The 72,089-nt window shown below is 24.1% G+C and overlaps 4 protein-coding genes and 1 non-coding gene across 13 annotated transcripts in view; 4 read left to right on the top strand and 1 right to left on the bottom strand.

The window, feature by feature from the left end:
- The window catches only part of LOC112597945 (spondin-2), a 135,974-nt gene extending 110,131 nt beyond the window's left edge, over window positions 1–25,843 (bottom strand). The window contains exon 1 of the mRNA XM_025344203.1: window positions 25,498–25,843. Within this exon, the coding sequence (XP_025199988.1) occupies window positions 25,498–25,690 (193 nt within the window). The 5' untranslated portion in view covers window positions 25,691–25,843. The remainder of the gene's footprint in view (window positions 1–25,497) is intronic.
- Window positions 25,844–39,402: 13,559 nt separating this feature from the next.
- Trnal-uaa lies at window positions 39,403–39,486 on the top strand. Its single transcript has one exon. It is a non-coding gene; the product is annotated as a tRNA-Leu (tRNA).
- A 4,308-nt stretch (window positions 39,487–43,794) lies between these two features.
- LOC112597951 (zinc finger protein 2-like) lies at window positions 43,795–45,940 on the top strand. Of its 3 annotated transcripts, XM_025344213.1 has the most exons (4): window positions 43,797–44,279; window positions 44,752–44,919; window positions 44,976–45,184; window positions 45,269–45,940. In XM_025344213.1, exons 1-4 carry the CDS (start codon window positions 44,179–44,181, stop codon window positions 45,892–45,894), a joined length of 1,104 nt encoding a protein of 367 aa, XP_025199998.1. In that variant the 5' UTR covers window positions 43,797–44,178; the 3' UTR covers window positions 45,895–45,940. The 3 variants fall into 3 exon arrangements, with proteins under 3 accessions (XP_025199997.1, XP_025199998.1, XP_025199996.1); XM_025344212.1 differs by having other exon boundaries at window positions 43,795–44,279; window positions 44,988–45,940; XM_025344211.1 differs by having other exon boundaries at window positions 43,798–44,279; window positions 44,976–45,940.
- A 2,315-nt stretch (window positions 45,941–48,255) lies between these two features.
- On the top strand, window positions 48,256–52,685 carry LOC112598044 (flap endonuclease 1). 2 transcript variants are annotated; one of them, XM_025344368.1, is made up of 8 exons: window positions 48,260–48,638; window positions 48,961–49,063; window positions 49,133–49,299; window positions 49,365–49,474; window positions 50,636–50,839; window positions 50,908–51,126; window positions 51,847–52,023; window positions 52,537–52,685. In XM_025344368.1, exons 1-8 carry the CDS (start codon window positions 48,557–48,559, stop codon window positions 52,615–52,617), a joined length of 1,143 nt encoding a protein of 380 aa, XP_025200153.1. In that variant the 5' UTR covers window positions 48,260–48,556; the 3' UTR covers window positions 52,618–52,685. The 2 variants fall into 2 exon arrangements, with proteins under 2 accessions (XP_025200154.1, XP_025200153.1); XM_025344369.1 differs by lacking the exon at window positions 51,847–52,023 and having other exon boundaries at window positions 48,256–48,638.
- Window positions 52,686–54,819: 2,134 nt separating this feature from the next.
- Window positions 54,820–71,755, top strand: LOC112598043 (anoctamin-1). Of its 6 annotated transcripts, none has more exons than XM_025344366.1 (18): window positions 54,820–54,834; window positions 55,304–55,363; window positions 60,660–60,800; window positions 62,720–62,977; window positions 63,400–63,563; window positions 63,640–63,808; window positions 66,366–66,598; window positions 66,669–66,826; window positions 66,891–67,120; window positions 67,184–67,351; window positions 69,561–69,764; window positions 69,832–69,929; window positions 69,988–70,160; window positions 70,228–70,433; window positions 70,493–70,671; window positions 70,742–70,847; window positions 70,903–71,038; window positions 71,358–71,413. In XM_025344366.1, the coding sequence occupies exons 3-18, from the start codon at window positions 60,660–60,662 to the stop codon at window positions 71,411–71,413; spliced, it is 2,679 nt and encodes an 892-aa protein (XP_025200151.1). In that variant the 5' UTR covers window positions 54,820–54,834; window positions 55,304–55,363. The 6 variants fall into 6 exon arrangements, with proteins under 6 accessions (XP_025200151.1, XP_025200148.1, XP_025200150.1 ...); XM_025344363.1 differs by lacking the exon at window positions 54,820–54,834 and adding an exon at window positions 55,447–55,637 and having other exon boundaries at window positions 55,234–55,363; XM_025344364.1 differs by lacking the exons at window positions 54,820–54,834; window positions 55,304–55,363 and adding exons at window positions 55,389–55,445; window positions 55,517–55,637.
- The last annotated feature ends 334 nt before the right edge of the window (window positions 71,756–72,089 follow it).

Raw genomic sequence — 72,089 nt, 5'->3', positions numbered from 1 at the left:
ACTGCATTATTTACAAAGGGGGATGACGGTAAGAAAAAACATTGTATATAAGAGACTATATTATATATTATATATTGTACGTGGTGGATTTTGTGGTGAAAAAGAAAACGTGTCAAACGAAGCGTTTATAAAAGCATTACACACGCACACGCGCATGATGGTGTTGCACTGTTGCGATGATCGGACTAAAGATAAAATGTCACGGAATAGAATACAATTTTATACTAGTCAGGTAAAAAAGAAGAGTATAAATATATAATTTTACAAGAAATTTACAAAATTTTAAAATTTTGTAGGAAATAAGGAAATTATATATCAGTACTATATCTATTAATATTGAAGTAGAAAATTAACTTACATTTTCAATTTTATTTTTTACTCTATTGTAGGTACATTATTACGTTATACCTATAAAATATGTATAAATAAATAAAATATATTTCGTTGTACTTATTCTTCATTCATATAACGCTTATTATTTATTGTCAAATTCAATATGCCAATACCATATAGTTCTTCTTTTTTTTTATACAAGGATTTAATTATAGATTTTAACACTCTTTACATAGCGGTAGAATATAATATTTATAAATAATAATAAATTGATTTGCAAATATAGAATTTATGTTGTACATAAGCTACATAGCTAACATAACTTGCTGAATATAAATAAAATAAAGATTGAAGTTTGTAATATTTGTAATCCTTCTATAAGCTAATAGATTGCGGTAGAAAGTTTTATAGAGTTCATGATAACACAAAATAATATTATATTAATAAAAATAATTATTATGTAATTCAAAACTATTTAAAAATAAAAGTGTTGTGTATATTGTAATAGAAATAATACCATTAAAAAATCAAAAAGGAATTCAAAAATATTATAAACTTACATGTAATAAAAAATATTATGACTGCATTTAAATTATAGTATAGTAGCACCAATTATCAAATTAAATTAATACACTTATACACTAAATAATTTTTAAAGATTCGTCCAAAAATAAAGGGAAAAATATCTATAAAAGGCATAGTTTGATATTTAAATTTCCGCGCACCACGCTGGTCCCGATGTACACCAAGATCGAAGTACTATACAATATATCTACCTACATATTATACATATATTATTCGCTTATAATTATAATAAATAATAATATATTATGTACGAATTGAATAATGTTTTTATTATAAATATAACCATACTACTTAGATCATTAGAGTTTGACTTGCTATTAAATAAAAACAATAGTGTATAAAATTATAATAAAATCATCATAATACACGTAAAGATATAATATGTATTATTGTATTAATAAACAACTAAATACATTTCACATACTTGTAACCATATTTATTATTATGTATTAGTGTAAGTGTAATTAATTCGAATATTTTCTGTTTGCATGAATCTATTTATGTTGTAAAATTAATAACTAATAACTTTTAAGCCATTTAAAAGTTAAGCTACAAAACAATTTTCTATTTTTTCTCACTTAAACAAATTTTGTTAAAAATTAAAAATCAAAAATTTATAAAAATTAAATTTGAACATGTATTTACACTAATTTTTAATTTCTTTAAAGATAAAATGTAAGAAATATTACACAATATTTTCAAATTTTTCGATTAGATAAAAATAAAAGAACAAAAAAAATCACATAATTAGATACCCCAAAATAACTAAATTAATTATAAAATTGTTTGAAGTCTAAAAAAAAATGTTAAATATTAATGTTTGTTTAAACAAAATAAATGTTATAACTAGTGTTGTATACATATATATATTATTTTGTTAGCTTAAAAAATTAAAAATAAATAAATATTAATGTAAAATTAGTACTTTCATCGCTCCATTTTAAAATGTGCTAAATAATCTAAAATCTGGAGTCTGATTGATTTCAGCTTAGTCACCTAATCAATTTGAATCCTCAACTGTAGACTATTTTGAACAAATGTAAAATCTTCCTATTTAAAATTGTCATAGTGTTTACTTAAGGTCACACGAAAAATGGTACCTGCGTTAAGCACTTTTTACTTCACATTTTAAAATCGACCACCCTCAAGCGTTTGTCTTTATTCGGACCGCTGCATAGCCCACGAATTTATTAAAACGCAATCTCCATTCAAGTATTTGAGACCTCCGGGTCGAGAATCTCAGTACAGCCCCTTAAGGCTAACAAGAAAAATAAAATCTTTCGTCTTGGGCAATGCCAATAAAAACTTTAACCTGTATATACACATAAAGATTATTAAATGTATAGACATTGAGGGGAAAATAACATTAAAAATTAAAAAAGATAAAAAGAGCTATTTAAATGATTTTTTCAAGCTGTATAATTATTAGAAAAGTTGTTATCCTTTAAAAAAAATAATGATTTAAAACCTATCATTATTCAATTAAAATCCCATGTATAAAGATGTATTAAATTGTCTCTACTATACTTAAGTAAAATATTTTAAAAACATTGAAAATTATATTACCTATACATTAATTAAAACAACAATTTGTATTTAGTAAGGCTTAAATAATTATATTTCAATGCATACTAAATTCAAATTATTAATGATATTCAGCATAGTAATTTAATAAAAGTTTACCAAAGTCACTAATAATTCATTAATACACAAAATATATTAATTATTATTAAAATATAGATTTAAAAAACAGTAAATTTAAAAAATACAACCCAAACCTCAAAACATTTATTTTTAAATAAGCTTGATATTTTAATAATTTTAAGTTTCAAAAATTTTCAACATTTTCATTCTTGATAAATTTTAAATTTTAGTTTTCCATAACTTTTATTCTTATTGCCACCCTTTGGAAATATAAGATTATATATAACCAATATTTTAAGTACAGATCATTAGTCCCTTTTATTTTAGTTTCATTTTAGCTCTTAAAAAAAACTAAAATAACGGTTCAGTTTCTTCAAAATTAAAAAATGGGGAAGTGGGTAGACTCTTCTGTACATTAAGTGTTAAGTGGGCTATTGCTATAGGGATGTGTTAAATTTGAATTTAATGGTATACCATTGTACACGAAAAACGATTCTGAGTGGAGACTGTAAGCTTATATCACAAATAAACATTATTATATGTTTTTAATATTATTCCTGTTAAAGTAATTAATTTTACTAATAAAATTACCGTAATTTAATTTTTAATTATTATTAAAATATTCATAGCGTATTAAATTATTTATACTAACTTTTAAGTCAACACTATCTTATAGTTAAATAATGTGAATAGATCCATAGTATAAATAGGTAATATTTTAAAATTAATCTGCATTTTTTGAAAATATCATAGCGTATAGTAAAATTTATAGCATACATATAAACTTTGAGTTCTCACGAATAATGTTTATAAATTACAACTAAATACTTAACATTGTTATCCGTCATTGAAATATTTAATTTCGTATACTATGTAAAGGTCTACTCATTTATTTCAAATTATAATACATTTTTATATATTATACAAGGCAATTCATTTTTACAATATCAGTCAGAATTACACTCAGAGAAATATCTTGGATAGTATTAATAAATTAGGTTAGTTAATTATTAACACTAATTATTATTATTATAACTAACTGATGTTTTTATTTAATTAAATCTTTGATAATATCAATAAACTTTATTTGTTAATATGTACCTATACAATTTTTAACAAACCATTCAAAAGAAATTATCAATATTTCATAGTTTTAACAATTATTATCATAGTTATTTTAATGAATTTTCTAGTTAATTTGATTGACCATATATATTTTTTTGTAAACTATAACTGAATAAGGCCCCCTGTTAACACAATAAATTTTTGTATTGCTTTAACTATTAACCAATAATATTTTATATTACAAAATACAATTAAATGTTTAAGAATGTAAATCATATAAATCATTCTAACAAATTTTGTTTCTATAATTTTTTTTTAAAAATATATATAAAAAAAAAATACAAAATCAATTGAATTGTCAATTCAATAATTCTGTCAAACCATTTATATCATACACTTCCTAAATATCGAATACTTTATTTCTAACGGTTTCTTCTTTACATAAATCAAATGAGTCGTTAATGAAAAAGAAGCAGATTGTATCCACTAAAAACTATAATTGGTGCAATATTTGATAGCTAACTCGTAACCTCTGAAATTATATTATATAATATACTACTTATATTAATACTTAAAGATAGGGACACAAATTTCATTTACTTTTCATCTGTAATCAAACTAATTAATGGCAACAATCAATGAACTCAATTGAACACTGGAAATTATTTTTATTACAGATAAGTTTTTACCAATCAATGGATTAATTGAAAGTTGTTGAAAAATATCAAAAAATACTATATCCCCATTTCCAATTTTTCAATAAAAGCATATTCGAAACTACATTTTATTTTTTTTAAATTATACACATTTTTAATTAGTTATTAAATGTGTAAAACATAGACAATACTCTAATATTAGGTGTAATACATTACTTAAACGTATTTTTCAACAGAATATTAATTAAAATATTGAGATTGTACCATCATTATAGTTTACAAAAAATTAAAATAAATTTTAGAAATTTAATTTATCAATAATTTGTTAAAGTAAATTAACGTTTTATAATAGACGATAAATTTATTTTAGCTGTTGTTCATTTGACTTCAAATGACAAAAAAAAAGTAATATTTTAATCTTTTTTAATAACATATTCACTAAGTAATTAAAATTAAATACAACTATTTCTTAGCTGTTTTCAATTGATATTTGTTTTAAAATAAATTGATGAAAAAAGGTATAAATTTAAAAAAATAAATATTCTTTTTAAAGAAACAAGAGTTTGTTTGTTTTGTTTAAATATATGTAATAAAATATAAACATTTTACATCTTGCGTATATAATATCTTCAAATATAATATTTTCTCAGTGATTCATTGGACAAACAGGATATTGCCCGTCCATCTGTCTGTACGCAATTTCCGGACCATAGAGTAACTTATATAAGATATTTAGGTCAACGCTTCGAAGTAAATACATCAAAGTTAAGTTTATACTCAGCCAAAAACCGCAAAATAATATACGATTTAAGTAAAATGTATATTTTTAGGTCAATTCGATATATTTTAGTGTACAATTTACTTAAAGTGGAATAAGCAAGTAAGGCATATCTAATAAAACATTTAATAGATATTAAATACTGAATAGGTATTATTTAATGATGTATATACACTATACAGGTTATAGAAGTAAGTAAGCTTTTTGCTGTGTATATTTTAAATTATTCCCCATATGAATTTTTTTTTTGAGAGAGTAGCTTAAAATACCTTCTTCTTCTAGAGCAGTGTTCCAACCTTATTTTTCTATGCCCCTTGTAGATTTTCAAAATACGCCCCACCTATAAATTGAAGAAAATAATTTTTGTTTACTTACATTTTCAAAATAAACTATATAATATTCAAAGATACTTTTTGATGATAGTAAAATATAAATAACTGTAAATAATATAGTATTATAGTGGAATTTTAAATATAATAAAATTTTACTTGATGACTGCTTGCGCCTCCCCAGCGATGTGTATACGCCCCCTAAGTTGGGAACCACTGTTCTAGGGGTAGGTCCTTTCTATAAAACCTACAGAAATACACAATTTTCGCTAATTATTTGTCTTCCATAATATCGACAATCGATAGAAACAATTATTAATTTTATCGTCGTTATTGATAAAAGGTGATGAGTGATGACCTACGTCCTACGACCACCTGATTTAACTGTTGATTTATAAATTGGATAATAGTTTTAATGAAATAATCAATAAATGATGGTACTAACCGTCTCCTATAAAACTTATCTGTAAATCAATCAGTTAATCTATTGATCTATATCTAACATAAAAGTCTTAAAAAAAATATGAAGAAGTGAGTACTGCTCTGTTGTACATTAGATGTTGAATGAGTTTCTATTACGTTATACATTCATTATGAATGTGCTAAATATGAATTAAATAATAAAGTATATTATATACGAAATAGTTTATCAAACTATATTGCGATATGTTCTTTGATATTTCTATTAAAATAATTAATTTTACTATTACTATTACCAAAGGTTAATTTAATTTTTACCAAAAACAATACATTTTTGTACTAATGCAAATAAAATAATTTCCAAATGCAAAATACAATACATTTCATTAATTTTACTAGAAACATTATCTATAATATTCTTATTTGTACCATATATCAATTTTTACATTACTTAGATTGACAGTATGATCTAGAATAATCTATTACCGACATATTATTATTCAATTTACAGAGTTATTTATATTTATTTAATGATGTTTATTTTACGAAATAAACAATAAATTCATTACATATTTCATAATAATTACCTGAAGCCTGAAGAAAAATTATATAAAAATTGCCTAGCTAATCCAAAAACTTATTTTTTTTTTTTTTTTTTTTTTTTAATTTGACATATTTAAATATTTTTATGATAAATATAATGTTGGAAATTAAAACCTTTTATGAAGATTTGATGATAATCTTACATTAAGACATTATTTAGATACCCATGTTACATCGCTAATCATAATACGCATATTAACTTAAGATTTAAGAGTATTTAACATTTAAAATAATATTAGTTCGATTAATTTTGTTACTTACCTATTATTAGAACTATAAAATTACTTTCTAAATTCACAAATTGGGACTGCCAAATAACCATAGGCCTTATGCTTGTGTTCATTGCAGTTTGTGATAATCACTATTCTCTTATCAGTCATAATTTATCACCATTACAATAATATGTTGAATATTCATATATTATGTTTTAAAATAATATATTTAAGATTTAAGATTTAACGTTTATTAAACATTTTATTATATTTTAATCAAGTCAAATAAAGAAGAATTTATAATAGATTATTACTGTAGACATTTAAATGGTTAAAAAATATTATTAGTATGTATTAAAATTATTAAAATTATTATATTTATATTATTTATTTTTATATTTGTCATTATATCCTCGTTTACAAAACGAAAGGAGGCATTTATAAACCATATTGAACAATTATTAAAATAATAATAGTATAGTAATATACCTAATACCTATAGTCTAAAAAATATAAAATAAATACAGAATACAGATTATTATATAAAATTTCAAAACTAGGAACAGTCGGAAAATAAAATAACAGCTGATATCTAATAACCGTATATCCACATTATACATAGATCTTTTATTGTATGCACAATAATTTTTATATTGTGCACCGATCAACATAACAACATCAGCACCATCTATCACGATTCAGATTTTCTTTCACAGGGCCGGTCTATGAGTATAAGATCTATGCAAATAACTAATACAATGATACCTTATAAATTCATATAGACTATTACAACAGTGTTATCTGTCATTGATCTGTGTAGATATTATAGTATATTAAACAGTATTTTAAGTACAACATAGAGCAACTATCCTAACAAAAATTTTCTTTTTTCTAATTTCGAATGTTTTTTTTTTTTTTTTTTTTTTGAAAAAATGGTAATTTAACTTTAATTTATTTTTCTCAGTCAAATAAAATATGAAAAAAATATGTTGGTTGTCATTTTTAAAATCAAAAGTAGATATACCTTACGCGTAAAATAAAAGATAGAGAATTTTTTAATAATATTCTCAAATAGGTATGTGTTTTATGGTACTTACTAATATACAAAATTACAATTCAAGAATTTACAATATGGAGAAAATAATTTACCATTTCCAAACATATTGAACGCTCTGTATAATTTACAAAACTATAAACAATCTAAGACCACATACATTATTATTATCACGCAGAAAATCGATATTAGTTTATTGTTTTCAAAATTCAATAGCTAATGGAACAGTTTAGTCTTTCATAAACAAATAATATAAAGTTTTTACTATGAAATTCAAAGAAAAATTATAAATATAAACATTAAACAGTATAAAATGTAAATACAAAAATACTTTTATTTTATTTTTTGTTTGTTTTATAATCTAAATTTTATATTAACTTCAATTAACTACAAATGGCAATCATTATAATATATACATTTTTTTAACTTATGAATAAAATTGCTTTTGTCAAATTCAAATCTAAGCAATCATAAATTTTAATTAACATATATTTTTTTGTATATAATCACTTTATTTTTTATGCTTTATTTGATTCTGGTTTAATCCTAGTGCTGCATACAATTTTTATGGTATGTAAAAGCACTTTTATTAGATGATATCATTCATGTATAGTTTGATTTTAACTTATAAATACTAGTAACACACCTAAGTGAAGAGAGAATGGCCTTAGATCTATAGTCTTCTCATCTCAAAAAAAAAAAAAATAATAATAATAATATTTTTATAAAATTATAATGATTATATACATTATTATAGTATAAAAATATTGTTTTGTCAAAAATATGATATAACAATGATAAATGATTAAGGTATGGAAAAAAATGGATTTTAAAAACTAGTGATGATTGTTTTCTTATGTATAAGGATTTAGCAAAGAAATTATAAGCAATTTATTAGTTCTCCTTCCCTTATTCACTGTAAAATAATTCTAAGTACGCGTCCTTTAAATAACTATCGATCTATGCAAATTTTACATAGGTAATTTTTTTTTTTTTTTTTTTATGCCATTAGAAATTTGCGGTGAGTTCTGTATGTCCATTAAAAAATACAATATCTATTTATTATTATTTTTCCTTTTCTTTTCAAAATATTTGGGTATTATTATTATAATATATTACAATCGATAATTATGACGTTTCGATAATAAAGACACCATAGCTATAATAGCGTTGATACAATAGCTGGGCTACTTTATAGTCGTATTAGTACACAGTACACGGCAACTAGGGTCTGAGACACTGTCAATTTTAACGCGCATCTATAACAGTGACCATAAATCCCAGTTCAACCGTTTATTACGTTAATGGAAATTACAACCGTATACCGATAAATTATCACCCGACTTTGTCGTCTTAAAAGCTTTACGCATTATACCTATATATATATATATATATATATATATAATAAGGCAAAAAGAAAACTTTCACGATTTTCCTCTCATATACTTATTTTGTTTTTCTTCTTTTTTCTCTATTCTTTTTATTCCTTCTACTTATTCATATACGCTTATTTTAAACTCAAAAAGTAGTGAATAAATAAGTAAAACCTGTAAATAATCAGACGTCAATTCACATGGAAAAATATTGGATCGGCATTTTAATTTCAATAAATTGTACATATTTTATACGAATACCTTTTTTGCCATGTACAATAATACGCTGACAAAATGAATACGAGCTTAATCCAAAACATCTTATAATTCAATATAATTAATATAATGCAATAATTGTGGTACGTCAATATTGTATTACAGTCAGCAGCATGTAAAAAATTTATTTTCATCTAAAAATATCACGTATAATAAAAAATATAAGTATGTCAATTTGAAATTTTTATTATCCAGGTAATCATACAAAAGGACTCAATATATCATAAATATTTACGTGTTATTTTTACGTAAAAATGATATTTTATTCTAAAAATTTGTTTCATATAATAATTGATGTCACAATATTATATGATTGGCCATACAAATCAAAATAAAATGTTTTCAGTGCACAATAATCGTTAACTTTAAATTTAACAAATTATTTTGTACTCGTCTTTACTTACATTTCAACTGATTTAAATTAAATTTTCATAACATTAAAATATTTTTTTCAAATATAGTATAAATTATTGAAAAAATTCTACATTTTTTTCTAAATAACAAAAATAAAAATAACCCAAAATAATACATCATAAAAAACTTAGTTAAACTTTACAAAAATTAAACTAAAATTATGTAAAGCTATTCAAAATATTTTTTCTTAATACAATTACATGCAATCAACGTACATTTTAGCATAAATAAGCAATAATAAATTTATTTACGTTTATTAAACCACCGATAAATAATTTGTCATTTAAAATACCGTTAAATAATAATATAATAATAATAATAATATCGTTTAAACATATTAAATTAAGTTTTTTTCAATAATAATACTATTTTTTTTTATTATACTAAAAATGTGTCATTACTTACTAAGCTTAAATGTAAAAATAGCTAACTTTCAAATTTTTTTTTTTTATTTGCTCATTTCTTCACTCTAAAATGCAATTAATTATTCATTTTAACTCTATAACTGTTGAAAATAAAAAGAACACTTTTCAATGTTTTTTGAGTACGGCATATATCATTTTATCCAATATATACTGTCTTGAAAAAAATCTATTCTACCTGTAAATGACAAAAATCTATACTCAAATTGATAAAATTTAACGAATAATTTGTACTTTTCACATGTGGTTCGTGTTATACAATTTTACAACTTAATATTGACAATGACAAAACATTACCTTTAAAGAAAAGAAGATAACTAATAAATTACATATAAAACGTGTTAAAAAAAATATATATATATTAAGTCACTGTGAAATAAATTATAAATACTTTTACAAATTTTCATGAATTTATTTAATTAATTTTTTAATTAATTATAGGCACCTAAAAATAATTAATAAATTAAATAATAACCCTAAAAAATGTAATTGTTTCTCTAACCCTCATGCAACATAACACATTTTCATAATAGAGTAAATTAAGTATTGATATATTTTCAAACATCAATTAAGATAATATGATCATTTTTAAATAGTAATATTTTATACAATCATAACTTACTGGTAAATAAAAATCGAAATATCCTAAAAATCCCTATATTCAAATTACAAACACATATGACTTTCTTAACTTTAAGTTAGGTATAAGTTAGTTTACTTTAATAAAAAAAAAAAAAAATGCAACAACAATTTTAATTCTGCTGAACTCAAATTTACTATATTTCACATGGGTGAAACTATAGTGCACTAAAATTATCTTATTACAAATCATGAGGAAAAAAGTTTAATGATATTATAATAATATTACTTTTAATTTGAAATAAAATCACTACCTAACATGCTGTTTTTTAACTCATAAAATAAAACAGCTATTTGCTAGAAGCATACTGCATTGACATCCTTTTAATATTATTATATTAACATTGTAAACCTGTATTAACTTACTTGCATGAGTAACGTTAATTTAAAACCAAATCTATGTATGTAAACATAAGTTAACTTAAGATTTCATAACTTTAAAGTTTTAAACAAAAAGAACAATTAAGTTTTCAAGACTTTTAATAATCAATCAGTATGTGTAAAAAGTTATTGATATTCACGAATAGATTTTGAACTTTGGCTTACAATACATATAGTATTTAAGGTTTTAAGAAACAAGTTCGTTGATCAAAGTAATACAACAGATATAATTTTTAATAAAAGGGAAAGTTTTGTACTTGAATCAAATTCTGTAGATTGGTATTCGTAATTAGAATTTTATTTTTAATAAAAATGAAAGTCATCAGATTTATTTTATTAGTACTTATAAGTAGGATCCCGTGGTAAATTCGAAAACCTCAAACATGTTTAAAAAGATAAAGCACACACTTACCTTAAAATTATAAATAAATACTTCAAGTTATGAAAGTATTATTGGATCCGTATTGTAATTATCAGTTTTTAAATTCACCTTAACTAACTAAATAATTAGTACTTAGTAGGGCATATTATTATAATATTCATCTTATAAAAAATAATCATTTTATATTTAATGTATTTGTTTACTGTTAGGGTAAATTTATTATCTAAATAAACATCAAACGATAATGGATAGTTTAAATTTAAAGTAAAGATATTTGTATTTCTAACCTCTTAACCTTTCTTCGTTTCATCTAATTATACAATATTAATTGTACAGTTATAGGTATACATATAATAATTATTATTAGAGCTATAAAGTTATTTACTTAGTTGTATATAATAATGTAAAGTGCTTAATAAATAATTATATAATACTATATAAAAGATACTGAACAATTAAATTAAATATTTTAAAAACCATTTACAGCCCATAAGATTTATTTACAATAAAAATTTGACAAATTATTATAAGTCTATTATCACTAATTTATATTAAACGTCAATTTGTCATTTTCATATAGTTTTTCATAAACATAAAAAAACGAATCAAATAATATTTTATTTACATAACGATTATAATTCGTTATTGTGACTATAAAAAGTTTATCATAAAAGTATAAGACATAATTACAAAAACTCGCGAGGAAATTACCTATTAGTAGTTGCATATATAGTGTGTTAATTAATTGGAAAGTAAACTAATCTAACCCTATTTCAGAATATAATAAAAATATTTTAATTTAGTCAGCTTCCAATTAACTACTATAAATTTAATATAGCTATTCATAAATTACTTATACTTTAAGAAAATTCCACTTAAATAATGTGTACTATGTATTGATTACTGAATCTTAAATTAATTAAAATATAAGTATAGTGTATAGTATAGCTGTAATATGTCTATGTCTAAAAACATTGGTTTATGTTAAATTTTGAAATAATAATTATTAATTATTTAAAATATAAAACTATAATAATAAATAAATAATGCCTAATATACAGTGACTAGTCAAGCATATTCATCTCACGTATATCTTGAAACAAACTATTCAAATTCTGTTTTTTGGGATTTATAAAAATACTAAACCACTTTTTTAAATATTTTATTTTTTGCTGTTTAAAAAGTATCCTGTTGTGATACTAACTTCATTTTCTTTAAATAAGAATTTCCCTTTTTTACTATAAACATTTTTAGTTTTATGATTTTTAGACAACATATATGTATCTAAATTTAAACTCAAACGAGTAGTTTCTATATTACCAAGTTGTTTGTACAAAAATCGAAAAAGAAGAATTAATACCTAATTAATAATGATTAAACGTAAAATATAAAACACATGTAATATTTAGTCTACTTACTTTATACTCAACACTTTTTTACAAATTATAAGATTGTGATAAATTAAGGTTAATTAACATAATTTTCAAATCATCTTCTTAACCTATAATCAAAAACAATTAACCTTGTTACTTAAAATCTAATAAATCAGAAGCTATTGGTTTAAGTTTCAAATTATGCACATAACCACTATTAAAACAACCATCTTTTTCACAATTTTCAAAAAAAGGATGGTTCTTATTTTAAAAGAAACTTATATCCCTAATAAATACTCTTTAAACTGCATAAAAACTCCAAAGATTTAAAAATATGGTAGGTACACTTAAAAATTGCAAAAATCATTATTAAAGGAAACACCAAGGTTAAGTATGTTTGTTATTCATTATGCGTATAGTTATTTTATTGATTCGTAACTTAAAACTGTAACTATAAACTTTATTAATTAATATTTAAATGACTGTAATACATGCGCTTCACATATTATAATATATAAATGGATGGCTATTTTGATTTTTAGTATCCACGTGATTTATCTCTAAAGGTATTATATTCAGTGGTAAATTAATAAAAATCTTCTAATGGTCGATTCAGATAGACGATAGTCAGTAAGGGTCGTTTTGAAAAAACATTGTATGTACAATAAGTAACACTGCACCGCTAAGGCCATCAATAGACACACATAATGATTTGTAAAGTTAGTGGCACAATATCTAAGTATTTGATAGGAACACGAGACATGCATGTGTGACGTATCTGTTGGACCCAGTTGGCACACCAATAGTGTTGGTCGGTCACAGTGATACACGTATTTTTAGATAGCTACTGGCTGTTTACGAGATGTACGTGGAACCCAAAATTAGAGACACAATTTATCACGGTGTTGAATAGATAGTAAATTTTCATGCGTACCTACTAGTGTATATGTTATCACGTGACTACACAGTTAATGTTACTGAATCTACGGGATCGCACAAGTGTAAATTAATGCATCCGCATCATGTTATAATAATATTGTACTACATTTCGTAAAAATTCATTATTTTTTAAAAATATCTATAACTTGAAACTATTCTAAGAAACTTTACCATCACCTGTAAAAAGTGGACATGAGATTAAAAACGAAAATCGCATCTCACGAGTAATAATGAATAATTTAATTATTTGATCGTCGTAATCAAACGATTTAAAACTCGAAAAGTATTATTATGTCTTCAAGTACAGGGAAGAGTATTCCACATTGAGACAAAAATTGGTTGATTTAGATTTTAACTTGTAAATTTTAAAGATAGGAGTAGTAAAACATTTTAATCTGTATTAAACGAATCAAAGAATAACTGTGCTTATTATAGCGTATCAAATAATTATTAAAAACTATTTAAGCAACTCAAAAAAAAAAAAAAAAAAAAAAAATGATTTTTAATAAAATAGAAATTATCATATTATATATCATTCTAGTCTACAATGAAGCCTTGTTACTCTTTGTGAAAAATAAAAAAATAGTTCTTGTTATTATTAAAAAGAACGTTAAGTTACTTAAGTCTTACTTTGATCATGGCTATGAATTAAAATTCAAAATATGTGCAAATTGCATACTTTAAACTCCAAAATCATCTTAACCAATTACAAACTTGGTTCTTAAAATGAAGAATAAAAATAAATAAGTCTAATTAGTCCCACATAACCTTTACATTATACCCCGGTGATTATCCTCCGATTTATATCAATAACAGAGGTATATCAATTAAACAGTCCGTAAGCTTTAAATCATTATAGATTTCATAAGTTACATCCCCTATTAAAATCCAACTTATCACTGCAAAAAAAATTATTAGTATATAAACTACTGATCTTTCCTATTGCCACTTATAGAATCCAATTTTAGGAAGCATCTAAAAACTCAAATATAAAAATTATAGAATCCTTTCAATCAATATCCCTCAAAACAATAACCAATGCTCCATAGTAAATAGATAATTAAACCCTTCCTAATGACCTCAACATAATGACCATTCCTGATCTAGCACCTAAATTCTCCAAACTATTAAACTATTCCATAATAAACTACATCATCATTTAAATCCTCTCATATCACATTTATCCTTTCTAAACCTATACAATACAACCCGTAGACTGAAAAAAAAATGGTTCAGAGACCTTTTAACTTAATACTCAAATTTATAAAAAAAAAAAATGAATTCTCGAACTCAAATTTTAGATAATTTATTGATGTTATTATTACTTATGTATTCACTATTCATGTTTAAAATATGTCAACGGATATTTTCTTTAATTATATCTTCTATACGTAATTTTTTTTCTTATTGATTGTAAATAATAATAAAAATAAAAAAAATACAATTTAAAAAAAGTTAACAATTGTCTGTAGCTAATTTGTCAAGCATCATAACCTCTAGAGAAAATTGAAAAGTCAAAATCCCTACTATATTCTTTAAAAATTAAAAATATGATATGTTAGTACGTTTAATAATCGAAATATAATTTACTAATGGCCAAATAAAACAGTCTTTCACAAAAATATATATTACCTTATTAAATAATAAAATGTAATTAAAATATAATTTTTGTACGAAATATTCTATACAAAAAGATAACCGTCCCATTGTAGATCAAAAATTTTATTTCATTGAAACCCAATTAATTGTTTACATTCTCGTGGTAACTATTATACACGCTAAAGTTAAGATATTGATCTATTTAATACATATTTAAAATATAAACAATTTATCGAATTAAAATATATTTAATTAATGCTAACTTATAAATTATGTAACAATTTTAAAATCAGTGTCAAACAAATTTGGAAGAAAACTTAACTTTATCAAAAACCAATTTTAATAGTTATTTCAAACCATCATTATCGAAAAGATTAAAAATACGATTATTCGTTGTAGGTAATAATTTAAAACCTAACCTTCAAATATCAATCGTTAATCCTTATCTATAGCTTATTTATTTCACTTGTTTCATTTTACTTTTTAGAACATTCTCCAACTCTATAAAATACAAATTTTCCTAAGCTACGTACATTCTGAACAAGACTTGAAATATTAATATAAATACAATAATCCTAAAACTAAAAAAAATCATAAACCTTCCATACCCATTCTATATTATTAAAATTATATTTATTTTTGTAGACTATTTTGCATTAACTAACTTATAGTATTAAGAAATAGCAATGCAAATTTTGTTTTCTTTCTCAGACCCATACACAACATAGATAAAACGCATTAATGTAAAATCTTATATTATGATTTTTGATTAGTCTCAAACTAAAATTACCTGTTACAAAAATTGGAGAAAATAATATTTTTAAACCCTCAAAGTATAGCAATCAATTTATTTAAATATTGTTTTCGAAACAACTTAATACGTTTAAATTCACAAAATATTTTATTTTTATTTGTAAATTCGAGTTTAAAGCTAAATAATAATAAAATATAAATCTGATATATCAAATATTCAATAATAGTATTTTTGTATATCATTTTGTAATAGGTGATTTTTCTCAAAGATTACTCAAAAACCATAAAAAACAATTTTACATAAATGTTTTTCATCTATCTGATTATGTTGTGCATGGATTTAAAATAGAAATCAAATTTTGCGTTGATATCTTCTTAATATTCTTACTTTATGTCTTTATGATATTATAATCATATATCTACATTACTGATATTATTGTAATACGGTTTAATAATAAGTATTGGGTTAGATACTATAACTATTAGCTACATAACCTACATAACCAATGTCTACGCAAAGCACACTCAATATTGTCATATTTACGTAAAAATGATTTGTTGTTATCAACATTCAACATCTGTGTATGGTAGTTCAGCGAGCTGGAGGAGGCGCTTTGGGACTAAAGCCTCATTAATAATATGTTTACATTAGATTATATGCATATTATTATAGTTTAATGGTTTGTCATAAATATATAACAATAAACAAAAATCCTTAATGCGTGCCTGCTTGTACATAATATTAAAACGATATTTCGACTTTAAGTGAAATATAATTAAATAAATGAATAAAATATTGTAATATAGTTTGATATTGTCAACATAAAAAGAAAGTAAATTCAGTACCTAGAAGTATTTCGGTGTAATAAATTATTTAACGGTTGGTAAACCTTTTTCGTTTATTCTTGTCACAGTTATTAACAAATTATAAATTCCATCACAAGAGAACCGGTGACATGGCGTCTTGCCAAATCATGTTTATCTCTCGCTCGCTCGTTGACACCACAGGCATCGATTTGGCTTAACCGTTTGACAAATGAATCTGTGGCCCTTTTCTCACTCACCCCGCTGAGGTAGTTACCTACACAATATATAGACACATGATTTCTTATTTCTTGAAGGATATAGTAGAAAGGAATGACATAGGTTAATTGAGCCGAAAAGATAACAAAAGCTGTGAACAACTTTACACACCTCTACGTCGATGATACTATTGTACTAAGAGCGGTGCAATGTAGGGTAGCAGATTAGGGTGATGGGGGTGGTAATGGTGGTGGTAGTGATTTGTTATAGTGAGAAACGTGCGCCAGACACGCGTATAGGTATAACCATTTGCGCCTGCAGTATCCTCGATGTCCGGGGGTTAGGTGGAACGAAAATGTATACCGGAAGATGATATCCTCTCGATCGTAAATTTCCAGCACCGAAATTTCTCTGACTCTCTATATCTCGGCGCATTCGCCGCCGCAAACACTTCTTCTTAGCTCTAACTTATTGCTCTCCTTGTTGAGTTTGATTCACAACCATTTTAGAGTGGGTGAAAGTATATACAGATATACAACTATGTATACAACTATGTACCTACTGTAAACTGCACCACATCGAGCGCAGACAATGATAGTTTTAGTACATTTGAGTTATGGGTTCCGAAAATCACCAGATGTCTTTTTCAAACAAAATTTATGACGATAAAATATTACTATTAATTTCAGGTACTAAGTACCTTCGAATATAATAATATGAAATATTATAGACACTAGAATATATAATAAATTACAGGTTAAAACTATATTTTTACACTTTACATAAATTCATTGATATAGATGACATTTTTTTTTTATTTTTAAAGTTGAAGACCTTAAGTACCTATATCTCTACAGTTAAAAGTCTTTTCAAACACAAAAATAAATCTACAATATTTCTGACACCAAAAAAAATAAATGTCAATACGCCAAAAATATTCTATAATCCAAAAATATTAAAAAATAAAATGCAATTTATAAATGTTATCAATATGAATCTAACAGTGCTTTAAAAAATTTGGAATTATCTTCCACAATAGTCTTGTAACTAGAATAAAAGAATTTATATTTATTACTTATACTCTGGAAAGTGACTTAACTGTTAGGTAAAAATGTTTTATTTTATTTACTAAAATTTAACTAAATTATTATAAATAACACAAATAGTACATGAATAAAATCAAAAACTATTGAAAATGTGTACGCTAGTAAAATAGATAGATTTTTTTATAATATCTATCATTCGAATAACATTTTATTAAAATAATTCAAGCAATAAAATTTTTTACTTTGATTCAGTTCATTCAATAACTATTTAAATACAGAACAGTATAATATGTTATAATCTCTCTAATTACTTTTACTTATTAAAAAAAATATATTGATATTAATATAACTTAGATAAATAGATATTATAATATTCAATAATTTAAAATATTTTTCACTAACTTGTCTAGATAATAGAATAAACATATTGCGCTTATTAGCTTATTAGTCACCTCTATATTTTAGTAACTTTAAGGTAAAATAAAATACAATACTTTTTCTTTTTCTCTCAAAAGTAATTGTATTAATACTTTTCAAGAACTGTGGTAAAATAAGAAAAGGGATTTCCGGTCTTTTTGAATATCGTTACTGAAAACGCACACAACCACTTCTCACGCGTATATGTATATATTATAATGATATTGCAGGAACATTATTATGACATTTCCATACCTAAAATATAATTCCTGTATAGAACGCAAAGAAAATAATATAAACAAGTTTTTTAGTATAACCAACATTTTAAATCTTGAATAAAAATAATAAATATATACTTTATTACAATTTATGTTTTCAGAATTTACGTATTCATATATATTATAAATTTTATTATACTTTTTGATATAAGTTTTATGAAAAAGTACACTAATATTAAATATTTATCGATCAGCTATTTAAAAAAACTAAAAAACTCACTATCATAGGTATCCGAAAACCGAAAAATAATTCTAATCAAAGAAGACGGGTAGATCAGCATATATTATGTCTAAGGACGGTTTGTACTAAATTATGGTGTAAATAAGGTCATGGTATTAAGTATAAATATTTTTTAAATATTATTGTATATAAAAAAATTAATTACCTAATCGCGGATAGTTTCAACTCTCTATGGTGAAAATATTTTAAATTACAATAAAATAACTAAGTATAAAAAATTAAATAATTCATTTAATTCTTCTCACCCAAATATTTTTAATTTTATAAATATTTAAAAAAATATACAAACTGATACTGATATATCGTTATGAAGTCAAATTTCATGAAACACATTGTTTAAATAAGAAGAATATATAAAAAAAAAAAAAAAAAATAATAGGAAACTAAAAAAATTACGCAAATTGAATTTGTAAGGCAACTGTCGTTCAAATTTTTACTTTATTCAATATAATTCCAATAATTTATGAGAAATAATTAATTAATTTTATTGATTAAAATATGCAATTTAAAATGTAAATAATAATAATTAATGTAAAATATATAAAAAAATGTATAAAAAATTTAAAAACCATTATTTTTAAGTCTTAAGTCTGTTAAAATCAGAAGGAAAATATTGGTTGAAAACTTGTAATATACTCGTAAGTACATTTTAAATTTTAATATGAAAATAATCGGGATACAATTTACATATACATCAAAAATACACGGGACGCAACTTTCAGTCATCCATTTAAATAAATTAGTTACATAATAATGTACTTATAACAACAAAAAAGTAGTGCCGTGTATTTTTTGAAAGCAAAATAAAACAAAAGATTTGTAATTTTCTAATTTACAATCGTTTTTAAAAAAATTTAACAATCAGAAACTATGGAAAAAAATACATAGGTACACATTTTTTTTACATGGTAAACTTCGTCGGCCGCGGCGATATTTTGTTTCCATAGTAGCCACAAAAATGTGTTGAATACAAAACATAGACGACCATTGGAAAGAGCAAGATGGGGCATATGCCACCATCTGAAAAATACTATTAACTTATAATTCAATATATTAATATATACATATATTATTTTCGATTTTCTTTTATATTTACTAAAATGTATTTTAGTTAACTATAATATATTAATACAAATGAAAATTAAACTATATTCATATTTATATATTGAAATAACATAACATCCTTATTTAGTTTAAATTTGAGATTTTTTATTTATTTTATCTCTCCTCCCTTAAAATGTCACTTATAGTCGCCCACGTATACTACTTTATTGTCCACTGCAGCAATAACGCATAAGTATACGAGTATAATGTGAGTACCTTAATCTTGAAAAAGCAATAATACTTGGACCAAAGCATTTCTGTTTTTGTGTGTAAATTAATTACTTACACTTGTATCCTGTATAGCAATAATCCAATTATCTTAGCAATCGAACAACAATACGACATGAATTCTAATTGAATTTGATAGACTGTTAATTTTACAGTTTAAAATGTTTTATTTACATACTATAAAGTAATAATTTTAGTACACTCTCGTTTCTTGTCGAGACAATCCGAGAATATTAGATAGTCATTAACCAAGCACAATTAACTAAAAAACAGACAATTTAATTTAACGCCAAAAGTTTCTTTTAATATTATACCAAACAATTTTCTTATTACGACTAGAAAAAGAATAAAATTAAGCAATTTTGAACTCATAAAATATGCAAACATGAGTGTATATATATTAATGAATATTAGTTAAAAGATTTTAACTATGTGGTTATTGTATGTAATTTTTGTGATGGATAGAAGAGTAATAATGGGCGATATACTGGCATATATTTTATTAACATGACACAAAAGAAAATGCATTAAATTATCAACTTATTTATAGCAAATTATATTTATTGTTTGATTAAATTTTACCATAATACATATTTTATTATACTATAGTCTATAACTACAACTAACACATTTAAAACTTTAAATTTATTTGTTCACAATTAATTATTTAATTTTGTAATTACAATCGTTTGATTAACTAAGCATATTTTAAAAAGAGCAAAATAAGTATAAGTTAAATGATCACTTTTTCTGTAAGAGATATTCCATAATAGTTAATACATTTAAGACTATTACAAATTAAAATGTATTAGGTAAATTACCTAAACCATAGTTATAATAGATTATACGTAGTATATATAATAGGTACTTAACATTTTACATTATAATTATTTTTAATATTTTCAGATTTCAGTTTATTTAATTTAATAAAACATTGTCTCCAATCATATTCTTGTAATTTAGTCTACAGTATTTGTGTATATATATAATATAATATAATTTTAAATTTTAAAACTAGCAGATTTTAGAAAGTTGTGAGTTAAACAAAAATTATAAATTTACTTAAACTAACACAGAGTATGAACATAAAAAAAAGAAAGAAAAGTTTCATATACACATAACGACAGTAGGTGCCTTTTCTATATTCACAAAGCGTATGCAATGTGCATCCTTCCGACAACGAGGTCTATGTTCGTCAATGGATTTCAAATGCCAAGGCAATTGCGATAGCTCACAGCGGGAGCTTTTCAAAACTTACCCCCACACTTTGCTACCATTAGTGCTTTCTATATAACCGAGACGTCAAAAAAACTTTTCCCCTCTGGAAACTGTTTGTGGCTTTTAGCTGACCCTAACTTCAATATATTCGTAGAATAAAACACACACACACACACACACACACACACACACACACACCTATATTTTATATGCTAATGTATAATATATACGTGTGTAGTGTATATGTTGTATTTACCTATTTATAAGAAAAACTACAGTGTACACAGTGTACATAAAGTTTATATCATAATTATTTGATTTCTACAACATTAATTAAAATAAATTGTTGATGCACTATAGATGCATATTTCATATTTATGTACTTGAAAACGATACCGAAAACTATAAATAAAACGACATAAATTTAAAAAGTAAAAATGTGAATACTAATTAGTAATTAATAGCTTACAAATATTTTTTAAATTGTATACAAGTTGTTATAAACTTACATAATATTCACATGCTAATTATTATTAAAATATAAATAAGTTTTAGATTTTGTTAAATAAATAAAATATTTTAGACTTAACGTTTTATTTAATTATTTAAATAAAATTAAAGCATAACTTTTGAAATCAAGTTAAGAAAATATAATTAAATTTATACAAAAATGTCTCGACACTCTTTATGTGTTAAAAACAGTTTTATATGTAATTTATTAAAATAAAAAAAATTTAGTTAGTTTTAAATATTTATTTATTTTATAAATAGAAATTTTTCTATTCATTAAAATGCTTAATTTTTGTATTGATTGGTACATAAATTTTGATTTGTTTTTTATATGTTACACAATTTTAGATATATTTCTTTAAATATTTAATGAATAACATCAAAATAAGATTAATATATCTGAGTATACAGAATTTAGGGGTTTCACCATATTAATCAAATATTATGTACAACCCAAAATTCGATACGATGGATTCCATGTCATAATATTATTCGGTAAAAATATCTTTTGTGAAAATATCTTATGACAAAAATGTCTTTGATCAAAATATCTTTTAAATTAAGATAAAATAATATTTATTGGCTAAAAAAAATAAAATAGATAAAATAAATACAAGAATAATTAATTACATTACATAGTGTACAATATTAATAAATTAATAAAAAAAAAAATTTAAAAAATACAAATTCACTACTAAGGTAGCACTATATTAGAGTTTTTAAATTATTAGGGTTAGGTCTAAATCATTTATACGTAATGAATATAATTAAAATTTGGTTTACAGCTGATGTATAAATTGGTTATTTAATAAATTTAACTAGAATATAATTTAATAACATTCACAATTTTTCAAAGTTAAAAAAGTATATATTTTCAAAAATCACAAATAATTATCTGCTCATCTTTTGATGTATTATTTAATACGATAATAATATAATATAATACATAATTTAGAGAGAGAAAAAATAAGTAAATAAATAAATTAAAATAAAACATATTATAGGAATCATTGTTATCGTAGAATTTAAATCGAAGATATAATGATATATAATAAGCTGATGAAAATAAAATAAAAAGATATTTTGTTTAAAAAAATTTTTGTTTAAAAATACTTTGACTAAAGATATTATTTTGAAGATATTTTGACCGGTGCGATGTATACATAATAATTTTTTTTTTTAATGTTATATCAAGTGAACGAGATAATAATATATAGGACTCATTACCAAATCTAATTATTAAGAGTACATTATTCAATTGTATTCTCTATGTAATTATATTTTAGTAACTGGTAGTATCAATTTTATGAGTATCTATTGTTCTCAATATATTTTTCATTCTGAGTTTTTAATTTTTAATTGAAAATTACTGCAACATATTTAACAATTATATGTCTTTAACAGTAAACGAAAATTTTAAACTTTGTAATAAATACGAATAAATTTAACATTAAAATTATGAGCTAAGAAAATAATTAAACAGATATATAAATATTTTTCTATAAAGATAAACATTAATTGTTGGATATAAAATTAATATTGTACAGCAGTTTTTTATATTTTTTTCTCTTTCTTTTCTTTACTTTTTATATATTATTGTTAAAGAATGATTTTTGTTATTATTATGTATATATAATTGGGCCTGGCCCATTAAAAACTTAAATAAATAAATGTCAATAAAAATTTTAAAAAAATTAAAAACAAAACAAATTATATAACTTTGTATTTTTACAATAATATTGTTTTACTAAAATACTATAAAAATTAAGAATAACCTCAAGTTGGGTCCCAAATTTGAAAACATGGCACGAATTGAGTCCGGATGTACTTTATCTAGTACATGAGTTGGGTCCCGGGATATTGATTTTAAATAAACTCAAGTTGAGTTACTGTAGCTTAGTTTTTTGTCCATAGTTAATTATTTATTTTTAACTAAGGAAGAAATTTAAAATACACGTCATTCAAAAAACTTAACCAAGTAAACTCTACACTTATATAACAATTCATGCGGTATACACCAACGTCGATATCTATTACAACAAGCTACATTATGATAGCGAACTCCAGTATTATCGTCATTATCAACAACATTAATATAAATATTACTGCAGACCCTATTTGAGTAGTACCTTAAAACACGGCGGTCCCAACTCGTGTTTAATTGAAACGATTAAATATCCAGAAATCCAACTCACATTTTTCCAAAATTAAAATGCATCGATTTTTAAAAAAATCTACCCTGTGCTTGTTAAAAAATATTTTAAAACGTTACCAAGTAATTTTCATGTCATTATATCGGTATTCAACCAATTACGTAATGACATTAACCAAGTCTATTGAGACTTATATTATTTAGATTTCTCATTATTAAATGCGTATTTTATTTTTTATAAAATTAGAATAGGACGCATTGGCAATGATCTAATGTGTCCTAAATAAACTCATTTAACTTAAACTTGAATAATTTTTATTTAATTTTACAAATTTTAAATTTGATATGATTTTAAATGTAATGTGTTTAATTAAAAAAAACAAATTTCTAATAAAATCAATTATACCTACTAATCTAAATAATGTATTGTTTCGTATAAGCATTTAAAATACATTTATTTAGATAGACATTTAAAATTCGAAAATTTATCCTCATACCTGATTCAAGAAATAAATAATCATGTTTTTTTTTTAGATGTATAACACTACATAAAATAAATTGCTTATAAGTTTCCGATTAAATTATTGATTCTTCTATTCATAGTTTACAGTAACTACTATTTCTAAATGATAATCAAAATGATTAAAATGATTTATTAAATACAATTTATTTGTTGTTAAAAAATAAACCACTATATTATTGAAGATTAGTGGCTTTTACATAGATGGTTGTTTATGTAAAATTTACAAATAATGAATTAAATTTTTTTCAAATAAATAGATAGAGATAACAATATAATACTTAATAAATATTAATCAATATAATTAAATAATAACTATATAATCTGACCCTATGCATAATTATTATTTTTTGTCAATATTTAACAAAATAAATTTGTCCATTGAATAAATACTTAAAATAATTATTTGGGTACTACGTAAATATTAAATATAATAATGGACAATATATGCCTAGAATAAAAATCACTAATAAATATAATATGACGTTCTGGTCGACTTATGACGACTGTCATAAATTAAATCGACTTACCAACGACTTTGCTCCACTGGGCTTGTGGTCTCCATTCAGGGAAATGTTTTGGGAACCGGTCACGAGTCCAGAACGTACGTACCACCACGCGATACCTGGCTAACTTATCCGGCGAACACGACGGGGCGCCGATGCACCGACACACAGCGATCGCGACAAACGTGCACGCCAATAACCGTCGGACGGATTGCATAACAGTGATGGCGTTATCTTCTTGTCTACAATAATTTTATTAAATAGTATGCATTGACAGACGGAAGGATAGGTGAACGAAACAGTATCAGCGGTGGCAACAAGCGTGTCGATCAGACCATGGACAAAAGTTTACTAACCGTCGCGCATCGTCGTCATAGTCGTCGCTGCCGTCGCGCGCCGCTGCCGCAGCCACAGCCACCACCGTCGCCGTCGCCGTTGACGACAACGTCGGCATCGCGGACGGTGGAAGCGGCAGCGACCCACCGTGACACCGCCACCAACGTGTTGATTTTAAAACCAACCCTCCTCATCATCATCCGTGATCCACCACTACACTACACTCGCCCGCCAATCCTCTTGTCCAGTGCTACCACTGCCAAGTAGGTAGTCGGTAGGAGAGTAGGACTCCACCGCACAGTCGGAGACCAATCGAAACAATTCGTCGTCGGTAGACAACGCTAAACTCAAATTTTACATATAAGTATATAGATTGCAACTAGGTAGTGGATTGTCCCTTTCACTGAAAAAATAATAATATTTTTGTTTATAACAAACTATCGAGGGGTTTTTTATTTTTTTTTATTTTTTGAGCACTTAAAATTTAAAATATTATCAGCTACAATTGCATTCTAGTAAACTAAACCTCAGTTAGACTCATGTTTCAAATACGATAAAAATTGTTTTTAAATTTAATTATTAAAAAACTAAATTGCCTATTTCTGAATTTACTCGAAACAGAAGTCTCCAATACGAAAGAATCAATATTACATTTTTATTGTTGTAATATAGGTAGACGACTAGTTAGATATACATAAGTACGACAAAAAATTAAAAATTATAGTTATACAAGTACATCAAACATAAAGTGTAATTATTACAGTACCTACACTACAAACCATTTTTATTTGTCATGCAAAGTTTAATCAAAACGGCCATTGCCCATCACAATCCAACGTTTATTAAATATTTATATATTATTTATATACAGGGCCATTTTTTTATTAAACAACACTCATTGCCTCAAAATCTATAAATATTCTTAAAAATATTTTTTTACGTAATTTTCTTTTAAAATAAAACAACATTTTTTTAGAAAAATAATATTTCTTAAGTTATTTACTTTTTTTAATGATAACATACATTTTAAATTCTATATTCTAAAGCAGCGTATTTTTCAGATTATTTTGATACATAAAAACTAAAATTCGAACCAGTAGCTTATAAATTATTACTTATTAGTACAGTTAAGATTTTTATAACTTTTGCTTTTTTTTTCTTTAAATACTTTACAATTCTAATCAAAAAATAAATCTGTTTCGTTGTATAACAATTTAAAATGTGTAATTTTTATTTTGCAATTTTTAAGTCATTTTTACAAATATTACGTACATTTTGTGTGTTTAAACTTGTTTTTGTTTATTTTAATATATATTGTTTAGGTGATTCCAATTACCTACCTACTCCAGCCTAGTGATATTAAAAGAGTTACTAGACGACAATTAATGAAAATATCTATGCTACTTATTTCATTTTTATATGAGACATTTTGTCTAACTGGCAATATATAACTATATTAATTATTTTTTTTTTTAATGATTTTGCATTATTTATATTTATTCGAATTTATGTAGCTGGGACATTTAAAATTAAAACTTGATTTATACTACACATAACTTACCTGCCAACGATGATTAACTTGAAAAATAATAACACATTTTTAAAACAATATCATAAAGAAAGATTTTAATTTGATAATAGTTTAACCGCAACACCCAACAAGGGACGATCATTGTCACTTTCGTGCTATTGGGAATGAAGTACACTACTCAGTGATAGCGAGACTATCGTTAAGGTTATTAAAAAAATTGAAGAAAGAAGCAACAATCTAATACAATAAAATAACTAGATAGACATTAAATAAAAGAGCATACAGCAATAATTATAAAATACCAAAATTAAATTAAGTAGAATTGGACAGATATCACATAGAACAAAGTGAAAACTCATTAAATGACATTGAAACATAATATAAAAACTCAAAAATATTCTTTTAAAAGTGTAAATCAATAAAAAATGGTTTTAAATTTTGTACCTATCTTATGATTAACGCTAATCACATACTAGACCCCAAAATTATCATAAACAATTTTCAATCATACTTCAAAATTCAATTAAGTCGGGGTTCTCCGACTTAAAATCCACCAAGCTAATTAATGTTTTAGAAATAATATATGAGTTTTAATTATTTTTAACTTATTAATTTAATAAAAAATTTTTTTTAAATGTAGCCTGTAATACCAAAGCGTATCTCAGATTTAGCCCACCATAAAAAAAAAAGTTGGAAACGCCTGTATTAGAAAATCACACAAATTACGAAATAAATAATATAGATAGAATTCAGAAAACAAATAAGAGAAATTTCAGTGTAAAAATAAACGCTAAAAGAAAACTAGAAGTATTAAAACCTAGTTTTACAGAGATTAAGTAAAAATTAAAATCTCTAAAAAACATTAAAGCACTAAGAAAAGATAAAATTAACCTGGAACTACTCAAACTTATAGGACATGACTCTTGAAAAAAATACATACGTAAAAATGTTTCATATAAATGAAAGCAAGAAAAACAAGAAAAAGATTGAAATATTAATATTGTATGTCCAATATACAAAAAAGGGCCCTAAAAATATAGAAAATTATCAACCGAGGCAAATCTAACTAAATATCGCTTACAAGGTATTTATTATATTATAACCGTTTTATAATAACCATTTTCAATAGACTCAAAATATACAACAGTAATAATAGGTGAATATAAATGAAGTTTCATAAAAGACAATTCCGCCACTAACCATATATTCATCCTTAGACAAACTATGGAAAAGTTGTATGAATATAACAAATACCTTAAGCATGATATTCATTAAAATTTTAAACAAACCTATGACAACAATATTAAAAATCGGTTATGGTCAACATTCATACATTTCGAAATACATAACAGAGAAATTAGTGAACTTAAAAATGCACTGCAATAATGCAAGCACATTTTTTTTAAGTACGTTTTCTTGGAAGCAGTGGATTGAAACAAGAAAATGCTTTATCTCTCGCACTTTATAAGTTATAAGTAAACTTTCAAAAAAGACATATAATACATCTGGAAAAACTAGGAAAAAGAAATACTGTTGGTACAACTATCTTAGCATATACGGATGATAATATGACATTATGATACTTGAAGAATTGAAACTGAATTTATACTGGACTACGAAAAATCTCATAGAGAAAAACCTCAAGATAAATAAAATAATACTAAATATATACAAATTAATATTTAATAGACACTCAATACCATTAAAATATTTTAGAATCAGGTAATTCTCTTTTGAACAACTAGAGAATTTCAAATACTCAGGTACTAATATAAACCATAAAAATATTATGCTTGACAAAATAAAGCTCAGAATAAGTGCAAATAAAAATTTACATTGCATGATTACGCTATAATTATCATGTTCAGATATAAAACATAATTCACGGCACATAGTAACGAAAATAACCTATTAACCTTCGAAAAAAAAATACTTAGAAAAATATATTAACCTACGTTATACTAATATATATACAGCGGAAAAAACTAAGATTTAAACAGACTGTATAATATACCCAATTCATAAGATTTTCTTGGATCAAAAAGATTAAAGTGGATTGAGTGGATTGATTAGACAGGTACTCACTATCAAACCAAAAAATACCGATCGATATAACAACCATGTCAACGTTGTATGAACAGAATAAAAGATGAGTTAAAATGATTAAGAGATGGAACAAGAATTAAAGTTGCAAAGGATAAAGAAGATTGAAGTGCTTAGATAGAAGTAAGTGAAGCAAAAAAAAAAAACCATTACCTTTCATTATGGTACAATTTTTGTGTAAGTTCCAATTAATTTCATCTAATATATTTTTTTTTTTCATGTATAAATTATGAACCTAGTATTAATTTATTAGTTAGTAGATACAGACCTAAACAAATAATTAAAAAAATTATATTATTTTAACTATTATTATTTCGCTTTTCTTGTTTTTGTTGTTTTAATTTAATTTATTTAGAATAAATTCAGATTTATTCTGATTAGTATTAATTTTTAAATTAAATTTAAAAAAATGTACATAAAGGTATCACTCAGATTTATAGTAAGTGGGCCAGTGAGACCAATCTGCTGTACATTTATAATAGAGTATCTATTTTTTTATTCGATCTACGACTATTTATAATAGAATAAAACTTGTAAAAATAAATAAAAAATAATATTGCATTTTTTCTATTTTTAAAAATACCTGGGTACCTACATAATTTTTCAAATTGTAGTGTTTGAGATTCATGCGCATATCTGATTTATAACATCAATTACCTGTGTATTTGGTAAATAACGTTAATAACTGGTGAATAATGTAAATTTCCATTTAACATCATTTATCACAACATATATATACTTTTTAGATTTTTGTTTGTCAGTATGTACTACTTCTTATAAGAAATATTGTATTAAATGTTCAAGCATTAGCAATAAAAATTACACATTTTATAATTTTAGGTTTTGCAGATACTCGTGATTATGAAGAATTTTGTAGTAATTTGAACTTCAAATAATAATAAAATAAATTGTATGTATCTTAAATATATGTAACTATAAAACAACCTATGTAAGATCCTGTAATAAATATAAAAGAAACATTGAATATTATAAATATTATAAAAAATATTGTGTCTATAAATTTTTAAAAATTTTTAATTCAAAAATATACAACTTAGTAGTTTTGTATTACATTTTCAAGAATTTCTACCCAAACATAAATTTTTAATCGACATTTTTAAAAAAATAATTTAAAATCCAACTTGCCTAAAAAAAAGTTCAAAAAAAGTCAAAATAATTTGATGGTTCTATTATAAATAGAAAATAATAGTATAAATGTTAAAAATTTCAAGATTCTACTGTTATTCGTTTTTAAAATAAAAATAAAAAAAATCAATCTAGTTAAAAACTAGTTAAGCATTTACCTTGTTTTGTCTTAGTCTTTTTATTGTATTTCCTGATTATAAAAAATTACTTTTGACCTCTTAAAAGTACAAACTATAGATCCAATTCGCTATCCTAAACTATGATCTGTGTTGAAAATCGAAGTATTTTATCTACTACGTATTGTGTATATATTTACAACTAAAAAAAAAAGAAGAAACGCATAATCTTAAAATTAATACATCTAGAATAAGTTAAAAAAAAATCTAAAATATTTTTCTCTGTAGTTAATTTTAGTTTAGGTATAATAAACAGATTCAATATTTTTAAGATGTGCACTTTTAAACAAATATACGATAATAATTTAAATGTTTAAAAACTTTAAAAGAATAAATAAAAAATTTTTGATTTTTGAATTCGTAATGGGTATTTAGTGTGTGCGATTAAGAATGGTATTTATGAATTGGTTTTATTTATTTTTAATAAAGTTCTTTTAAAATAAAAATGTGATAAATAATTTAAATATAAATTATTATAAAATAAATTAATATATATTTATTTACATATATTACGTTTTATAATGTACAATAGAGGTATAAAATAAAATACTTTCATATTAATGTATCATGAAAAATAACTTGTATTATAACTTATACTCGTAAGTTTGCGGTTTATACTTTATTTGATTGTTATAAATTTGTGTTCATGATAATATAGTAAATTTAAAAATAAGATGTTTAAAAAACATGATTTGTAGAAATATTGAATAGAAAAATCATTCTTAGTATTCTTAAATATGATTAGATATTTAATAAATTTAAAAATAAGCTTAGTTATAATATATTATATTAATAATAATTTTTAATACACCAAAGTAAATTAAATATTAAATTTTCATTTTCAAACTAAATTTTTATTTTTAGTTATATTATTATTATTATTATTTAAATACAGTGAAACTTATCTGTATTATTTTATATTTTAAAACACGTTTGCCAATGTTAATAAAAAACTTGCTATTGTTAATTGAATACCTAAATTAGAATTTGTATTTATCAATATAAACATCAGCCTAACCATTAAAATAATAATAAAAAAATAAATACATTTTCTAACATTTTCTTATATGACATACACAAGGATGCAATTCATTATTCATTTGAAAAGAAAATTGTAAGTAATTTTAAATATAGCTACGTGCAATTAAAAAAATATATATATATTAAGACTTATTATGTTTCTTAGGTGCACCTAGCTATACTCATCTCATTTGCACTCAATGTGTTACACAATACGAGTCACGAGATTCTAGTAGTGTTTTCAACAGATAATATTAAACAATATTAAAATCCTTTTTATCTCTTACCGACGTAGATATAGGTACGTAGTGTGTGCCCTTGGTCCGTGTGTGTGAATATGAATCTACAATTTTCTCCTCAGAATAATATACCTGTTTTAATAAATATTGTCATTGGTCACAGACAACAAGTACACTACGAAAACTGAATAGATATTAGTTTACGTCTAGACACTAATTTATATGGCATTCTGAAAATCGTGAAATAAAACAAATAATTACACTTTACAATCTATGCAGTGATTAAGATTTACGAATAAAAGATAAATTGTATTTTTATTTAATAAAAATTAAATTATTCGGATTTTTTTTTATGAATATAACAAATAAATAATAATAATAGTAATTAGTCAATTAATGTTAGTATTTAAAGACCAATATAAAAAACAGGTGTTTAATTTTTTTTATAATTTAATTTATTAATTAATTCAAAATACTAAAATAAAATGTGTGCCTTAGTACAAAAGTTTTGAAATATAAAAATAAATTTGAATTAATGATTACATTATAATTTAACATAACTTTTGATAGCTAGCATAATGCATACACGATAAAGTTATTATAATTTAACTAGGAGATAAAATATACTATTAAATCAATAAAGTATCGCTAGCAACTCGGATGAAAAGTATGTAAGTAATCATTAAGCATTAACTTGACGCCTTAAATTAACTAATACCTTTACCTATTCAGCTATCCTTATCCAACTTAATAGATCTATAACCGTGTCTATCTGAAAAATTTTTAGGTAGTACCTAATAGTAGGTAAGAACATCATGTGACCAAGAAATATGATTCTGCTAAACGGAAATTTACTATATTGTATGTATGTAAAAGTAAGACGGAGATAACACATGCGAGTGAGGCTCATCTAACAGTTTACAGTTAGGTTAGGTTTTTTTTGTCTCTGAAAAAAACTTTGAAATAAAAAATAATGTTATAATTATCAACTTTGAGAGTGATTTTTGGTAGCAAATTATATATATTTTTTGTAACATTTGGATCAAAAGTAAAACATTTCCTATACTTTCATACATAATGAAAAAAATTGTAGAAAAAATTAAATAAAACCAGAAATACTTACGCAACACTAATTACTTATTTCCCAGGATCAATATTTGTGTATTCTTTTTGTAATTCATAAATAAAATGCATATTATATTTTCATAAAATTTACATTTAAAATTGTTCACAATCACAACTATATGTTTATTATTATTTTCTATGTTCGGATAAATTGTATGCTATTTATAGTGATATACAACGATATATTTTCAGTTATCGATATCGGTTCATTTATATCGATATCATATCGCGATATCAAAAAACAAACAATATGTCAATGTAATTTATAAAATTAAAAAAGTTAAAAGTTAAAACAATATTGAATACAATACTAAATACAAAAGTTATTGGTGGTTTTTTTTTTTTTTTGTTATTGATATTTCTTACATTAAAAACAGTTTTCATATTATATTATTATAAACAAAATTAAATATTGAATTAAAATTACAAGTTTTACTTTTCATCTTCTATAGGTACCTCCGAATTTTGTATAATTTCTTCCTGAAAATATGCATAAATTTAAAATTCAGAAGATATCGATAAGATATTCGATAGTTAAATCATATCCATATCGGTAAAATTGATCCGATATCGATATCAATATCTAAATACGATATCATTGTGCATCACTAGCTATTTAAACCATCACACATAAAAATATTGAAGTTAAAATTATTTTCATATGGTTGTTAAGTAGTTGAATACCAAATCAATTGTTATTAGTAAATTAAAAATCAATATTACAAGGTTGTATTCACTATTGAAATACTAAATCACGCTTATACAACACCAATTTATAAAAAAAAATGAATAAACTTAAATTTATAGTAGTTTATTTTAATTTACTGTAAAATCTTAAAAATTTTGTCATATTATTTTTAAGTTATCTGCAGTATAGATATTTTATCAATAAAACAAATTTAGATTTGGACTTAAAATGCCAATAAAATAAAATTATGCTCACATATATTTTAATTTTTTGGCTTCAGTATGGATTACTTATAACTTATAAAAAACTTAGAAGTATTCCAGGTACCCGGTTAACGAGTCCAAACTGGGTACCTGATATCATATTCAGTACCTGACCAATACTCGTTACCCGGAGTGTTTATTAAAAGTTGACCTGGACAGTACTCGGTACGAGGTATAATACTATATTTTTTCCCTGGAATATATCCAATACCCGGTGTATTTTTGGAAATTTTTAATTTTGACCTTTTAAACTTTAAAATTTAATGTACAAATTAGATCCAATTTTCTATCAAAAACCACCCTCAAAGTCTAAAATCAAAGCATTTTATCAACTACTTATTGCACTGTTTCTCAACCAGTGTTTGACCGGATAAATCTAAATTTGCCAAAAAGCATTTTCATAATGACATAAAATTTACAAACATTTTTGACAGAATTAGCAAAAATTAAAAGGTATTTAATATAATTTCTATAATAATTAAATATAAATAATTATCGATTACCATTATTTTTTCTTGGTTATTTTTTAAATTGGAAATTTAAACTAATATTACATATTATCCTTGGTTTTTTAATATGTATCGTAAAGTATGAAATATTTTAAAAGCGTGTCACTGAAATAAAAAAGTTGAGAAACACTGACACAAAAAAACACACATCATCGAAAAATCAATACGTTCATAAATATTATGATATTATGTGATATTACGATTTACGGTGTAAATATATGGATGGGCCGATACCATTTATTACCAATATTCGATACACCGATATATTATGCTACTAATATAAAACCAATAATACATGAAAATATTAAAATAACATTTTAAATTAAAAAAATATATATACATATAACTGATAACACAAATATTATATATTATAAAACATTAATTATTAATAGTAATAAATTATTATTTATTACTTATGGTTATTAATTAATACACAAATTAGTAATCACATGTTTATTTTTAATTTCAGACTTTAATAGTCTATTATACAAAAAAATAAAAATATATTAAGCTATAACAAGTTTAAAAATAAAAATAACAATAGACATAAAGAAACCTTAGGTAATAAATGTTAAATTAGCACAATTTATTGAATAGTTATTATATGATATTATTCATTTGTATCAATTATTTAACAATTAATACATTGTACTAAATACCGTAGATTACAAATCTTATCCAATATTTGACTGTACCAATGAATTTATGACTTGTGATATTGTACTAATCGATATAATTGGTTTTTTTTCATATATCGATTGGAATATCGGTTTCGAAAAAAAAAACAAAATAATCAATAAGTTATAACACCGATATTGGCCAATGCTTGATACTGAATATCGTTTCTAGTATCGACCCATCCCTATTTATAAATAATAAATATATAAAGAAAATTTCAAATAGCCGTGGTTATATATTTTTACATTACAATAATTAAAATTGCTTAAGAAGAAATTTAAAAATAAGTTATTATACAGGTGAATATTCAATATTGTAAAAATTTGAACTTGGTTATAAAATATTAATGTAACTTTTCCTTAACTTTTATCATAAAATTTTTTATGAATTTCCAACTACATAATAATTTGTAAATTTTCTAGATTTAAACGAATTTTGTTAAAATTCTAACTTTAAATGTTATTATACAATTGTGAAAATAAATTGTCAATATTGTCTATTAAGTAAATTGACAACTTATCAAAAACTTTGTATTCAAGTTTCAAGCATAAATAACTCGATGAATTGTTTATCGAAATTTATAGAGAAAAAAAACATAAAACAATTGAAAATTTTTAACATATATAAATAGCTCAAAAAGAGTAAAAGTATTTGAAAATAATAATATGTTTAGGAAAAATTAACTTAAGCATTTGATGAAAATTTTATGTATCTATGGTTTTTCGTTTTTATACTACACTAAAACCAAAATCAATTTAGTCAAAAACTTATGTTTTATATAAAAATTCCCGTTTTCCTTTAATTTTGTATATTTTTTTTCCGATCATTAAAAAAAAGGGGGGCAATTTATAAATTTAACCCGTGCAAAGCACAAACTAGACCCAATTTATTATCAGCAACCACTCTCAGTTGAAGAGCATTTTATATAATACAATAATACAATGTAAACACAAAAAAAAGGTTTTATTCAATGATAAATCATTGTATATACGAAAAACTATTCTGAGCAAAAACTGTGTATCAGTCTAATCACTAAGTTTTATTGATATAGCTTTTAAATTAATTTATTTTACTTTTAATATTACAGTAGGTTGATATAATTTTTATCAAAAATATTCCATTTATTATATTACTAATATTTAATTATTATAATAATGTACTGTATTTATAATATATTGGCATATTTTATCAACGTGTATAACTCAAAAAGGAAAAATACCTATCTTTCTATAAATATTGTAAAACAGTTAAAGTATAGGTTTATAGTTATAAATAGATAAAAATATCTTAAAACAAACCAAAAATATCATTACGTATAGTAAAATTCATAATAATAAGTATATTTTATGTAAAAGTTTTAAGTTTCCAATAATAATATTTTAAAATTATAATAAATATATCGTTATTTATCTAATTTAAATAAGTAATTTTATCCAAAATGGAACTTAAAATGACTAATAAAAAATAATTGTCTTTATACATGTTTGAGATTGTATGGTTTCAGTATAAACTACTTATGATAAATCTTGTATTAAATGTTTAAGACTTAGAAATAAAAAGAAAAGTTGTTATAAATTTCTAAATACAAAATAATTTGCAATTTTTTTTTTTTTTGATAATTACGTATTTTGTTAAAAATTCTAACCACAAATATATCATGTCTAAATATTTTTTTATATTATGATCTATATAAAAAAGTAACTGAAATTTTTTATTAAATTTTCAAGGATTTAGATCCAACAAATCTTTTTTTTAACATTAATAAAAAAAATCAATAAAAATTGAAAATTACTCATACCTATAAATAATTCAAAAATAATTTTAAAAAATTGAAAATTTTATTGTATAATGAAAATGATTTACAAGCATTCAGTGAAAATTCAAGTATCTATTGTTAATTTTATTTTTTCGAAATATAATTAAATATTAAAAATTGTTTGAGGAGAAATAATTATTTTACGAGAGAATATCAAATGTTATATACATTTTAATTTGAAATGCTCAAAAAAATTAATTTGGCTTTTTCGGCAGTTTTTTTTTTATATCTATAGATTGAAAAACTAATAAATAACCTTATATTATATTTTTGAATCTTTGGTATAAAAATAAAAACATTTATGAATTTCTAACTACAAAACATTTTCGCAAATTTTATAAACTTTGTCAAAATCTTAACTAGTTTTTATTAAACCATAATTCAAATTCAACACTTGCCATTGAAGTTTAATAATAGGTCAATTCACTCTAATATCAAAACTTAAAGCACACTATTGAAACTAGTAAACGAAAATTTACTATATCGTACGTGTGTTTGACGAAGAAACACATACGGATGCGACGTCCACTTAAGTGCTTCGAAGTTAATGGGAATTACATTGAACAACATTTATAGATGAAAAATGATTTTTAAAATAAAGTGTACCTATTTAATAATTATGAATTATGATTATTTTACTATACAAAACTGTACTAATTAATTATATATTTTAAATGACCATAAATTAATTTCACAACTATTTATCTTGCAGAATTCTCATAAAAAATGATATGTCAAACCACTTATTTTTTTAATCAGTGACTCGGGCTTCAAAAATGCGTGACAACTACAAGCTCAAAAAAGATATCACATCTCGATTCATATGAGAATTTCATAAAATATATAATTTGAGTTTTTATTTTTACATTAAAGTTAATATTTTAAAAATAATTTTAATAAATCCAGATTTTGAAGGTAGGAAAAAATCATCATTTAGCCACCACAGTGAGTAGATTTATTTTATACTACTAATCTCATTTATTTCAGAAACACCCTGTACATTACCTATAGCAGGCACGTATACAGGGGGGGGGGGTCCCCCCCCCCCCCCTCCGAAATAATTTCTTTGAAAATTAAGTCAAATTATACACCTATTATTATAAAATATTGTTATTACTAGCTATTGGTTAGTTTTCTTTTGTTTATATTAGTCGGGTATGAAATACAAATTTATAATCTAGTATTATAGTCAAATGAAGTGATAACTGATTACTGAGAATTACGCACGTGTGAGAACTGAACATTGCGATATAAGCCTTTATATACCTAGAAAACTCACATTTTGTCAATAATCTTTTCTTATATCTCAATCGATGACCAAAAATTCCTATTAAATTGCTAATTTATGTATTATTAAATCAATACTGTACGATACATTTTTACCACATTATCTGTTACAAGTGTTACTGCGAACGGTCATTCTCAACTCTACGAAGACTTAAAACGTACTTACGAAACAATATAAGAAAAATTAGACTTACTGGATTGGCACTACTAAACATATACCGAAATTTTGATTTAAATGTGGTAGAAATTATCGATAGATTTGCTAAGTTACCACAAAAATGGGATTTTATACTTTAATTTCAAATTTGTAATTTTTTAATGTATTATATATAAAATTTTTGATTTTTTTCTTCTATCTAGGTACTTAATAGTATAATACACTTAGGTAATTTTATGTGCATAGGTACTAATAAAATAAATGTCTGTTCTGTTCATAACATTTAAAGTTTTATTTATTATTATTATAATTGTTCTTATAAACTTACTTCTAAACAAATGACATACATAAAATTTAGATACTTAGCATAATAATTGTCATATTAAAAAATAATGAGTAACGAGGAAGAAATTGTTTTATTGTGTTGCGGTACAATTTGTATAACTATATTTTGTAAACCCCCTCCGAAATTGTATTTTGTATACATGCCTGACCTATAGTACACATCAACCGTTGCTAAAAGTAACTATACTACCTAATTAATACATAGCCATTACAATTTAAAATTAATTAACTATATAAGTTAGATACCTATATTTATAAATCTATAATGGATATATAATATTATATATATTATATCTACCACTATTTACTAACGTTCGTTGCTAAATAACCAAGTCATAACCATAAAGTCATATAGACTACATTTTTATGTCAACATAAATACATAATAATAATTAATATATATTATCATAGTTATGATATTATAGGTATTCAAAAAATATTCATATCAATGAACAAAATAAATCAACAGTTAAGCTTAATTAATATAATAATCTCCAAATTTCGTACTTAGTCAGGTTGGCCGAGCGGTCTAAGGCGCCAGATTTAAGCTCTGGTTCCCAAACGGGAGCGTGGGTTCGAACCCCACACCTGACAACAATTGTTTGTAATATTTTGTTAACTTTTTTTATCTATTATCGAATAATATTATGCATAACTATATTAATAAATACCTAAACAATACAGCTAATAATTAATCAAATACTAATTATTATAAATGTTTCATTACGTATAGTAAAATATTCATAAATACTTAAATCACCATAATTAATATTGTTTAATTATAACAAAATAACTAAAAAGTAATATGTAACGTTACAAAACTTTGTTTAAATTTCGTAAAAATGTGATTTAAAATTATGTTTATATATTTATTAGATTTTTGAGTTTTCGTAAAAACTATTTTTTTTTAACCTGCATTACACCCGGCACCTGGTATGACCATGAAGTAATACTTTAGGTGTCAGGTCACCATAATTTATTTAAGAAATGATACATACACGTTGATTGGGTGCAAGCAGGACAACACCCCCGTTTACAGTCCCTCACAACAAACATAAGAATAGGGAAGTCTAGATTGACCGGAGCCGCGCTCCTCGCTTCCTCTCACAACATAGATGGCAAAAACAAAAGCTTATAGGGCCTGCCACCTGTAGTCGAACATGCAGCAGGCTGCCCGTGTTGAAGGGACCGATACCTAAGACAACAAGGCGCTCCCTGTCACACTCTAACACTTCGTAACACATGAATGTATGAAAATGAAACGAATCGTCTTCCTCACCTTCCAACTCATCGGTTGGTCAGCAGTGAGACACCCGATGGAGGGTGCACAATCGATCGTGTGAAGGAACCAGTCGAAGCAGCCGTGCCTCGTCATGAGCTAGGTGAGGCGGAAATGCAAAATGTCGTCTTCCGATGTGGGTGGTTCACCCATTGGGCTGAGCAGACCCGACGGGATCAGTTCCCGAGTCCACTCCTCGCTATAGTTGCAGACTCGCAGACGTCTCTGTTCGCCGATACCTGCGAGCCCACTCCATCACCGTCCAATCCTTCTCCAAAGGTACAACCAGCAGTGTATAAATACTATAAATACTTATAAATATGCCTAGGTAATATATATATGTATACGGCAATATATACCGTATAATATTCTATATACCAATTTTAAATAATATTTCAAGTATCATAACACGGTTAAGTTTATAATAGGTAATAATTAAAAACGTTTATTTTACAATTGTTTTCATTATATTTTGCCTTTACTCTAATAAATTTAATATATTTATTAAAATTATATGATTATAACAGATAACAGCCCACGCTCCACTGAGAAAAGTTCTGATATCCCATCACCATGGTATATTACTAAATAATGTAGATTGTAGATTTAAATTTATTTTTAAGCCTACAATGATAGATTTTAAAGGCTAAAAATTGTAGTACGTATAAATTTGATACCTATTCTATTGATATTTGCACGCATTCGATGACGCTTGTAAAATATAATTTTGTAATTTTACGTTTTAATAAATTAATTTTTGTTATAATTTAGAAGTCAAAACCTAACGCCAACTGGGATGTTGCCATACATATCAAATTTCAACCATAACCTTATACAACATCCGGTGGTCACATTATTTACACAACTCATGCAAAAAATAAATTCTAATAAAAGTATTGTAAAATAATTTGTATTCATTTCGAAGAAAATAAAATTAAAATAATATTTTATAATAACTAATCATTTTTGACAAAAGTTCTAGTTCAAAAAATATATATTTAGTATTTACTATTCTATATATAATACCTATAGTTATAAGTATGTTATTTTATTAAAATTATTGTGTCTTATGTAATAACTATAAATAATAAAAAATTGTAGCTGGTAATCGCTCTACTGTTTAATTAATGTCAAATATGTTGAAGTGTATCTCGAAATTGAATAAGTAATTGTAATGTATCTGAATGTGTTGTATTTAATGATTATAAATCATTACACACGAAAAACGGTTCTGAGTAAAGACGGTCTGTCTGCCTATCATATTGGCTAGGTATTACCAAATATATTTTATGATAAACTTATTTTTATTATTGTTATTAAATTAATTTTATTTTTAGTATTACGATACATTCATTTAATTTTTGGTGAATTAATTTAGATTTTGGTTTATGTATGAAGTATGAATTACTAATAAAGAACCTTGTATTACATTTTCAAGTATTAGGAATAAAAACAAACGTTTTTATGAATTTTTAACTACAAAATAATTTGTTAATTTTCACGATTTTTATGAAATTTTTCAACATTTTAACTTTAAATGCTCATTAAAAAATACTGTGATTTTTGATAATTTTTAATTGAGAAATTAACAACTTACAAAAGGCTTTATATTAATTTTCAAGCATTTCAACCCAATGAATAATTTTTAATCAACATTTAGAAAAAAAAACTTAAAAATTGAAAATTTCTTATGCCTTAGTAAGTAACTCAAAAATTGTCAAAATATTTTGAAATTTTGATTGTAAAACGAAAATAAAAATATAAATATTTAATGAAGATCTCATCTATCTACGTTAATTTATTTTCAAGTTATACAAAAATAAAACAAAATAGATAATGTCAAAAATTGAATTTACATAAAAATTACCATTTTTACTATCCCAAAAAGTAATAACAGACAGAAAAATACACATCATTGAAAAATCAATAAATTCATCGCTCCATTCAGAATCTAAAATAAACTATATATTGGTTTATAGACAATCTGAACTCAGAATTGTTTTTCATAATCAACAATTTATGTATATATAATATTATTAGATCCAAATTTAACTCATCGATTACATTGACTAACTTGACAGTTACTGTAAACTGTAAAGCAAATTTGTAGATACATACTTTCCCATATCTATAATTAATATATTTACTACATTGTGGAGACTGACAAAAATATTTTATAATGACAATTTAAGTTTTAGAGCATAAATAGGTACATTAATTTTTTTTAAGGCATATTTAGTAGATTTTCAAAGCATTAAATTTTTAACTTTAATCTTAAAAAATTATACATTAAATACCTTAGATTAATATGATATATAAAAATATTATTGATATTGACTAGAATATAGAAAGTAAATTCAATATATAATTAGATAATATAATGTAAGTATGTGTGTTTATTGAAATGAATACCTATTAAACAATTGAACTCCACACTAAGCAACTATGACGTAGATACCTATATAAAATGACCAAAATATTCGATTGAAAAAGAATTCGTCACGAATATCGTAATGTTATTATTAATATAACTTTTAAAAACCTTGGGAGTATAACATACTAGAAATCTATCAACATATAGGTACTCGTGTATTTTATTTTCACACCGATTTATGTTGATAAATTATTTCTAGAACAATATATTTTATAATTTATAATATAATAATACATAATATTACTTAATAATTATTTTTGAAAAATCCAACGATCAAATACAAAAAATTACAATAATAATAAGTAGTCAAATTGTTAATAACAAGGGTGTTAGGATTTCTATGATTCTTAATGACTTAACTACTTATCAAATTTCTGTATCTAGCTATTTTACCAATTTTTCGTACCTACTGCACATATTTTAGTTAGAACCGAAGATTAGTTTATAGCCTAGATATAGACTTTAGGTCTATGTTTAGAACATTTTATCTTTTTATACTATCAATCATAAAGATTAATAAACTTAATATTTCTTAAAATAGTTAAATTATATTTCATATTTAATTCTCAAGAAAATTAACGATCTGTAATAAAGTTATTATATACCTAATTAGATACGCTAAAATGATTTTCTTATAGCAATTTTTTTTTATATTGAGAATTCCTAATATACCTAGAAAGCTTATTTACTATAGAATATAACAATATTTTAAATTATAATAATAAGGTCATAGTTTCGTACTACCACTGGCTATTAGTATTATCATTATATCTATAGGTATTGTTAAGTATTGTTATAAGAAATCCTTAGTTAGAATCATGAATTAATTATGATGACTATAAAATTACAATAATTATACAAAAACATAATATAATATCAAAAGGCAATATTCCCATAAATCGAGTTTGTTCAATATGTGCCTATAACTGCTAACCCAGCAAACGTACTATTACCTACCCGTATTTATTTATTTTTTTTTTTTTTGTGGTATCTCATCAAAACAAAAACTAATGGGAACATCAATAAAATCCAATATTATGTGAATATGGATAGCTTTAGTAGTTTTTTGATTTCCAAGATTTTTGAATATTTACAAGCCCACAATGATTTTTGTACATAGGTAGATTATAATATAGAAGATAGATATCATAATTCATGGTTACAAGTTACAACTACTGCTAGTTCAACAGAACGCCTGGCTCGGTTCTTATCAAAAATACGCTGAGTCGGTTTTATTGTTTATATACGATACGATTATGACACTTACATGCGATTATGCGGATTTTACACAAAATTCAAAATTGTTGTCATTGGCAAAAATTTTTTAACTTTATGAAATAAATATTTCTTATTCACAAGCAACCATTTTTTCGATTTTTATACTTAAAGTAATAATTAATTCTTACATCGTTTTTCGTACTATGTGATTGTGTTTTAGTATTCATCAACAAGGGATATATAATACTGTCTATACATATTGTTTTTTTTTGTTTGTCAATGGTGCATATTAAATTTCTGGTGCTCTAAATAGTTCTTATAATGAAATTCTGTTATTAAATCAGTCATTCCAAGTATGGAAACCAATCATCCAGAGTCAACGACGCAAGTTGATGCCATGGACAACATCAAACATGATCGTTCTACAAACTATGGTTCCCTGATTAACAATATAAGGTAAAAATTATGTATTCAGTTTTAAAAAATTGTGACTTACTAATGATAGTAAGTATCTGCATTTTATTTTTATGTATCTTTCAATAAGACTTAGTCCTTCAAGTTTAGAGGTCAGAAAATAATTTACATTGTCTATTATCAATTTGGTATTTAGGTACTTATTGTTATTTATTAAACCAAAAGTCAACTAATGATCTCTTGAACAAAATTTAGTGACTCATGATTGGGCCATTAAGTTAATCAATTTTTTATGCAAAATGGTGTTAGGATTTTTAATATTGTATTATAATATTATAGTTTATTATTGTCCTTAAATGTATTTTTTTAGATTTTTAACATTATAACACTTTATTTTACTACTATAAATTTTATTTAGCTAATTAAGATATGAATTTAAAAAATGTATGCTTTATTAATGATTATTAGTAAAAATAAATTACTCACAAGCATATTATTCTTGTTCTATTTACAGTCATATGCCAACATTTGGTCTACCAGCAAGTGCCTATGAATTAAATTCTAGTGCAAGATTAACTATAAGATTTGATAGAGAAATGTTCAACAGTAGTCTATTTGAGAATGAAATAGAAATCAGTCCAGCATTTCGATTTAATAGAAATGATTTATTCAGACCTCCCCAGTAAGATATAAATAAATTATAGTTTTATTTAGCTATTAACTAATTTTATTGAATAGCTTTGATTTCAGTCATAGAAGTAGCACACTACTGAATGGACAATTTTCTACACCCAAAGAAATGGTTCAAAATTTAGATACCAAAAAGCATTTACAAGAGTTTGGTTTAAAAAAATCTGAGGTTAAAGCCAAACTATTTAAATGTGATGTGTGCAAAAAATCATTTTCTAGTTCTGGTGGATTGACTGTCCATTATAGAACACATACAGGTAACAAACCTTTCAAATGTGATTTATGTAATAAAACTTTCTCAAATTCAAGTCATTACAATTACCACATGCGTGTACATTCAGGAGATAAACCATTTAAATGTCATGTGTGCAACAAAGAATATTCTTGTGCTAATGGTATCTTATACCATCAGAGAACCCATCACTTTTTACAAGATACAAAACCTCTAAAATGTGATGTATGTGACAAACTGTTCTCCAGCATTGGTGGTCTGACTGTTCATTATCGCTCTCACACTGGTGACCGCCCATTTAAGTGCGATGTGTGTTTTAAGACATTTACAAGTTCCAGTCACTGCAAGTATCATCAGAAAACTCATTCACAGTTGATAACAAAAAAAACCTTGAAATGTGATATTTGTAACAAATTATTCTCCAGTTCAGGAGGCCTTGTAGTTCATTATAGAATGCATACAGGTGATCGTCCATTCAAATGTGAAGTTTGTTTCAAATCATTTACCAGTTCCAGTCATTTCAAGTATCACCAAAAATCACATGTGATTTCAAATGATAAAAAAACATTGAAGTGTGATGTATGCGATAAATTATTTTCTAGTGCTGGTGGACTAGTTGTTCATTACCGTACACATACTGGTCACAGACCATTCAAATGTGATATTTGCTTAAAATCTTTTACTAGCTCAAGTCACTTTAAATATCACCAAAAAACTCACATGGTTAATGTTTAATGTAGCATAAATATATTTTAGCCAAGAGAAACTAATAACTTATTAAGTTATTATATTTATATTTTGAAATTCTTACTTTTTAATTCAGTAAATATACTATTAGTTATGAATTAAACTTTTTTCCTTTACTCAATTTATGCTATAATATTTTTTCTATTTGTAATATGTACAGAATCAATGTTTTACAACTTTTTTTTATTTTATTAGTCATTTTAATTATATTAATATTCGAATATAAAAACACAATATTTCATAGGTATACTTTATATATTTGTAAAAATTGTATCAAGTATCAATTTATTTATAATATATTAGTAATTTTATTTAATCGGCGAACATAATATTTATATCCAAATATTGTAATATATAAAATAAGAATTATTTGATAATGAACATCAATGTCAATGTTTCATTGTTTATAATGTTGATTGTGAAATTATTGTTTTCAAATGTTTTGTTACTAAAAATCTGTATATCAAATCACACCGATAAAAATATTTAAAACAAATTATTGGAAATTATTTAATTATATCTAATATTAATACTAATGTTTGATTGTTTATATTGATTGTACATTTTTAAATTTGAATTTATTGCTCATTGAAATTTTATTATTTTAAAATCTCCATTCTTGGCATTTTTTTAGTATTTCGCTTTTTTCTTTAAATTAGAAAAAATTAAATTCTAATTTATGGTTTTATTTACTGCTTATTATGCCTTACATACCATACCTATTTGACTAGATTATTGTCATACCTCTAAAAACAAAATATTAATAGCACTATTTAATTGTATAATAAAATTTATCAACATGACATTTTATATTTTGATAATTATTAATTATAGTTGGTTATTTAGATTTGTATAATTATTTTAATTTATAGACTGTCATTATATTTAATTGCAATACTTAATCAAAAATAATGTTTACCCCATTTGGCAGAATAAATCAGGATAGAGGTTAAAAACTTGAATTGAGAATTTTAAAAGTAGTATATAGTATCTCGAAAATTGTTGATGTCTTTTAGATATTTAAATTTTGAATAGTTATAAAAGAACGTTATAGAAATGAACTAATATTTAGAAAGTTATAATATGTGTAGTTGTCACTTATTAAACTAAATAATCTGTTAATTTTACTAAACTCTTTTCAAAAATAATTTATAGTGTTAGCGTGCACATAAATGCATAAATCTTGTGTAAATAATATTTTTGTTAATCTTGCTGATATAAATTATTAAAATATAAACAATTTGTTTTTTTAATAAAAACTTATTAAATCTATTAACTTCCTTCAAGTACACAAAATAGAAATTTACAAATACACAATAATAATATTTTTAAATTTTAGATTCTAAGCTAAATGATGAATTAGACCCATTGGGGATTGGTTTTATGACAAACTGTTTTTTTTTTTTTTTAATCTACGGTCTCAGTCTTTACTCGTCATATTAGTTTTGTGTTTTATTTTTCTGTCCACTATATCACATTTATTTTAAAAAAATCTCAAACCTTAAACATTAAGTATGATCTCAGCCTTCTGGTTGCTAATATTAAATCTAATTAATACTTTGTGGTATTAAAATAAGAAGAATATTCATACCCAAAATTTAAAAAAAAAACTAAACGTAATTCCACAATATTTTTTTATAAGCGTCTGAAGCTTAAATTTTTACGAAATAAAATACCTAAGTATCTACCTATTCACGTATAAGCTAACTATTTTCTTCATTAATTGTTCCTTATTCAAAAACGAATTACCGTAGAGATGTAAAGAGGTATTTGAAATATTCACCAAAACCAAATGTTTATATTATTATTTTCTATACACGTTAAATTAATTGTTGTTAATGGGTATGTAATATTGACAATATTATTATGAAATATTTATAATTTATAAATTTATAATATATTTTAAACCATTTTAGCATTTTACCGTATTACTAATGAGTAATGGTATAATAAATTTTAAATAACCAATTTAGTAACTAACTACCTAGTTACATTTAAGTTTGAGATTTGAATAACCATTCTATACAGTCTACAACTAGTAACTACTCAGAATTCAGATTTACATATTCACGATCATGGCTACAAAACAAACATCAGGTAGCCACTAGCCAATTGGCAATTGCCACAGATATATACTAATAGTATTAGTGTATATCTGTGGCAATTGCATCGTTTCCCTCTTTTTTTTTTTCAATGATTATTATTCCCTTTTTTTTTTTTTTTAATCTTTCCATTAAAATTATACAAAGATAATAGTATAAGGAAGTTATAAAAAACACTAACCATGGTATAACCTCAAAAAATGATCATGGCTCATCTTTATTTTGTATTTTTACCGCTAAAATGCTCGCACAATTACTGTTATAGTGTTATTGTGATTTGTGTCTACTTTTTTAATTTAAACAGTGTTCTACTCATCTACTCTAAGTATTAACTGTCTTATGTCTAGAGAGTAATATCTATTGTGTTTTGACAATTTCGAGTTTCGAAATTTTAGTTACTAGTTATAAATTTCAGATACATGGTCCATACATAATTTAAGAATTTAATACAGTGTTTTATCAATGTTGTCATTGTCATTTGAATTCTACATCGAATGCTAGTATAATAACCTCATTTTCACTCAAATATAGTTTTAAAAAATTTTGTTATGGGTATTACTGGTTTAGCAAAACTTATAGCAGATATTGCTCCAAATGCCATTAAGGAAAATGAAATTAAAAATCATTTTGGTAAGTTATTATACAATTAATAAACAGTTAACATAAAAAGTAATGGCAACACTTTATAACAATAATATGTTTAATTCCATCTTATGGATCTCCTCAAAAGAAGATGGCTGTTCAAGAGGAAATAAATTCCAAACTAATAATAACTATTACTTAAAATTAAGTAAATAAGAAAATTAGTTGGTTTAATAAATCAGCTTTTGTAATGTTGGTATTAATATAAAGTATTAATTCTTATACTTATACATTTTTTAAATATTATGAGTGTAGTATACATACGATTAACACGATCAATCTTATATTTAATTTATATGGTTGATTTTAGGCCGAAAAATTGCAATTGATGCTTCAATGAGTCTTTATCAGTTTTTGATTGCAGTTCGTAGTGAAGGAGCACAACTAACAAGCGCTGATGGTGAAACTACTAGGTATTTATTAATATTAAACAATATAATGTATAATAAAATTAATCAAATATGTGTATGTGTTTGTCCCAGTCATATTATGGGCACATTCTATCGTACAATAAGACTTTTAGAAAATGGTATTAAACCAGTTTATGTATTTGATGGTAAACCACCTCAAATGAAATCATCAGAATTAGAAAAACGAGCTGATAGAAGACAGGAAGCACAAAAATCATTAGAAAAAGCAGAAGAAGCTGGTATTATAACATACTATAATAGGCTAAATTATATATATAGCTAATTTTAATTTACTGTTTTATAGGTGATGCAACTGGAATTGACAAATTCAGTAAACGATTGGTAAAAGTAACATCTACTCATACTACCGAATGCAAAGAACTACTAAAATTAATGGGAGTTCCTTTTGTGGAAGTATGTTTCATATCTGTATACCTAATCTAATATCTACTAAACTAGTGATACACGATGTGATTATAAAATAATGCAATTTTGATTATGGTCTACGCTATACATCATATGCCTTAACTATATTATCAATAAGGTTCATCAAATATATCTACTATAATTATATTAACTCTTAGCATGTATATCTTATGCTTACTGAAGATCTGTCTGTAAACAATTTATAATCATACCATGGGTGAATAATAACTTTGTCTCTTATAATTTAATGTTTATAATAATACAAATGTTAATAAAGTCAAGTATATAAATTATTATAAGTAATATAAATCAATTTGGTTAATTGTAAGCATTAATTATATTCAAGATAGGTACTAATTAAATTTAAAAAATATAAGATAAATTGAAAATACATTTTTATAAAATGAATATACAAACTTAAAAAAAAATTTGAAACAATTTTGTTATAATCAAGAGATTGAAAATGTCCACTGTCAAATATAATAGCAACAATTTTTTTCTCTATAAACAGAGGTTCTCAATCCGAATAATGCAAAGTGTGATCAATATACAGCATATTTTGTACCATATGACGTCTTGTACATACATTAGAATGAATTTTATATTAAATGAATTAATGATTATATTTTTATCAAAGTTATTTATTTGTATTGCATAGTAGGTTATTATAAAATGTAAATACATTAACAATTCAAAATATACCCACTTTTTTTCATTATTTTGCAGTCATTTTATAAATATATCATTAGGAGTGTTTGTATCAACAATCAATTTTCATTCTCCCAACTATAGCACTTATTTCCTTCAAGTAAACACAATATTTACGATGAGTCAAAAAATCAATAGAATTTATTACTACCTTAAATCATATTGTGTCATTGATAGACAAAAATCAAATGTAATATAGTTATTGTGTTTATATAATTTAAATGTATCTGAAAAAAAATCCCAAAACTATACTCTTATTAGTAAATAGAAAATTATAAATTTTTTCTTTATTTTACTATTTGAGAGCATAAAATAATTTTTTATCTAAGATAGCATTGTATAGGATCAAAGAAAAAAAAATTCGAAAGTCATCAACATCCTAATGCTAGCATAATACAATTGTAGTTACCAAATATCATTGTAAGATTATTTATTTTATAGGCTCCATGTGAAGCTGAAGCACAGTGTGCTGCTATGGTAAAAGCTGGTAAAGTATATGCCACTGCTACTGAGGATATGGACGCTTTAACATTTGGTTCTCCAGTTCTATTACGTCATATGACATTCAGTGAAGCCAGAAAAATGCCAATTCAAGAATTTCAATTAGATTCAGTATTGGAAGCAATGGAAATGTCTAGAGATGAAGTAATTTTAGTTAAAAATTACTTTTGTTAACTCAAAAATAAATGTATGTAATGTATTTTTATTTTTAGTTCATAGATCTGTGTATACTGTTAGGATGTGATTATTGTAACAGTATTAAAGGGGTTGGGCCAAAACGAGCTATCGAGCTAATACGACAATACAGATCATTAGAAAATATCATTGAAAATTTAGATACTAAAAAATATCAAGTACCTGAAAATTGGCCGTATAAAGAAGCTAGACGGTTATTTATTGAACCAGAGATAACAGATCCTGAATCTATAGATGTAATATTTTATTTTATTTTATTTTATTTTATTTTATTCATAAATACAGTACAATCTCAAAAACTGATGACTTTAAAATACATAATAATATTGATTCAATACACACAAATTATTAGATATGTACGAGTTAAAGTAGAAAAGTGGGGTTATAGTTTGTGTTATGCATAAGCTAAATAATCATTACTATATAGAATGGTATATGTGAGCAGGTAAAGAAAAAAGTTACATTGAAAGTTATAAGTGTTGAAGAATCAATTTTACTATTGGAAATTGGATACAAAATTAATTTGTCACATGTCTACAATTAGCAAGGCTTGAGAAATTTATGGAATCTTAATTCAGGATGTTGTTTAATTGAAAGAAAATAGATTTCTAGTCTAGACACAATTACATGTAATATTAGTTTTTCAACTCTTTCAGCCCTATTAAAGGCATACACTAAAATTAGGAACTTGACATGATGTCAACAGAATTTATGAGCATGGCTAAAAAGAGAGATGACCTTGGAAGACCCCTGATATCTGAATAAACATTTTGTAGATGAACTATGTACAAATATATATAGGATTTATATATAAAAAAATGTTTAATAGCTTTTTTAATAATGGATTTTTTACTAATATACGAATCACTCAACATTAAATATTTATTTATTTTGTTTTTCATAAAACTCATTAATATGAAATTATCACTATATTTACATTTAAATAATCGATTTAGTTAAAATGGATAGATCCAAATGAAGAAGGATTAGTCAAATTTTTATGTGGTGATAGAGGGTTCAATGAAGATAGAGTAAGAAATGGCGCTAAAAAGTTAATCAAAGCACGATCAGGTACAACTCAAGGCAGATTGGATTCATTTTTTACTTTCTCTACTAAGCCAAATAAGCGTAAAGTAAGTTAATTTAAAAATTTATAGAAGCAACGTTAATTTTTAAACAAAGTTTTAAAGAATATATTTTAAATAATGTTCAGGATTTTAAATTATAAATTTACAAATAATAAATATATTATATTGGTATTCAGTAACTTAGTAATTATTAACTAGTAAATATATAGTATACTCTGTTTCATTTAAGATTTTCTCCTGGTTTGGCTAGATCACACTCAATATTTTGATTTTTGTTATCAGTTTTTATTTTCAATGATTGTCTATAACCAAAAAATGTCTATCTTTGCAAAAAGTAAGTTAAATAGTTATTGAATTATAATTCAATATAATAAAAGTATATTAGCCACTGCCATTTTCAGATGCCAACTGCCAAATACTATTCTTGCCTCTTATATTAGACAAAGTATACAAGTATATTATAGAATTTTTTTTTTAATGAACTAAATTTATAAATAATTTTATTACTTAATATATGATAAATGATAAATAACTACATAATGCATTTTTTATTTTTAGGCTGAGGAAGCAAAAGCAGCAGCAGAAGCTAGTAAGAAAGCAAAAAAAGGAAATTATAGCAAACGGGGTAGACCAAAATAAATCACTTAAATTTTATTTGTTTAATAGTTGTTTTTTTTTTAAATTAAATATTAGATTTACTCATTAAATTAGTTTCTATAAATTCAATAGAATTTTAATTTATAAGCTATTGAAGTTTACTCTTATAAGTCTAATATCTAACACATAAAAGGTTTTTTGACAATAAAAGATCTCTTTTTTTCACAATTTTTTAATTATTTAAAATACTTAACAATTTAATATATTTTCCTAACTTATTTTTATTTATAGACACAATTTAGCTAGTTTTATTTAATAAAGTAATAGATTATATTTATGTCAACTATAAAACGTTAAATCAATACTTATGTCTAGAGAGAGCTAGAATTTATAATATGCAATTAATATTATATACGCCAAAAACTATGAAATATTCACTCAAAAAAAAAAAAAAAAATCATACTTTTTAAAATTAATAAAATAGTATTATTAACTATTTATGCTGTTCAAATGTACATAAAAAATTATATGATGTCTTGAATTTTTAAAACTGAATGAGCTTTTGTTAAACCTTAATATGCTCTTATACTCGTATAGGTATTTATAAACAGTGTGTTAATTCATATTGTCATACAGGCGTATCCAGAATTGTTTTTAGGAAGGGAGGCACACACTGTCAAAAATTTTACCAAATATACTACCAAAAAGAAAAAAAAAATCAAGCGGGCCAAAAGCATAGAAAGCAAAGAAAAAAAAGATTGTCAGATAAAAAGGTTTGCGAGCCATCAGTTAACCAAAAGGCTAATATTCTCGGTAATAAAAAAAAATATGAAATACGGTGAATGGGGGAGATACGGGTCGCACGACTCCCTTAAATACGCCTCTGGTCACACGATAATAACTTCTTTAGTCGGAGGCACAAAATATGAGCGTTGGCCCCCACGACCTGATCTTCGTATTTACTGTGTTAGTCATTGGTTCAAAATACTTTACTGTCGCGCTCTAGTTATGTGTAAAAAAAAGGTTTTTAGTTTAATGATTTGATAATCACGTAAGAAAATCTACCGCTTGGCGCATGACAGACAACGCTGATTTTCGTGACTCGACTATAGTAACGAAATGTAACATAACTAGAACATGCATTTTCGCGTTTTTATGGGTCGAAATAGACATTAATATTAATTTTATTCAAATATACAATATAAAAGCACCATTGTTAATCTCATCATGAGATGATTCGTGGGCATTACTAGGTACAAAGCAATAATCAGAAGTTGTATAAACAACATGCTGTTGCATATAATCTAACCGACTTAGCCCTACTTATGTCTAATCCAAAATTTTAATAAGCATTGATTATAGAATTCTATAATCAATGATAAAGCAAACTAATCCATTCAGGGGGCAAGATGGCCCATTGCCCCCATAACGTGAATTTTCTATATCTATTCGACAGCCGATAAAATGTATTACCGTTAGCGTTTCGATCGTGCCCGTTTTATCGGTCGCCGTCAAAAGCAAATCTAATCTAATCGAATATTTAAACTTGTTTGATGCAATAAAATGTCTAACCTTGGCGCTTAAATGGACTTGCATTGCTTAATTGCTATAGAAATATTAGTATTAACTGTGAAGAAGTAATTTACGAATTTGCCAAATCTAAAAGACGAAATGATTTTGTTCTGTGATCATTTTTTAATATTTGTTATATATTATTATTAATTATATATTACGTAATATTATTAATTAAACCATTTATATTACTTATCTAATTATTTTATTTATTTTATTGTACTGATAAACTGGGATTTAAATAATAATATTTACTTATTAGCTTACATAGTATGTACAATGTTTTTATCGGACTTAGGCTAAAATTTCATTTAAATGCCCCCCTTCCCCCGTAAATATGTTCTAGATCCGCGCCTGAATCCATTATACCTATATAAGTGTTAGCATATTGTAAAATTGAATAATTTTTATTCAAGTTATCTAAACTAGAGAACAAAATACATAATGATAAAATGATACTATATAATTATTTATTATAATAATTTTACTTTATTTACCTATTATATTAATTGTGATAAAACATTTAAACTCTAGTAAAACTCTATAGACTTTGTATTAACTATTAAGTAATAAATATTACTTTATAGTAGGTTAGTAGGTTGTATATTGTATATATATAATCATAGAATCAGATATTGATGGTATTGGTGTATGGATCATCTATGTCTTAATGCCCTACGACAGTGAGTGAGTATAACCTATGACACAAATCTAATACTTACTCAATGGTCTGTATCTAACACAGAGCAATATAGTTCTGTGGTATCAAATTACAATTTACATAATATTTACATGTTAAAATCTTAATCTACAAAACAAAATTTGATAAACTTATCAATTGACAATTATCACTATTCTCAAATCACTATCGGTAAAAAATTAAAATCGTTCCGTTTCAACTTTCAACTATAGTTTGTCTCGACTTGGGCATTCGAATGTATAATAATAATATGATATAATTATTATTAATATTTAAGAAAAAAATAGTTAGTATTTACTGCCTTTACTTTTAATCGATTTTTGTTTTTTCAACCATATGTTTTTTTTTTTTTAGACCAATGCATTGAGTTAAACTTAGTTTTGTTAATTGTATAATGTCGCAATAGCTCAGTTACTCAAACAGATAATGTAAAAACTCGTTAATTTTGGTTTTTAGTTTCAGATAATTAGTGCAATCAGTTAGTTGTTGATAATCTTCCATTACACATTTTCAATAGTATGTACCTCAAATGTCTTTTAACTTTTGAGCTTAATATTGGAGTTTTAAGTTGTTTTATTATTGGTATTTAAATATTGCAGTATGTATTTTGCTGTCCTTGATTAACTTAGTGCATGTGTGTATGCTATATGCAATATGCTTGTGTTATAGTCATTTTAATTGTACGCTGGAGGGGATTTTTACTGACCATCAAACATATTCAATGAGCTAGAATATTTTGATTACATTACATTCTATTTTAGTCAATGATTCACCTTTGGATATCCAGTATGTAAGTATTTATCAGTAATTTGTTTTCTTAATTTTGTGTTTAATATATATAAAATATTCTACATTTTGTCACAGTTTATTACATTTAATAATTCATTTTTACTTGTACAATATTGAATGGTCATAGCTAGAGCTGTGAATTGTTAGAAAAATGTATTTTTAATCTACTTATTATTAAACATAGCTTCTTTAACACAAAGTTTAAAAAGGTATTGCCTAATAAATATTTGATTTATTAGATTTTATTTTTATTTAATTTTTAATACTTTTCCACCAATTATATGAATTATTTTTCATATTGGTTATGTAAATATTGTAAGTATGATGTGCTTAATTAAAAATATCTTTGATTTAAAAATATTTTACTCTTGAGATTTTTAAATTATGAATTTTGTATATACTTGCAGCACATTTTTTACTAATATGGTTAATAATGTATTTAGTATTGAATTATCTGTGAATTATTCAATTCTCTAAGGAACAGTCCTAGGCCCCTAACTTTTTATTACTTACTTAAGTGGGCTATTAAATCAAAATATTGGCTGTGGAAAAATATTTTATTTTACTGATGATACTGTTATTCTTTTTAGCAGCTACTGTCAAAATAATATTGAAAGCATAGTAAACACTGGTTTTGACACAGTTAAAACTTGGTTTGATAATAATTCACTTCAAATTAATTATGATAAATCTAAATTCTTATAATTTAAAATTAAAAACATTATACATATTTGGAAATTAAAAAGTTTATTTTACATAATGAATCTTGTAAGCAAGACAGCAAAAACTGTGAAAGTGATTTCCCAGCTATTTTTAAGACAAATAAAATTTAATACTCATGTCTGCATATTGATAATTGTTTAAAATAAAATGTACATATCGATAAGTTAACAATTAAAAACATTTTTTTATGTGTGTAAAAATCTTAAAAATATCTTGAATAATAAACTTAAATAAATGTTATACAATCTATATGGTTACATATAGAATTGTTTTTAGGGATTCTGCTTATCAAACTCACATAAATAAACTTTAGTCCACATTAAACTCTTTAATTAAATACCTATTCAACAAGCCAAGACTATTTGCTATAAATGTACTATATAGAAAATTATAAATATTTTGCATTACTTCGCTTCATTTATTGTTTGATTACACCTTATTATTTAAGCATAAAAATTCCATTAAATTACCAAATCGTTCTCATTATACTCGTTATAAGCTCAATACTAATTTAACTATTCCTAAATTTAAAACTTGTTTTGCACAATCAGGGCCAGACTATGTATTTGTAAATGGTTGTGTTAAATTTAAAATTAGCCCTCAAAACTTTTACTATTTTCATTATTTAAAAAAAATTATCTCTGCCATTATTTATATTATGTAGCTTAACATAAGTTTATACAAGTACCTACATTAAACATTATACTGTCATTTCTTATTACTGTAAAACCGCATTATTAGGTTCTATGTTCTATTTTCTCTTTTATCTTGGTATCTATTTTATTTAAATTCCCAAAACCAATATTGTTAAGTCTTAAATCATAACTGTTTTATTATTATTTATGCTTTTTCACATATTATTCATTGTTTAACTTATATCATTAATTAATTAATTATTTATAAACTCACATTTCCTCACAGCCAATGGCTCGGAAGTGACCAACTTCTGTTAATTCAATTGTATTACAAAATGTAAAATTTTTAGTTGGAAAATAAATATTATTATTTATTAGGTATTGTTTTTGAAATTTTAATGCATTAAATTAACAGAATTATAGCTTTATCATTATAAATAATATAAATAACCATTAATAAATTTAGTGTGCTTGTTATAAAAATTAATAATATTTATTAATTTACTTACTTATCCATAAATAAATTATTCATATAATCAATCAAAATGATGGAACTATTTTTAAATATTCTATCACTTTTTAAAAGTTTTAATACAATTTTTGTAAATTTATAGTATACCCTAAACTTCACTTTTTTTTAACAATTTAGAATTAATAATAATTAACTACCTATCTAAAATAAGAATATCATTCTAATTTTCAATATAATGAAATTTATCAAAATACTTTTAACTATATTAATACACTGTTTTTATGCCAATAAACATCCTCATGGTTATTTAACAATGTGGTTATCTCTATTTGGTAACAAATATTTATTTGAAAGAAATTGTTTAAGTATTATTTATATAAGTAGCTAAAATAAATTTGATTGTTCATAAAAATGACCGCATAAGAATAATTTCTATTCATTAGAAATTATTACTATTATATGTATGCATTAATGTGAAAACTGCAAAAAGGCTCAGTAAACTTATACAGTCAATATGTTAAAACAAAATAATATCATTTAACTAATTTTTAATTAATAAACTCTTAGTTATTTATAAAACATTATTTTATTCATTTGAAAAAGGTATCCATTCAAATAGAATGGCAACTTTTATCTGTTTCATAAATAATACTTATTAATTGAAATATAAATTTAAAGAATTCTAATGTATAAATAATATAATGTTTTATTAAAATTGTATTTACATTGTTTAATTAAACTATTTAAGTTGTATTGTGTATACATATAGAAATGAGTATATGAAATATATCCTTTAAATTACTGATTTAAAAGTTAAAATTAAAACAATTACATCTTTCTATAATGTTTTTAAATATTTATCTATCAGAAAAATATTTGTATACCTTACAATAGTGGACACTTGTATGCAAAAATTATATTAAAAAAAAATATATATTAAATTTAGAACTTAGTATGTTGTTCAAAAACTCATAACATTTAATCTTAATCGACAAATTTATTATTTGATTATAATAGATTGTCACATAGAGAGTGTGTGAGCAGTTTTATGTTATACAAGTTATTATTAATACTTATTTCGTAAGCATTCTTGTAAGCGTCATTTGTTAAAATGAATTTTACAAAAACTATTACTGTAATAAAGGTGTTGCGTGCATTTTATTTTAAAGATTAAAAATATAGATTTTTACGAGAAATGGCCAGCAGTAATGTGTCATTGAAGTGTACCAAGAGATATAATTGTACAATGGAAGAAATATTAGGATGGAATATGTGAAGAAGGTTGGATTAAAAAATCAATCAATTAATTAAAATTATATTTATTTGTATATATATTATTGACAGTTTTTTATAAGATCAAAATATAAAATGATACTTTTGGCGCTTATGTCATATAGTCATAATTTTAATATTTTATGTAAAATAAGTGCCTTTAATCCAAAGGATATACATTTTTTTAGATTATGATTTTATTGTGCCTCTGGCAAATCATTTTTTGAGTGATTTAGATTTTTAAAAGCAGAATTAAAAATAATCAAAAAATCAATTAATATGAAGAAAAGTTTAAATTTAAAGTAACTGATGTTTTTTTCATAGTTTTTACTAAAATGTTTAAACTTTATTTCATTGCCATAATTATATCTATATCCTTAACTGCCCTTGAATATTCTTTTTTGTATATGAAATAAATAAAAAATTATTTAAAGAATTTTTTGCTAGACAATAATTTATCAAATTTAAGTTTTATATCAATAGAAAAAAGTTAAGATAAATGACTAGATATTGTATTATCAATAAATATTATAATTATTGAAACTTTTTCAAATTTCCATAATAGTTGTAAAATCATTTTAAAATAACTGCTCAATTATGACGATTAAGTTACACAGTTGTATAATATGTATTATATAACTATTAATATATTTTATATTTTTACCTGGTTGTAGTTTGCTAATGTATTATTATATTTTGAAATAAATATGTACTATAATTATAGTATTATTTAAATTAAATTAAAAAAATATATATTAGTTATTATTATTTTTCTTTTTAAATATGTATCTCATAATAACTAACCTAACTAGTGCTCCAAAATGCCTAGTGTCCATTGAGTCCCAGTAGAGCAAAACAAGAATTTAGAATGTTAAAAGATTAGATTACAGATTTGAATAATATTTTATTACAAAGGTACCATACTTAGATGTAAAGGGTACAAGATTGGGAAGTCTAGATTGTGGATGCTACTATTGCTCCCTCTCCCTCCATTTGTGTTACTACCACGAGACTGTGTCTGCCATAATACATGTTGGGCTCTCTTTGGCCTGCCCTAAAAAAGATATTGCGTTGCCACTGCCCTTTTCAAAATTTAAAAATTTAAAATACTTATAAGTTATTCAAAAAGATCCGAAATACATAAAAAAATTATTCCATGTTTAAAAAATGTTAATATATAAACTTTAAGTGAAAATTTAAATTTTTATAAAACTAATTATTGTTTTATGAATTAAGTTCAGCAAAATACCAAATCAATTTTTTTAAGAACTATTATATTTTTCTGCTATTTTGTTAGTTTTTACTGATTATTTATAAAAATACTGAACATTTTTATTTTTAAATCTAGTGAACTAGATCTAATAAATATAAGTTATGGAAATTGTTATGTATCTCAAACTGGCCGATTAGTTGTTATTTGTTTGAATCCTAGATCACATCATAGAATACTATAGTATTCTATGATCACATCCAATAATTAATGGAGATAGATAAAAGTGTTATTGCAATTAAATAATATAGTATAATTAAGATTAAGTACAGATGAAAAATACCTAAAAACTATATTAAAGCAAATATTTAAAAAACAATATTTTTTTATTTGCTTAATAGTTTTGATCTCTTAATACATACTAAAAGCTTGTACAATGAATTAATATATGCAATAAAATTAATAAAAATAACCTAAAAATACAAATTAAAAGTTTGTTTACTTTTAAAGTGTCTGTTATATAAAACAAATGTGCTTGGAATGCATTCTCTTAGAACACCAAAAAAGTAACGCACTTTGTATTGAAATCTAGGCCCAAATTATCAGTATTCAAATTAATAATACTATTAAAATAATATTTAATTTAAAACTTATTTAAAATGTGTACATTTTTAGTTAATTTGTAAAATATACTTTTAATCGTGGTTATAGATGAGTGATTCTGAGGCTGAGACTGCCTCTATGGAGACTACCAGGATGTATAAAGATGACCTAGAATTATCTCGTATGTCTTTATATCTTAGCTCTCAAGATCTGATAAACAACTCTCCAGAAGCTGCTCGACACATAAGGGTATTTGTATAGTATAATAAAAATTTAATTTAATTCTTTAGAATATGTTCTTTGCACTATTTGTTTCTTCTATTTAACCTACATACAACAGCAATTTGGCGTCCATTAAAACCAATCTTGTATTATTGGCTTTAATATGAGAGTGAATTTTTTTTTTATTATTGATCTTATTTTAAGCCCGGGAACTAAGGCTATTAGCTGAGGAAAGGAGCAGTAGATTTTTTTTATGTAAGGTTTTTGTTTATATAGGGTTGGAATACGTGTGTGTATATGTGTGCGCCATGGATTCATCACTAAGAATCCAGGTGGTCACCCATTTGAGAGCTATCAACACTAGTTGATGCTTGACCTCAGAACACATTAGTGACTAAGGCCAACCATCGCGTCATACCATGCCACCAAACTGAACTGATTAAACCTAAATTTACCTATTCATTTTATAAAACTTAATGTAAAAATATTATCTGTTGTATTTTTATATTGTAAACATTATACATTGTTAACTTATGTAAAATTGTCTGTGATATTCCAATTTATAAGAAAGTTATGAGCAGGGCTCGGGACTTTATGCATTTGCATATTTGTTCGGGACGTAAATAAAATAAAACTGATCCGATACAAATTTGTGTTGTGGTGTTTGGAGTTAAAGTTTAAAAGTTTATTGTGCATATGTTTGCATATTTTGGAATTTTTTTCTACAAATGCATATTTTTAATATTTATTGATTTTTATTGCATATTTTAAAATTATTTTTGATTATTTTTTTCTTAAATCATATTTTTAGTAAATTAATCAATTTTATCTACATGATTTTGTCAGCAATAATACCGATAAGGCGATAATCAATAGCGTTATGGGGAACCCATTTTATTTATAGCTCTGAAGACAATATTATTATTATTTAATCTGTTTTTTACATTTACAGTATTATTTTGTTTGCCAGTACACAGTGATCGACGCCCGACGGACTACGATCGTTATCGTGTCAATGCATATATCGTCAATCGTTGTCGTGTTCGTATTTGTATTCGTTATTTTGTATTTATTAGTGCTCGTATTTGTGTTATAATATGCCAAAAGAAAAAAAAACACAAGTTAGTCGGTTAAAAAGTTTTATTTCGGAATTTGGGGATAATGTATTTTCTTACCAGACTTACCAGAAGACTTAGATATTAATGATCTGACATATTTTAAATATGCTCCCATCACATCGGTAAACGTAGAAAGATCATTTTCCGCCTATAAAACTTTACTTACAAATAATAGAAGGTCTTTCAAAGTCGAGAACATAAAAAAACATTTGATAATCCAGTGTAACGCAAGTAAGTACATAATTAGAATTATAAAATGATTATTTTTTAATACATAAAAATTATAATTGCTAGGTATAGATGATGCTGAGTGTTGAAAAATCCAAAGACCTCCAATTCAACAGTTTTTACATTTTATTTTATTAATATAGCATGTATAAAATATACATTTTTAGTCATATATACAAGATATGTTTTTTTTTTAAATTAAATTTGAATAAGTATGTATTTTTTAATTAAAAATAAATGCATATTAAAGCGCATATTTTGATATTTTTTGGTGCATATGTATGCGCATATTTTTAAGATTTTAAGCACATAAAGTCCCGAGCCCTGGTTATGAGTATTTAGAATATTAAAATTTAAAAATACTTGTGTATTACAGACAAATTTAAATATTATAAAAAAAAGTCAAAGTTCAAATATAGATAATATTCTTTAATTTAAGTTTTATAATAATTTTGTTTAATATTAAAGCTAATAATATTGGTTCTGCTTAACACAAATTATCTATGTTACTATGATTTGAAGAGAAAAACAAATAATGCACTACATATTTTTAATTAAATATTATCATAGAATATATCCTAATGAATTTCTATTGTTTAGCCGGATAGCATAACATTTGATTCAACACCAGGTGATATATCTGTGGATTTTGTACTCGTTTCATCATCCAAAGCTAAAGCTCCAGTAGATATAGATGGATGGAACCGTAGATCTGCTTTTGAGGAAAGAATCAAGGAACAAGGATTACTTCTTGAAGAAGATGTTGTTGGTGGGTTGACATTTGTCAAAGTGCATGCACCTATACCAGTGTTACGTAGATATTGTGAAATATTAAAACTGCGAATGCCCATGAAAGAGGTAAATTTTGTTTTAAGTTATTTTTCAAAACAACTTAAAAGTTTGTTAATAATATATAATTTATAAAAAAAATAGATTTTGCTAAAAACAATTTAAGAATTAATGTAGAACTTTGATTCTTTGGTAAATGAACTGTGGAATTATAAATAAAAAATTGATATGCAAATAAACAGCTTTGTGTTGCATTATGTACTGTATACTTCAAGTATGTTCACTGAGAGAATTTAACTGTTACGCATATAACTGTAGGTTACTCTTTTAACTTTTACCTATTTAGCTATTCTCCATCTTTATTTGTTGATCAGTTATTATAAATGGTACTGTGGTACGAAATAACTGTTTTTTTTTTTTTTTTTGTTTGTGTACACTCATATTCTCTCGATGAACATGTAATGTTTGAGTTATAAATTTTTGTATTTTAGTATCCAATGACTGAACATATTCCAGAAAAGGGTTTTGATCTAATAGAGAAGATAAAAAAAATTATTGGTCGCGTAATAAGAATTTTTGTTACTATTGATCCAGGACCATTTGTACCAACTAAGTACATCCTGACAGCAGAGTATTCGCGGGAAAAAAGTTATTTGTCAGTCTTTAGATATCATTATTTTAACCACATTTATATTTCATAATATGTATATAATTTTATATTTTAATATTAGGTTTAATGAGGATGATCCAGAATTTTTTTCTGCCGAAGTTCGAACATTAGTTATAGATTTCATTCTAAACAGAGTTAGCTGGGGAAAAGATCAAGCAGATATTAATTGTGTTGGAATTCAGTGTCTTTTAGATGGAGGTGTTTATAGAGCTGCTTATCCTTTACATGATGTAAGTACAATATTTCAAAAACTTAGTATTTAGTTTAAATTTTTTATCAAATTTATTTAGCAAAAGACCTTCATATTTTTATTTTTTTAAATAAAATATTATCTTCTATATTTTTTTCTTTAGTGTACAAAATAAAAATAAAATAAGGGGACTTAAGTTTATCAATGTTTGATCTATTTAAATAATATTTCTTTTTACCTTGATAACTTTTATTACAGTTTTGCTCAATCAGGTATAAAAATCATATGATATATATAATTTTTTTTTTTTAAATTAATAATAAGATTAGTGTACAATTTTTAAATTTAGATACATTTGTCTATATTTTGATGGAGGATACATGATTGTATGTTTTACTCTTTGCAAGTTTATCTTATTTAAATAATTTTTTTTAGTTTGTGTGGTGTTGAAACTATTGATTCTGATGGTCTGTCTAATGCATTTATTTATTAGTTATGTTCAATTATAGCGTACTCCCTTTTTTTTTACTTTTTAGTCATTTTCTAGGTAAAGATATCTTTCAATTTTAAAATTTAGTTCTGTTATGCCCATATCCCTATATCAAGTGATCATTTTAACATTGTTTATCACAAACCTACCTCTGTTTAATCTCACTCATCCAAGTTGTTTGAAGTTTAAATTTTAAATTTTATTAAACTATTGTTGATTAATATCCTATTTAAAAAGCAACATAGGTTTTGACTGAGTATATCTAAAACTACTTACAACTCAGCTTTTACTAATTTTGTGTTAGAATCCTTTTAAAAGGATTCCTAGTTAATATTGTCTACTCAAATTTACTTATTTTGAGTTTGTTATTCCTCATTAGCTTATATTTATACCAATATTTCAAATGTGCTTGACCTGCCTACCCTTGCTGAATTTAGAATAATGTTAAATTTAAAATGTATTTATGCTTTTGTAAAAAAAAAAAAAAAATGACCTTGATCTTTGCCATTTCTAATAAATTTAAAGTTCTTTCACATTCATTTTAGTTTCAAAATATCTTCTATATTCTCATATTTAACACTAGTTTTCACAAAATGAATCTCTTAAACAAATTATGTCTCTTGCCAATGAGGACCCCACATTTGATGATAATTTGTTTTGATAATATATTGTTTTTAATTATTTCTTTTATTATTATTATTATTCTATTGTATTTTTTATTATTTAATTGTTATCTGGAATATATTGCTATTTTATTATCTACATTGTTACCTGTGTGGCTGTGCTGTATACTCTAAGGCTTTGTATAAAACAGGGGAACCCGTATATTTTGTAACTAATAAATAATATAGCACCCTCATACATTATTAAAACTGTACTTTAATTTAAACAAAATGATTCAGATGGGCAGAGGTTAGGAAAATGAGTATGATATTCAACTAATATATGGCTGGATTCCCAAAAAAGCTTATAGGAAAAATAGTTTTCAAAAAAAAAAAATTATAAATTTATGATACTATAGAGTATAGGTCATATATATAGTATATATTATTATTGTTAGAATAATATTAATTAAATAGTATTTTACCTTGTTGTCAATGAAGAAAAATATGTATTATTGATATTTTTTAATATGCTTTACTTTACATATATTTGTATATATTTTAATTTAATAATGTTGATAATTTAAAAAATCTATGTTTAAAGAATAAAATTTTAATTTTTAAAGTTTTAATTTTGTTAAATTTAAACTAAATTTGTCTTTTACATCAAAATAAACTACATTATATTTATATTTACATAAAATTAAATATTTAAATATATCTAATAAAATTATTTTCCTTTGATGGTTTTTATAATATGTATAATGTTGTAGTTTTTTTTTTTTTTTTTGGATTTTAGTTCTTTATGATTAATCATGTCTTGATGCAATATATTATTCATTAAATTAAACTCTAACATATTTTTATAATCAAGAATAATGACTATTTATTTAGATCCATTCAACAATAATAGTAATCAGAGTTAAAATTTAAATATTATTAAAATAGTTTAAATCATTGAATTTATTTCATACTTCCGTATAAAATTATATTAAGTATTAAAATTTATTTTATAAGTTTTTTTTTTTTTTTTTAACGCTAAAACAGTAAAGTTTGGTATAATAATATTAAAGGTTGCTGTAAAATCCATATTAACAATAGAATAGAAGAAAAAGGAAAAATAATTTACATTTTATAATTAATCTGTAATATTTCAATGACACGAAAAATCCAGTATAATAAATATTTGTGTCTATAAGAAGTGGTATAAGCTTTGCTTAAAGGTTGGAAGAATAGTAGATTATTAGACAAATATATAGGAAATCAAGCCCTATAAACAGAAATTACTTAGTATTTATTAAGGTTAAAGAATAAGCCCAGATGATGGGTCTATTCATTAAAAATATTAAGTTGATCTTGTAAAATTTAATAATCTTTGGTAGACTCAATTTTATAGAATATTTTTATTTTTTTTTATTAAAGCTAACTTGTGACAAATTGTGCATAGGTAGGTATTTAAAACTTTTATCAATTGAAAGATAAATAAATATAATTTCCTTTTTTAGGGAGAATATACTACTGAAAATTCATTACGCCACCAGCTGTATGTTGAATGGGCTATGATGAGTAAATGGATCCGTAAACAGCCCATTGATCAGATTAAAGAGTATTTGGGTGTAAAATATGCATTTTACTTCACATGGTTAGGATTCTACACACATCTGTTAATTCCAGCTGCTATTTTGGGTTTAATTGTATTTTTCTATGGTATTTTCACTTTTCCTAATAATAGATTTAGGTAATTTCATATTGTTTATTGTGGTATATTGAATTTAATTTTTATATATTAAATTAAAATGTTGGTTTAGTTCTGATATTTGTAATGCAACAGATACAATAATGTGCCCATTGTGTGACCGTACTTGTGATTATTGGGAACTTTCTAACACCTGTTTTTATGCGAGGTTAACATATTTATTTGACAACGACCTGACTGTGATATTTGCCTTTCTAATGTCTATTTGGGGTTAGTTCCTATATATTATTTAATAATTTAAATATTATTAACTAAAATATATTCCATTTTTAAGCTACTCTTTTTCTTGAACTGTGGAAACGATATTCAGCTACTATTACACATCGCTGGGGATTAACAGGATTCACTTTTGAAGCTGAACATCCAAGGCCACAATACTTGGCACGTCTATCTGGATCTAATCATACTAAAGTAAACATAATCACAGGAAATATTGAACCAACTGTGCCTCTCTGGAAAAAAATTCCTGCAACATTATTTAGCATTTCTGTTCTTTTACTATTAGTAAGGTTCATTAAGCTGGTATTAATTTATTAATTAATCTTTAAATTAACCTTTGTTTTTAAGATTGTAGTTGCCATTGCTGCTGTGTTTGGAGTTGTACTATATCGCATGTCTGTCTTAGCATCACTTAGTCTTACAAATCAATCTGATTGGATGAGTACTTATAGCAATATATTTATTCCAACTACAGCAGCTATCATTAATTTGGTTTGCATTCAATTATTAAATCTTGTAAGTATCTATATTTTTTAAATAATATAACTAGGATCTAGGAGCCAAAGAAATAGAATATTCCTAAAAAGAAAAAAGAAATATTTAAATACTAATTTTATTATTGTTTTGTGTAACATTACATTTTAAGCAGTACAAATATTTTTATATTCAACTTTGAGAGTGGTTTCTAGTAGATAATTGTATTCATTTGATACTTTTTTTGAAAGGAGAGAAGTCAGAAGCAAAAAATATGTTCTGTACTTATCAAAATAGTTATAAAAAACTAAAACAAATTGATAGAAAAATGAGAATATTTACTATTTAAGTAACCTCGATTAATCTTTAATAAAATTAATCTAATTTTTTGTTGTTATTCAAAATATACATTACTATAAATTTAAAAATAGTTAAATATCATTTTCTATATTTCTTCATTAGATTCATACATAATATAATAACTACTCCTCAAATAACTTTGGCATAAGCATTTGAAATTGTTAAATTTTTTGGATTCTGAGCGATGAATAGATTCATTTTACACTGATGTGGTTTTTTTTTACTTTTATGTTTATGCAAAATATGTAATTTTCAACTTTGAAGGTAGTTTTGAGTACCAAATTGGAAAATTAGAGTTTTCTTTTTGAAAAAAACTTGAAATTGTTGTACGTAATTCCCTCATAAGTATATATTAACCAATTAAAAAATATCAATAATTGTAGAAGAGTTTCTTAAGAAGTTTTTAAATTTTGATTAAATAAAAGCTCAAAAACAGTCAAATTAATTTTTTATGAGCATTTGTAACTAAATTTTTTATGATACCTGTAACACAGTTATTTCTCAAACAGTTTTTGATATTTTTTTGTAATTAAAAAATTAATGTAGATTCTGAAAAATTTCATTAAACGATTATATTTTTATTTGTAACAAAAATTTTCAAAATATTTTGAAATTTTTTAAATTACTTATAGACATTTTAAATTTTTTGTAGTTTTTTCTATACTGATAAATAAATTATCACTATGTAAAAAATGCTTAAAATTTTAATACAATGTTCCTCATAAATTACTTGTTTATAAATTAAAAAATATTGAAAATACTAAAAATTATATTTGTGTAAATAAAGTTTAATAATATACATTCAAGTATTATGTCCTCTTAAATAACATTTTTTAGTTTTTATGTAATTTAGTTCAAATAATAATTTAAATTGTCAATAAATAAAAAATGTTAACTACAAATTTTTGATATTTTTAAATTAGTAATTGAACAACTTCTGAAAACAATTATGATTAATTTTCAAGTATTTTTCCCCTATGAATATTTTTTTACTAATATTTATAAAAAAAAGGAAAATTTCAAATATCTATAAATAGCCCAAAAAGAATAAAAATTATACAATATATAGGAAACTCTAACATAAACCATTCTGTAAAAATAATAACTATTCAAAGTTATTTTTTTATGTTGCACCAAAAATCAAAATCAATTTTGTTAGTAACTGGGTTTGCATAAAAATGTCTAATTTTCTTTAATCTTTTCTTACTTTTTTAAATAATTTTGAAAAAACACTGAAAATTTTCGATTTTAATCTCTCTAAAATGCAGACTTAGATCCAGTTTGTTATCTAAAATCATCACATAATTAAATAAAAATCGAAACATTTTTTGACTACTTATTGTGTATATATATAGTACGTATACAGAAAAAAAACCATAGTTGTAAAATTAATACATTTAGTGTTCCATTCAAAATTTAGTATAAATCAATAATAGCAGTATCAATATATTATAAGATATATCCTCAGAAATATAGGTTGATCACTTCTGCTTAATACTGTTTTATATTATATACAATGACTTTTTTTTAATTTAAATTTAACACAATATATATTCTAATTAATTACTTTATTACCTTACTATAAAACAGAGCAAGTTTATACTTTTTTCACCTTATACAAAAATGCAATAAAGTTTTTTTTAGATTGATCTAGTTTTAAATTAATGTTGAGCGAAAATTAAATTATTATATTTTACAATAATAATATTATTATATGAAATCTGTAAAAACATAAATTAGGCTTTTTATAAATGTATATTTTTTTTGTTAAAATTTTTTAAATTTAAACTTTTATTGCGTTAAACAGATTTGGCTTGTTTTTAATATTTTAAATATTCTAATAATAAAAAAAAAACTTTTTTATTTGTTAATATAGTATAGTATTGTTTAGGTTTATGATAAAGTTGCCATTTATTTGACTGAAATGGAACTACTACGCACACAAACCGAATTTGATGAATCTTTAACAATAAAAATTTACCTCTTCCAATTTGTAAATTATTATACATCAATAATTTATATAGCTTTTTTAAAAGGCAAAAATGTTGGTTATCCAGCTAAATATTTGCGTATATTCGGTCTTCGACAAGAAGAAGTAAGATATACACATAATTATTTAACTATACTTGATCAATAATATTCAATGATCATTATGATTTTAGTGTAGTCCAGGTGGATGTCTCATGGAATTAAGCATCCAGTTATTCATTATAATGGTTGGGCAACAAGCATTAAACACTGTTGTTGAAATGATAATTCCGTAAAATTTTATTTGTTTTTTGATCAAAAGTCAAAAACTAAAATTGTTTTAATTATAGTGTGGGTTTAAATTGGTTCAATTCATTGACTGAGAACACAGGTCGCTTAGATAATCTGAAATCAACATCCGAAGAGGAAGATTTGGCTACAGCTATTAAAAAACCATGGATTGAAGATTATAGACTTTTGGATTGGGGACCAAGAGGTCTCTTTCCAGAATATTTAGAGATGGGTAATATTTTGAAAAAACATTTAACCAATTAGTTATATTAATATTGAATGTACTTATACATTTTTAGTTATGCAATATGGTTTTGTAACATTATTTGTTACTGCATTTCCACTGGGTCCTTTCTTTGCATTGTTAAACAATGTGTTTGAAATGAGGTTAGATGCAAAAAAGTTTTTGAAATATTTCCGTCGACCAATTCCTCATAGAGTGCCTAATATTGGTGTATGGTATCGAGTATTGGATATTTTGGGAAAGTTAGCAGTTATCACAAATGTTAGTATTTTATTCTAATAAATTAATTTAGTTTATTAATAGTAAATTATGCTTTATAGGCATTTATAATAGCATTTTCTTCCAATTATATACCTCGTATGGTTTACATAAGTTTAGTGAGTGAAGACAACACAGATAAGGGTTTTTTAAACAATACTTTAGCTTATTTTGATACCAAAGACTTTGAAAAAGGAGTCGCTCCATTGTCATCATCGTATGCTAATGTTACTTATTGCCGGTAAATATGCTGCTCAATTTTTTCTAAAGACATTTTTAAGATTCACCGTAATATTTATATCATTGCATAGGTATAAAGACTATAGAAATCCACCATGGTCCCCACAAAAGTATGAAAGACCAACATTTTATTATGAAGTGCTTGTTGCACGTCTCACATTCATTGTTATATTTCAAGTAAGTAAAAATTATTAATATAATTTTATCGTGTTCTAATCTATTAGTTTTTCAGAATATTGTATCATTAGTAAAAGTAGCAGTTCAATGGTTGATACCAGATGTTCCAAATACCCTCAGCGACAGGATTAAACGAGAATCTTACCTTACTACTCAAATGATAATTAAGAATGAGGCGAAAAAAGCAGCAGGCATAAAAGAAAAAGTTTTGTAACCACGAAGGAATACACAGCACATATCCAATATACTAATTTATATTATCTATTATTTATTAATATAGTTCAATTTTTTTGTTAAACCATACCATGTACCATACTCGTATGTTACTTTATTTATTTTAATTATATTTTAATATTTATAATCATTTTTATTTTAAACAATATAACATTTGAACACTGTTATGTTGGTTTTGTTTTCTTATTTGATTGTGTTTGTGTGTTCTCTTCAAAACAACAATAAAAACCATTAATCTAACTGAAAACTTAATGAACTGTCTTCTTTACCTTTCAGAAATTGAACACATGGATGGCATGTTGCACGGCATCAATTCACCACAAAGCTTATAAGACCAGTACTTCTAAAAGGTCTTGAAGACCTTCTTATTTATTGTTAAAAATGATGTTCGGTTTAACCGGACTCTATATATTAATATATTTATTATACCAACTATCTAAGTAAGTGAGGCCCAACCTTTTTTTTGTTTTCAGCAGACCAAAATAGTAAAATACTAAGTAAATGAGCCACTATAATAAAAAAAAAAATTAAACATATGAAAATAATGGTATTTTTTAAATATTTTGTTTTAACTTAATAATTGGACACAGGTTGGGCATCGCTGAACGCTAATTTTAGTCATTCTCTTGTGTTCATGGTTTTTAGTATTAAATATAAAGCATTTTGCAATTTTACTTAGTAATCATTAACATTTTTTATGCACAAATCCACAAACATGCTTGTATTAATTAATTATTTAACTTTTATAATTTACATTCATATAATACAAAAAAATGTTAGTAATTATAATAACCAAAGATCCTCATTAAAAATAGACTTACTTGTTTGTTATCACTCTAGAACTAGGTGACCTAACATCGGCGATCTAATTTTAAATCTAAAATTTCTATATTCACAATAAATATCTCTGTATTACTATTATATCTTACATGAAGGATATTCTAGTATGTCATCTATTTAAAGAAAAAGGGTAAATAGTAAATACCTCATATAATATTTGAAAATATA

Source organism: Melanaphis sacchari, unplaced genomic scaffold (genome assembly GCF_002803265.2).
Source record: "Melanaphis sacchari strain LSU unplaced genomic scaffold, SCAv2.0 Contig44_pilon_pilon, whole genome shotgun sequence".
Classification (NCBI taxonomy): Eukaryota; Metazoa; Arthropoda; class Insecta; order Hemiptera; family Aphididae; genus Melanaphis; species Melanaphis sacchari.
Note: the sequence above shows the minus strand (reverse complement) of the source record. Positions and strands in the feature narration are given on the sequence as shown.

Coding starts and splice junctions, on each gene's coding strand:
- LOC112597951 (XM_025344211.1), top strand. CDS start 44,179: ATGGAAACCAATCATCCAGAGTCAACGACGCAAGTTGATGCCATGGAC. Junction 44,280..44,751: donor TCCCTGATTAACAATATAAG/GTAAAAATTATG, acceptor TTCTATTTACAG/TCATATGCCAACATTTGGTC. Junction 44,920..44,975: donor GATTTATTCAGACCTCCCCA/GTAAGATATAAA, acceptor TTTATTGAATAG/CTTTGATTTCAGTCATAGAA.
- LOC112598044 (XM_025344368.1), top strand. CDS start 48,557: ATGGGTATTACTGGTTTAGCAAAACTTATAGCAGATATTGCTCCAAAT. Junction 48,639..48,960: donor TGAAATTAAAAATCATTTTG/GTAAGTTATTAT, acceptor GGTTGATTTTAG/GCCGAAAAATTGCAATTGAT. Junction 50,840..50,907: donor TGGAAATGTCTAGAGATGAA/GTAATTTTAGTT, acceptor TTTTATTTTTAG/TTCATAGATCTGTGTATACT.
- LOC112598043 (XM_025344362.1), top strand. Junction 60,801..62,719: donor AAGCTGCTCGACACATAAGG/GTATTTGTATAG, acceptor TCTATTGTTTAG/CCGGATAGCATAACATTTGA. Junction 66,599..66,668: donor TTTCCTAATAATAGATTTAG/GTAATTTCATAT, acceptor ATGTTGGTTTAG/TTCTGATATTTGTAATGCAA.